Here is a 72,089-nt window from a genome sequence, read left to right as displayed (position 1 = left end):
AAACTAATAAAAATATAATAAAAACTAACTAAAATATACTAAAAACATACTAAAAATAGTGCCAAAAAGCGTATAAATTATCCGCTCATCAAAAGTATAAGAATATTGAGTGTCATCATTTTGGTCAAAAGGGACATGTGAAGAAATTTTGTTGGCGGCTAAAGAAGGAGAAAGCCAAGGCAAGTAAAGACAAGAGAACAAATAAAGATGATGGTAGCAATGAAGACAAGGTTAATGTAAATCATGATGATTTTCTTCTTGTTGAGGAGTTTGAATTTATTAACCTTGTTGATAATAGCACTAGTTGGGTGATTGGTAGTGGTGCTTCTATTCATGTTACATCTAGGAGGGATTTGTTTACTTCTTATACTCCTGGTGATTTTGGTGATGTAAAAATGGCTCATCAAGGTATTGTAAAATGTGCCAGTGTTGGACAAGTTTACCTAGAAACCTCTAACAATACCAAGTTGACTTTGAAGCCTGTGAAGCATGTTCTAGATATTCGGTTGAACTTACTTTCTATTGGTAAGTTGTGTGATGATGACTTGGATAGCTCATTCTCTTATGATAGTTGGAAGCTCGCCAAGGATTCCATGGTTGTTGCTAGAGGTACACAATACTCTACTCTTTATTTAACTCAAGCAAAGATTGTGAAAGATGTTGTTAATGCTGCTGAGTTTGTTGATGAAACTGATTTATGGTATAAAAGATTATGTCATATGAGTGAGAAGGGCATGAATATGTTATTCAAGAGAAATCTTTTATCTGGTTGTAAGGTTGCTTTACAAAAGTGCAACCATTGCTTTGCTGAGAAACAAAACATGGTTTCTTTTAAGAGTCATCCACCTTCAAGAAAGCCGGAGATACTTGACTTGGTGCATTCTGATGTATGTGGGCCGATGAAGACAAGAACACTTGGAGGGTCTATCTATTTTGTAACCTTTATTGATGACCATTCTAGAAAATTATGGGTTTACACTTTGAAGACCAAAGATCAAGTTTTGAATGTGTTCAAGCAATTTCAAGCTTCTGTTGAAAGAAAAACTGGGAAGAAGTTGAAATGCATTCGTACTGACAATGGTGGTGAGTACTCAGGTCCATTTGATGCTTATTGTAAAGAGCATGGTATAAAATATCAGAAGACTCTTCCGAAGACTCCTCAGTTGAATGGCTTGGCTGAAAAGATGAACAGAACATTGGTTGATAGAGTTAGGTGCTTATTGTCACAGTCTAGATTGGCAAAATTCTTTTGGGGTGAAGCTTTGAGCACTGTTCTTCATGTCTTGAACCGGACACCATGTGTTCTCTTGCAATTTGAAGTGTCAGAGAAGGTATGGTCAGGTAAAGATATTTTTTATGATCATTTAAGAGTCTTTGGATGTAAAGCTTTTGTTCATATTCTTAAAGATGAGAGATCTAAGCTTGATGTAAAGACTAGGTAGTGTATTTTTATTGGCTATGGCATGGATGAGTTTGGTTACAGGTTTTATAATCCTGTTAGCAAGAAGGTGATTCGGAGTAGAGATGTTGTCTTTGTTAAAGACCAAACATTGAAAGATATTGATAATGCTAAGAAGCCAATGGTTCAGCTTAGTGATGATTTTTCTGATTTGGATATTACTCCCTCTATGCCTATGGTGGAGGATGGTAGAGTTGAAGCTCAAAATAATGAGCATGATACAAGTGCAGGTGAAGATAGAACAATTAATCCGATACTTGATGAAGTTGGTGATGATGATCATGATGAACAACCAGCTTTGGAAATTCCTACAAATGCACTCAGAAGGTCTACAAGAGAGAGGAAGCCTTCGTCAAGGTATTCTCCACATGAGTTTGTTTTGTTGATTGATGGGGGAGAACCTGAATGCTTTAGAGAGTCTTTTGAAGATGAAAGCGAAGCTCAATGGCTTGAAGCTATGCAAGAAGAAATGAAGTCCTTACTTGAGAATGATACCTATAAGTTGGTGAAGCTACCGAAGGGTATGCGAGTTTTGAAGAACAAATGGGTATTCAGAATCAAGAATAAAGAACACAATTCTAAGTCTCGGTATAAGGCTAGATTGGTTGTTAAAGGTTTTAGCCAGAGAAAAGGTGTTGATTATGAGGAGATCTTTTCTCCTGTTGTGAGGATGTCATCCATTCGTGCTGTGCTTAGATTAGCAGCATCTCTTGATTTGGAGATTGAGCAAATGGATGTGAAGACAGCTTTTCTTCATGGTGATTTAGATAAGGAGATCTACATGGAACAACTGGAGGGCTTTGTTGTTAAAGGAAAGGAAGATTTTGTGTGCAAGCTTAAGAAGAGTCTTTATGGGTTCAAGCAAGTTCCAAGACAGTGGTATAAAAAGTTTGAATCTGTTATAGAGAAGCATGGTTACCGTAAGACAACTTCAGATCATTGTGTATTTGTGCAAAAATTTTCTGATGATGATTTTATCATTCTTTTGCTTTATGTGGATGATATTTTGATTGTGGGGAAGAATGCTTTGAGGATTAATGAGTTAAAAAAAATAGTTGAGTAAGTTCTTTGCTATGAAGGACTTGGGTCCTGCCAAACAGATTTTAGGCATGACTATTACTCGTTATAGAGATTTCAAGAAGCTTTATTTGTCATAGGAAAAGTACATAAAGAAGGTGCTTCAAAGGTTTGGCATGAATGATGCCAAATGTGTTACTAGTTCTTTTGCTCCTCATTTTAAGTTGAGTACCAAGCAGTGTCCAACCACTTATGAGGAGAAACAAGCAATGGATAAAATTCCTTATGCCTCAGCTGTTGGAAGCTTGATGTATGCTATGGTGTGTACTAGACCAGACATTGCTCATGCGGTTGGTACTGTGAGTCATTTTCTCTCTAATACAGGTAAAGAACATTGGAATGCTGTTAAATGGATTATGAGATATCTCAAAGGTACAACTAACTTGAGTTTGAGTTTTGGTAGTGAGAAACCTTTGCTAGTTGACTTTACTGATGCAGACATAGCAGGAGATATTGATTCTTGAAAGTCGACTTCAGGTTATTTGGTCAAGTTTGCAAGGGGAGCTATTTCATGGCAGTCAAGGCTACAGAAGTGTGTTGCACTTTCTACCACAGAGGCAGAGTTTATTGCAGCAACTAAAGCATGTAAAGAGTTGTTGTAGATGAAGAAGTTTCTTACAGCACTTGGTTTCAAGCAAGACTGTTAAGTGTTATTGTGTGATAGCCAAAGTGCTATTCATCTTGCCAAGAATTCTACTTTTCATTCAAGATCTAAACATATTGATGTTAAGTATCACTGGATACGGGTTGTGTTAGATTCCAAGTTATTGAAACTTGAGAAAGTTCACACTGATAACAATGGTGCTGATATGATGACAAAAGCATTGTCAAGAGATAAGCTTGAAACATGTTGTTTGATCGCCGGAATGGCGAGGGCCTCTACCTAATCGAGAAGGGGGAGATTTGTTGGGTTTTTCTCTCCTTTGTGAGGCCCAAGTCCAGCTTTTTGAGGGTGTCTCTTTGCACCCATTGTGCCACAACCCTAATCAGATTTTTGGATTTTTTGAGAGTATGAGAGAGTAGCCACCAAGTGAGAGAGAAGAGGGAAAACATAATTCCCGTTTTTATGCAAAGCAGTAAATTTCAAATGGTAGTTTCTCATTCATTCACCGTTGGATCGGCTTGAAATTTGAACTACATGTTCCTCTCATCTTGTTCTTCATTCTGAACGGTGGAGATTTTAATTAGAGGTCTAAAGATGGGGAAATAGGCTTCGAACAGTAGCTTTGTATTTGGATATTTTTCATCTTCTTGCTTCTCATTTATAAGCTTTGGTGCTTTGATATTTTGACTGGTTATATGCACGTTTTATGCTTTGTTTGAGACTTTCTTGTACCTAATTTGATTATAGGAGAACTATTTCATTGGTCTGGATGACCCGTGGTTTTTACCTCTCACATTGAGGCAATTTTCCACGTTAAAATCTCGGTGTGTTCTTATTATTGCTTTACTTGCTATATTTGCTTATTCATAGTTGCTGCCATATTGTGTTGTGAGTGCTTCCATATTGTTCTTGTGTTGGATATTTGTGTTGTTTCCACTGCTAGGCTCTTTCACTAGGTATTATTGTGCCTCTCCTTTTGTTGCTTTTTATTTTTATTTTTCTATTAAATAGAATTTTATTCTTCTTTGTCTTTATTTTTTTGGGTTGGAGCTATAGAAGGTTGAGATTTGGGACATAGAACATAGGCACTCTAACAAGAAAGTCCATGGAGGGGTGGACACCATGACAAGGAGGAAGATTAACATTATGTGCCTACAAGAAACAAAATGGGTTGGTGCGAAGGCTATAGAGTTGGATACTTCTGGCTTCAAACTTTGGTATACAGGAAAGGTGAATAATAGGAATGGGGTTGGAATAATTATGGATAAGCAGTGGAAGAAGGACGTAGTGGATGTCAAGAGGGTGGGAGATCGGATCATCTCTATCAAACTTGTGGTGGAGGGAGGTGCTTTTCATGTGATTAGCGCTTATGCACCGCAAGTGGGTTCGGACGAACAACACAAGATAAGGTTTTGGGAGGATCTAGAGAGTTTGGTTCAAGACATACCTTTGGGAGATAAGATTTTCTTAGGAGGAGATTTAAATGGCCATGTTGGTAGAGAAGTGACTGGATATGGGAGTATTCACGGAGGCCATGGTTTCGGGTGATCAATGCCGAGGGTAAAACTATTTTAGACTTTTCCTCAACCTTTGATCTTCTCATCGCAAATACATGTTTTAAAAAGAGAGACGAACATCTTATAACCTATAAGAGTGGCATGACAAGCTCTCAAATCGACTTCTTCCTGTTGAGGAGAGTCGACCAGAAATTTTGCATTAATTGTAAAATTATCCCGGGAGAGAGTTTGACAACACAACATAGGGTGCTCGTCATGGATTTCCGAGTTGAGCAAAGGTTGAGGAAAAGACATTATACGAAGAACCCAAGGACGAGGTGGTGGCAGATGAAAGGTGAGGAACAAAGAAGCTTCCTAAGACAGGTAGGAGAAGAGGCAAAGTGGGATGGAAATGGAAGTGCAGTAGAGATGTGGAGGGAAATGGCAGAAGTTATTAGAAGAACAGCAAAAGAAAGCTTTGGTGAATCTAAAGGAATAGGACCAAGAGACAAGGAGTCCTGGTGGTGGAATGCCAGTGTACAAGAAAAGATAAAGATTAAAAGAGGAAAACTTTAAAGAGTGGTCTTTATGCCGCAATGCAGATAACTGGAAAAAATATAAGGCGGCTAAGAAAGAGACAAAAGTGGCTGTAAGTGAAGCAAGAACAAGATCATATGAGGGTCTCTACCAGTCTTTGGGCACAAAAGAAGGAGAAAAAGGTATATATAGAATCGCAAAGAGCCGTGAAAGAAGAACGAGAGATTTGGATCAGGATAAGTGCATAAAGGATAAGGATGGAGAGGCGTTGCCTCAAGAGGAGAAGATTAAAGAAAGGTGGAAGAGCTACTTCTACGAGTTATTTAATGAGGGACAGAAGACTCTTCCGAGCCTTGGTCGTTTATGCACAAGGGAAGAAGATCAAAACTTTGACTACTATCAAAGAATTCGAGACTTCGAGGTAAAAGAGGCTCTAAAGCAGATGAAAAATGGCAAGGCAGTAGAACCTGATAATATTCCGATTGAGGTTTGAAAGGGTTTTGGAGAAAAAAGGCATCAACTGGTTAACCAAGCTTTTTAATGAGATTTTAAGGTCAAAGAAGATGCCTGATGAGTGGAGAAAGAGCATCTTGGTACCTATCTACAAGAATAAGGGGGATATACAAAGTTACGAAAACTATAGAGGGATCAAGCTTATGAGTCATACTATGAAGTTATGGGAAAGGGTGATAGAACGAAGGTTGAGAAAAGAGACACAAGTAACAGAGAATCAATTTGGATTTATGCTAGGCAGATCTACCACTGAAGCGGTATACCTTTTAAGAAGGATTATAGAGAGGTATCGTAGTAATAAAAGGGATCTACATATGGTGTTTATTGATTTGGAAAAAGCATATGATAGGGTACCAAGGGAGGTCTTATGGAAGGTTTTAGAAAAGAAGAGGGTAAGGATCGCATATACTCGTGCAATTAAAAACATGTATGATGGGGCCACAACTAGTGTGAAGACTCAAGGTGGTGTGATAGAGGAATTTCCTATTGGTATAGGATTACACCAGGGATCATCATTAAATCCATACCTTTTCACATTAGTCTTGGAAGTACTCACAGAGCACATCCAAGAGCCTGTGCCATGGTGCATGCTTTTTGCCGATGATATCGTCCTTATGGGAGAGTCAAGGGAAGACCTAAATAAGAAGTTGGAGTTATGGAGAGAAGCTTTAGAAGTGTATGGTCTGCGCATAAGCCGTAGCAAGACGGAATATATGGAATGTAAGTTCAGTCCGAGAAGGAAAAACCCTAATATAGAGGTGAAGATTGGAGAAAACACCCTACGAAAAGTTAAAAGTTTTAGGTATCTTGGGTGCATTATACAGGATAATGGAGAGATTGAACAGGATGTAAATTATAGGATCCAAGCAGGGTGGTCAAAATGGCGGAGTGCATCTGGTTTTATATGCGACAAAAAAGTGCCTTTAAAACTTAAAGGTAAATTCTATCGCACCGCTATAAGACCGGCTATGCTTTATGGTACGGAGTGTTGGGCGGCTAAAGGGGAGCACGAACATAAGCTGAGTGTGGCAGAGATGAAGATGTTGAGATGGATGAGTGGTCATACGCGATTGGATAAAATAAGGAATGAAGATATAAGGGAGAGAGTCGGAGTAGCACCCATTGTGGAAAAGATGGTTGAATCGCGTCTTAGGTGGTTTGGACATGTGAGAAGAAGACCGATAAAATATCCAGTCAGGAGGGTGGATAAGATGGAAGATGGACAAGGGGCGAAAGGCAGAGGAAGACCTAAGAAGACCATCCATGAGGTGGTCAAACGAGATCTACATGTAAATGGTCTCTCTGTAGACATGACACATGACAGAGGACAATAGCGTCGTTTGATTCATGTACCCGACCCTACTTAGTGGGACAAGACTTTGTTGTTGTTGTCATCGTCGTCTTTATTTTTTCATTTTTATTGTTTTATGATTTGTTAATCTGAAAATTATATAAAATGAAGACTTACATTTTTTTACAGGATTTTAAATTTTTATAATGATACTGTGAATAAATGAATGAAAAAATTATTTTAAATTTTAATATGTTAAAAAAATTATAAATTCTATTTGTGTTGTACTTAATTAGTGCAGAATTTTTTATGCAAATCAGTGTAAAGAGTTTAATGCAGAATTTGGTTTATGTTAATGCAGAATTTTATTTATGTTAGTACGTACTTTGGAATTAAATTAGTTTATATTTGATACATAAAATTTGATACAAAAAATTAGTAACAAACTACAAGTGACATATTAACTCTCAAATAATTCTCCACTAATAAATGACATATTGCAGCACAAAGACAATAACAAAAAGAAAGTGTACTTGCTTATTATTCAATGCTAAAAATTTATAAATGGCTAAAATCTGCCATTGTGAATAATTGAGGCACAAAATAAAGGGTAAAAAATACATTTAAGCCAAGGGCAGAAATTTATTACACATTTCAGCCAAATAAGAATCTGATTCATCAATCAATCAAAGCACACTATAATGTAATTCGAAACAACCATATTCGAATTAGATTCCTTCATAATATAGCTCGAATTATGCCCAACCAATACGTATAAGTAATTCGAAGCAATATGGATCGAATTAACGAGGAAGGAGTTCGAATCATATAGATTCGAATTACTCACTTTTGGTAACATATGGTAATTCGAAATTGATTGATTCGAATTACAAGGGAATCGTCTATATAAGGAGTTCGAACCAAGGTCATTCGAATCAGTTTTTCATTCTCATATCCCACAAAATCCCAGAGAAAATGACCCAAAATCGGTCTGACAAAGACTCGAGCGGCATATTCAGGCGATGGGGGACGATCTGGGAAGGCTGTATCGTTTGGATGGAGTTGTTCATATCGCCGGGGTGATCAACGACGAAGTTAGTGGTTTTTGATAGTGGTTTATGATAGTGGTTTATGAAACGGTATTGCAACTGGTTTATTTTAGCGATTTTGCATGCGGTTTTATTGACGGTTTATGTTAGTGGTTTGGGTTAGTGGTATTGCATGCGGTTTATTCTAGTGGTTTTGTTTGCGATTTTGTTGATGGTTTATTTTAGCGGTTTATGTTAGCGGTTTAGGTTGGTGGTATTGGAGGTGGTTAATTGAGTGGTTTTGCATGTGATTTTCGTAAGTGGATTTGCATGTGGTGTATGTTAGTGGTTTTTTGGATGCGGTTTTAGTATGCGATTTTGCTAGTGGTTTACTACATTTTGCTTTTGCATGTGGTTTTTAGAAGCGGTCTATGTTTGCGATTTTCGTATGCAGTTTTGGTAGTGGTTTACTATATCTACTTTTGCATGTGGTATTTGTTAGTTGTTTATGTCGTGAATTGTATTTGTTAGTGGCTTTGTAATTCGTTCTAATTATGCGGTCCATGTAATGCGCAGCCCCAGCGTTGCATATCGAGCATAAGGCGGCAGCAGAGGATGCGACTCGATGAGAGGTACGTTCCGTACTTACAGATGGCCAGATTATACCATCTTGCGAGAATGAACGACAAATGGTTTCGATTAGACGAGCCCCTTGTGAGTGCATTCGTGGAGAGGTGGCGTCCGGAGACGCACACGTTCCACATGCCGTTCGAAGAGTGCACGATCACACTTCAGGACGTGGCATACCAGTTGGGATTGCCAGTGAACAGACATTACGTCAGTGGTTTCCTGACAGACTTTCACGTATACATACAGGGTGCCCAGCCAGCTTGGCAGTGGTTCCAGGAGTTGCTCGGTGTGTTACCTCCCGCGAACCAAATTCAAAAGTTCGTAGTGAACTGCACCTGGTTCCAGGAGACTTTTGGAGAGTGCCCCGAGGGGGCCGATGAGGAGACAGTGAGGCGCTTTACCTGTGCCTATATCATGATGTTGTTGGGCACCCAGCTGTTTGCCGACAAGTCCGGCAATCGTATTCACATCAGATGGCTACCGTTCGTGGCTAGGCTTGAGGATATGGGTGGCTACAGCTGGGGCTCGGCGGCACTAGCATGGTTGTACCGGTGCATATGCCGAGTGGCCAACAGACATGTCGTAAAGTTAGCTGGGCCGTTACAGTTACTTCAGTCCTGGATCTTTTGGCGGTTTCCTGGATTTAGGCCTGCTGGGTATGATGCGTTTAGCTGGCTCTTGGCCTCAAGGTACCACTATCACAGTTTACTATGCATCTTTATTTTATTTATTTCCAATTTCGCTTGTAATGTTATACTATTTCGTCACATTCATGAATGCGCTACCATGTTGACGTCCTATGCAGGTGGTCAGGTTACAATCCTTCCGTTAGCGAGAAGGGACCTCGGGTGCAGATGACTCGACTGAGGATCGACATGTTACAAGCTAGGGATGTGAGTATGCTAACCTCCTATGTATAGTTAATGTATAGTTAATTATAGCAAATTATAGCTTCCGTATGTGGCCTTCATCAGCGAGCACACAGGGAGGTTCCTGACACCCTTCAGGATTGAGTTCACACACTCAGAGATATTCGTCGTCATGTGCCCGGATCTGCGTCCCTCATCACAATACTGAGTCCACAATGAATACTCAATCTGGTTCGCCCAGTCACACATCGCCGGATTTTCAGAGCGCAGAATATCAAACCAGTAATCGAACTCGACCTCGGTCTTAGCATATGCAGCGTTCACAAGAAGCCTCCTTGCGTCTTTGCCCTTGAAGGTGATGGCAAAATTTGCTGCTACGTGTCGAATGCAGAATGTCCGGTATGCAGCTGGAGGTAGCCATCCCCCGTTGGGAGCCTCAAGCGCGGCCTTAATGCCGTTATGCCTGTCCAAAATAACCAGCAGACCTGGCTGCGGTGTCACGTGCTGACGCAGGTGGGAGAGAAAGAAGGACCACGACTCAGCATTCTCACCCTCGACTAGTGCGAATGCAACAGGGAGTATGTTGGAGTTCCCGTCCTGTGCAATCGTGACAAGCAACGTTCTCCCATACTTGCCATATAGATGGGTGCCATCAATACTCACCAACGGCTTGCAATGATGGAATGCCTCGATACACGGTGGGAACGTCCAGAACAGTCTGTGAAAATAAGCCTGAGACTCGTCCAGCTGTCCCCCAACTCGAACAGGGCTAGTCCTAAGGACTGCAACAGTACCAGGCATGGTCAACTGGACTCCTAACACCCACCTAGGGAGCTCATTATACGACTCATCCCAGTCACCATAGATGAGGGCAACAGCCTTCTGCTTCACCAACCAGACCCTCCTGTACGTCGGCTTGAACCCAAAGTGTGCGGCCGTGGCATTTAGGAGCACCTTGATGCTGAGGGATGCATCAGCCCTAACCATTGGCATAATAAATGCTGCTATCACATGATAATCCAAACTCCTGTGGTCGCTGGAGATGGAGGTTGCGAGACACGTATGCAATCCATTGTACCGTTTGACCTCCCAAATGCCCTTGTGCTGCCGGAGACTCAGCCGAATCAACCATGTGCACCCATTCCCAAACTCAGAACACTTGCACACATACCGACGATAGTCAGACTCAACTACCTTGTACTGTACCCCTCGGTGGATGCTGTAAGTCTTCACACTTAATAGGGCATCATCTTTATCCTGAAATTGCTGACCAACCTAGAACTCTGTCAGACCAGCAGACCCTTCCGCATCTCTAGCGCCAAATCCACTAGGCTGCCCAGGAACCTCCTCCTGCCTCATGACATCCAGGTCTAAAAATGAAAAATATGGAGGGTACTGCTGTGTGCCAGAGCTAGAACCACCTCCCGCCCCTGCAGGCTCACTCGCTCCAATATCATCGCCACTGTCATCAGCAATCATATCCGGCTCGACATCATCGTCCTCTGGATCATCAAACAATCCATCTCCAACCCCAGCCGGTGCAGCACACTGTAGAGAGGTCGGCAGAAATTCCCCTGTTCCAACCTCGTCGCCAACACTGCCATTGAGATCAACAGTGAACGAAGGGGAGGCGACAGGCTGGATGGGTGGCTCGTACGCAGGGACGGAGGAAGAAGCAATGGAAGGTCTCGAGCTAGAACCGGCCACCGTGGCTAAAGTGTTGGTATTCCGGTTTGAACCCCCCGAGCTGGATACCACATCAACCAACTTTGCCAACAGCTCTGGTGTTCTCACTTTGGAAAACTGCTGGCGACAATGAAACATGACTTGCAAGTCCTCATCACTCCCGATCGTGAAACAATCATACTTCACGGTATCTTGGAGCACCGTGATTGGAATGCGATAAAAAATTTTCTTAACCCTTTTCACACCTTTCAGACCAAGTTTCAGCAGTACAGAGCTAGCAAGGTCATCATAGCTTGTCGTAGGCCTCACGATAATACAAAGAGGATCCTTATTGGTGAACTTCACACCTGAACGAGTTTTTCTCTTAATCGATCCTCTGTGGTGAACCAACACTATAAAACTGTCTTCACTAGCTATCTGACCCCTCTAATGAGAGCAACTCACGTTCACATAATATATATACAGGTCTGGTCCACAGTAATTCGAATAATCCTCATTCGCACTATATATATGTAATTCGAACCACCTCAGTTCGAATTAGACTTTATTCACGTTTGTTATTAATTCGAATCTTTATAATTCGAATTATGCAGACTTCTCTTTTTATACTAATTCGAATTGACTCTATTCAAATTATGCTTTTGTAATTCGATCCATATTGCTTCGAATTACTTGTATGTATTGGTTGGGCATAATTCGAGCTATATTGATTCGAATTATGAAGGAATCTAATTCGAATATGGTTGCTTCGAATTACATTTAGTTAATTGATGAATCAGATTTTTATTTGGCTGAAATGTGTAATAAATTTCTGCCCTTGGCTTAAATGTGTTTTTTACCCCAAAATAAAATATGATTTAGCAGTTGAGTCATGTACTTGAGAAACATATTTAGTTGAGTTATGATTAATTCCTATGAATATCTAATTCTTAATACACACAATGTACATAATCAAATTAATAATAAATATTAATTCTATTTTTAACACATGATTTGAGTTATATTTTATAATATATATTTTTTTATTTTATTAATTTTATTTTCTAACACATAATTTCAACAATTGAAAAAAAAATTAGACGATAGACAAAAAGTAAAAAACGAGAGAATATAAGAACTTGAGATAACATAGCTATTTTAGTTATTTTATATAATATTTTAATTTGTTCATATTTATCTAAATATAATATAAAATACTATATATTAATATTTTGTATATTATATTTAAACATAATATACAAAAATAATTTTTAATATCTTTATTATATTATTTCTATCTTAATATCATATTCTATCGTGTTTACAAAAATAAATACGGCCTTAGGTATTAGTTTTTGTAGAATAACAAATTAGTGTATGGACTCTTTCTACACAAACATAGAAGTAAGAGCATTCCAAATGTTCGATCTCATATTAATTAATTCGATGTCCTATAAAATGTGCCATCAACATTTCGGAAATCCCATATCAATATCATACATAATTTAAAATTAAATGTAAAACTTAGTATTTTAATATTTAATTTTAATTTTATACAAAATAATAAAATAATAACATTTAATTGATTTTCTACTAAAGTAAAAAATCGTTTTTCAAGAGTAAAATATGATTTAATAAAACTTTTATTTTTAAAAAATAACTTATTAAAATTAATTTTTAAAAGATAATTTTTTAAAAATAATAATATCTATATTTGATAAATCAAAATAAAAATAATTTTTAATAAACACAAGTAATAACAAATATATTTGATAAAAGTTTTTAAAATTTAAAAAGATCATAATAGATATAAATATAAGAATAAATTTAAATAATTATTAATGTATGAAATTTTATTTGATTTTTTAATTTTGATAAATATAAATTAATTTTAAAAAAATAGATACTTTTAAAAGCATACATATTTTTCAAAAATTACCGCCACAAATACATAATCTTTTTTATTTGTCAAACATAAAGAGAGATGATTGTCTCTTTAAAAAATTTAATCAAACTAAATTTGAGACTATCTCATTTCAACCATTATTCTCAATGCAAAATAAAATTTAAAAACGTTCCAATTTATATACATGTAAGATTTAAAACTCTAAAAACATTTTATTAGAATTACTCTAAGATATTTTACCATTAAAAAAGTTAGGTACTTATTCTAGTACAATAATAAATTATCATGTTTCGGTATGATAAAAACATAGATAAATATAAATAAAATTTAAATTTAAGTTTAAAAGACTAACATAAACCTCTTCACTAATTTTAGAAAATTAAAATATTCTTTTAGAATTAAAATTTTTTAATTGTTGCTATAAATTAAATATTAGAAATTAATTATAAAAATATTAATTAAAATAATTTTTTAATCAATTTTAAGAAACAAAAATACCCATTTTGGATTATGTGTAAAAAACTACAATACTCCTTGAAATTAATGTTGCTTAATTTGAATTAGAATTAGAAACTTGTACTTAATTTGAAAAGACTAAAATACTTTATTTAATTATTTAAAAAATAAAAAATATCCTCTTATTTTGAAACTATATTATATATTAAAAATTTGGATTTGATTTTACTAAACTATTAATTTGATTTTGATTAATTTTAAAAGATTAAAGTATGGGTTTAAATTGTACTATAACGCGTAGCGCTCCTCTGGGTTTTTTACGTTCTATTAGGGTTTCACTGCGCTGCCTCCATGGTTTTGTTTTTCTTAGCCCTTTCTTTGTCAATTTCTTTTCTATCTCCTTCTACTTTCTTCTCCTAATTTTTTTTTTGTTTCTAATTTACTCTCACTTGGTTTCCTAATTTTGTTTCCCCTTCTAATTCATTTCTATGCTGGTTTTCTCTTCTAATTCACTCTATTTCCTAATTCACTCATCTCATATATTTTTTTTTCTCTCCGAAATCATCAATTATCCACTATACCTTCTAATTTTCTCTACACCATGAGCAACAAATCAAAGACTCAAAATTCCTATATAATTGACCATGATGACCAAGAGGATGATTTGATCATTTTAGCTGATGAAGATTTTTCTAAAAGAATTCAAGCCTGTACACGGAGTCTGTTTGAAAGGATCTTTTCAGATCGAATCTTTTCAGTATGTACTATAGAAGGAGCTCTCAATGCAATATGGGATAAACCAAAAGGATTCAGAGTAGTTGAAAAATTCAGGAACCAGTTTTAATTTTTCTTTGAGAATGACTCTGATGTGACTCGACTTGAGAGGGGTTTCTCGTGGTTATTCAAGAGTTTTTTCCTTCATGTTTGTAGATGGAAGTAGTTAGTAAACATGGAGGATAATCACATCTCTTATTTTCCTGTATGGGCACAATTTTGAGAATTGCTCGAACAATACAAAACGCTTGAGGTTGGCCGAAAATTGGGTAGGAGGCTTGGACAAATTGAAGATGTTGCTCTATTTGAAGTTAGAAGCAAAGATACACACATAGTGAAGGCTAAAGTGGAACTAAACGGTGATAAAAGAGTGAGGGATACACCGAAATTACTTGATCCTAATAAGAAAATGCTGGAAATTAGAGTTTGCTATGAACGTATAGGAGTGCTCTGTACTTATAGTGCAAAATTGGGGGTATGAACCTAAGAACTACCAATCTTTCATTGATGACTCTGCCCAAAACAATATCAAGGAAGTTAAAGTTGGTGAATGGCTTAAGGCAAATCAGGTCGGAAGGCGTTTAACTAAAAAGAGAGCTTTCTTCAATCATAATCAACCTCGGGATGCTTCTGTTCAAGCTCAACCGAAGAAAAAATCTCTACCTGCTTGGATTTTTTATAGTTTCTCAAAATTGAGTGTACAAGATGATCATAAAAAAAATAGAATAATGAAAAAATTGTTGCCAATTCGGGTTCTAAGGCTGAAAATGAAGGTGACTCAAATAACACTGGTACGGCTATTGATACTAATTCTTCTTCTAATGCTTTATTGGAGATATCTTATCCCCTGAATATTGTCCAACATAATAATAGTATCATGTCCAAGTTTAGGAAGGAGAATAAAACACCAAACCTGAAACAACTTACTAGAAAGTCCGTGATAGGTTTCAAACAGAGGAGTGAAGGTAACATTACTGAAGATATTTCAAAGAAAATTTGCCTCAATAATATTATCTCTGATGCTATGACAGTGGAGGATGCCAACCTTCAAGTGGCACCCAACGGAATATGAAATTGCTCTCGTGAAATTGTCGGGATTTGGGGAGACCCCTGACAATCCACAATCTTAAAGGGATTTGTAAATCTTACTCCCCCGAGGTTAGTTTTATCTGTGAAACAAAAAATCAATCTCGACAAGTTGAAGAAAAACTAAGATCTTGTGATTTTACGGAATGGTTTATTGTAGATCCGGATGGATTATTTGGGGGTTTGGCAATGACATAGAGGGATGGTTGTACTGTCTAGATTTTACAGCATGGTAGATTCTTCATTGCGGCATCAGTTTTGACAGCTGATTCTGATGATCCCTATGGTAATCTAGGTGTTTATCTCAGTTCAAATGATCAATACAGAATGGCTCAGTTTGCTGGATTAACTTCAGTCACACAACAGTTCCATAGTAAGATTATGTTAATGGGTGATTTTAATATCATTTCTAATCAATTAGAGAAAGCAGGTGGGGGTGTTAAATCTCCTTCTTCTATTGAAACTTTTAATAGGTTTATTGATTATATTTTCCTGATTGATATTGGTATGGTCAAAAGACCATTCACTTGATCGAATAGGCAGTATGGTGATGAATTGATACAGGAGAGACTGGACCGATTTCTGGTAGGAGTTGATTGGTAACAACTCTATCCTAATGCATCGGTTCTTAGACTATCAGAATTAGGGTCAGATCTTTCCCTCTTCTCTTAGACTCTAATATGAGAACTGAGAGATCTAAATGAAGATTCAAATTCCAAGAAAGATGGTGTTCCAATGATGAAATAAGGCAGATTGTTAGAGAGGTTAGGCACTAATAGATTGATGGTTTAGCCATGTATATCCTAGCTCAAAAAATAAAGCGTTGTCAGCATAAGATTGTCAGATGGCAGCAAGAAAATAGATCTAGTTTGAAGGTAGAGATTGATTCATTACAGTCTAAATTAGAGAAACTTTGTTTAGCAGGAATTCATGGAGGCAACATCATTTCAGAACTAGAGGACAAACTTGAGAAAGCATTGCAAAATGAGGAATCTTATTGAAAAGATAAGTCTAGAATCAAATAGCTCAAATATGGTGATCAGAATACAGCTTTCATCCATTAGAAATTTAGAAATCGAACCCGAAGGAATAAAAATTGGCAACTAACTAGCAGTGATGGTGAAGTGGCTACTTCAAATGCTGGTATTGCTTCTGTGGCTGAATCTTATTTCAAGAACATATTCTCCTCTACTTGTCATGAGAACCCTAAACCATTCTTTACTGATTTTGAACCTAAGGTTACAACTCACATGAACCGTAGGCTTCAAAGACAAATGACTATGGAAGAAGTGAAACATGCAACATTTAACATTCATCCTAAAAGTGTTCTAGGAGATGATGGTATGACAGCAAAGTTCTTTCAAAGCTTCTGGAACATCCTTAGTGGTGATGTGTTTCGAGCAGTTAATAGCTTCTTTTCAGAGGCAAAATTTTGAAGGGTTTTAATCACACTCAGATCTATCTTATTCCCAAGATTTCTTATGCTAAAGATATGGCTCACGTAAGACCAATAAACCTATCTTCAGTCTTTTATAAGATTATCTCTAAAGTACTTGTGCATATACTTCAGGGTATGATGACTAGACTAATTAGCCCTACGCAGAGTGCTTTTATTAAAGATAGATTAATCTTTGATAATGTTATAATTGCTCATAAGTGTATGCATTACTTAAAGAACAAAAAAGAGGACTCGAAAATGAAATTACGCTAAAATTAGATATGAGTAAGGCATATGATAGGGTAAAATGACACTTTCTTTGGTTTATATTGGAGAAGTTTGGTTTTGACTCCCAGTGGATTATGTGGATTCGAGAATTAGTGACAACTGTTTCTTATTCTATCATTGTGGAAGGACAACCCTATAGTTTCTTCAAACCAAATAAAGGTATCTGACAAGGAGATCCTCTATCTCCCTACCTTTTTCTTTCTTGTGTAGAAGGTCTCTCCTTCTTGCTACACAAGGCAGAACAAAACAGACTAATTCAAGGTCTTCAGATATATAGGCGATGCCCCAAGGTCAACCACCTCCTCTTTGCTGATGATTTCATCTTATTTTGTAAGGCTAATCCTGAGGCATGTTTAAACATCCTGCATTTATTAAATTTTTATGAAAGCATCAGTGGTCAGAGGGTAAATCTTAATAAGTCTGCTGTTTTCCTTAGCCACAACACTCTCTCCATTACTCGTTCACTACTGGCTAACTCTATGAATATTAATCATATTGGAGCACAGGATAGATACATTGGTTTGCCTTCTACAGTCTCTAAATCGAAAAAGGCTTCCTTTAGTATGATCAAAGAGAAGGTTCGAAAAAGAATCCAAGGGTGGAAGCGCAATCTTCTATCGTCAGGTGGTAGACAGGTATTGCTTAAGGCAGTAGGAGAATCTATTCCTATTTATACATTATCTTGCTTCAAGTTGTCTGAGGGTTTAATTTCAAAAATTCACTCTTAACTTTCTCAATTCTGGTGGGGACAAAAAGATTTTGAAAGGCGGATGACTTGGATTAGCTGGGACACTATGACCTGCCCACAAAGAAAAGGAGGCCTTGGATTTAAAGATCTCAGAATTCAGAATTTGGCGCTTTTAGGAAAACAGTTTTGACGACTTGTAACACAGCCTACTTCTCTATTATCCAAAATCCTAAGAGGTAAATACTTTAGTAATTGTAATGCTATAACTACAGAAATTGGAGTCTTACCTTCTTGGGGATGGAGGAGCATACTAGAAGGTCGAAAGATTGATGAAAAAGGTCTTAACTAGGCTGTGGGTACTGGAGAGAATATTCGAACCTTTGAGGACCCTTGGCTGCCTCCTTTGTATCCTTTAATGATATCTGACATGCCAAACAGACATGCTATTTCTGAGTTGGTTCCAAGAGTTAAAGATTTAATTACTGAAAATAGGAATTGGAATCAGAATCTCATTCAAGAATTATTTTCCCAAGACGTTGCTATCAGGATTTTGTCAGTCAAAATTCAGCAGGGTAAGGACAAATTGCAATGGAATTTGAACAAATCCAAGTAATATGATACAGCTTCAGGTTATAGAATTGGCTATTTATTTCACCATCAATCTCTGAAATTTTGTCCTAATTATATGCAGCAGAAAAGACCGTGGATTGATCTATGAAAGTTGAACTTGCCTCACAAAATTAAGCTATTTATCTGAAAAGCTCTCCATGGTCGGCTTCCGGTGCTTGCTTAAATTCACCGCCGCATCCCATCTATATTGCCAATATGCCCTTGCTGTCATGAAGCAATAGAAAGAATCACTTATTTTTTGATCGATTGCTCTAAAATTAAAGAAGTATGGTCTCAAAGTTATCTTCGTGGCTGTCTTCCCCCTTAGAGCCCTAACGATTTTTGGACACGGTGGGCTGTTGAAGAATGTTAACCGTAATCCTCAATTGTTGGCCATCATTTGCTAGAACTGTTGGAAAGCTCGTAACCAGTTAATTTTTGAAGGTTCTACTTCAATGCCGTCTGCCATTCTAATAAGCTCTGTCAAATTGCTATGTGAAATTCAAAGAACTCCTAGTTTAAATCATCATCTCCATGAGACAAACTCTTAGTTTTATTCAATTTGACTTATTATTCTTTCTTTTCTAAGATTTTTCTTCGCTTTTCGACTATGCACCATTGGATGAATACCTTCAATGTATTGTTTTGGAAAATTTCCACCTTTTATTATGCTGTTCTGCTTTTGAACATCTTTGTATTTTATTTTTTAATAATTAATGAAATATAACTTACTACCTTTTGGAAAAAAAATATAAGTTTAAATTAATGTTGTTAAATATATTAGAAAACATAAATTTTGTATTAGTTTTAAAAGACTAAAATGCCTATTTAGAATTAATTTTGAAGTCTAAAATACTCTTTTCAGGATTAAAGTTGTTTTTTTAGAAATTTGAAATTTGTTTTAAAATTTAAAAACAAATATAATATATAAGATTAATTTCAAAAAGACTTTAATGTTCTTTTAAAATTACGGTTGTGTTGGAGTGTAGAATTGTGAATTATTATTATTATTTGAAGGTATTAAAAATGGTTGAATAGATTTTAATATTATTTTTTAAAAGACGTAAAAAAAAATATTATTTTTTTAAAAAATAAGTTGAAAAAAGTCATGTAGAGATTGCGATGCAATTTCGCGGAAATACTCAAAAGAGGGTACTTAGAGGACAAAAAGGGCTTGATCGATATCTCTATCTTTTGGCATATACATTTATGCACCGTTTATTATGATTTGTCATCTTTATCATCATTATTATCAGCAGAAATTACTCTCTGGAATTAAACGTAGTTCCACTAGCTGTCATTTTGTTAAGTGCGAGTGTCAAATACAAATTATTTTCCCCGAATTATCGTCGGTATAATTATTAGAGTATTATACTTATTAACTTACGAGTTACCATTGGAGTAGTTTGGACCTCGCAATTAAAAAAAAAGGAAGGAAAAGAGCAAAACAAGAAGAGGTTGGAAGCAGTTGTCACAGAGAGAGAGAGCATACTACCTACTTAATAGGGGGATGCGGCGGTGAAGTTGAGGAAGAAGAAGAGAAAGTTAGGAAGAAGAAAAAAAAAAAAAGAGAAGCTTGAGTCAGTTGATTTCACCTCATATAATTATTATGAGTGGCGAAAAGGAAAAGAGCACTGTTACCAGTGCTCCTCCTTCTCCTTCTCCTTCTTCAGTTGCTCCTTCTGTTGAATTCTCCAAAGGCATCAATGGCCTCCAGAAGGTTATTCTCCGCGAGTCTCGCGGTTCCTCCGCCGAGGTATCTCTCTGTCTCTCTGTCTCTCTCTCCCTGCGTTTCCGATCTGCTTCATTTCATTCGCCATTTCGTATTCTCACTCTCTAATCACCGATTCTCGTTCTCTCGCTTCGCCTTATTTTGTTTTCCTGTTTTCGGATCTAGATTTTCTATTCATGATTTAATTTTTGCATCGATCTGAATTCCCGACTGGTTTTGGTGAGAATAATCTGCGAAATCAGCGTGCCGATAGCGTTTTCTGTTGTTCGGTTTTGGTGTTCTTGTTGTCAATTTTCCGAGGAAATCCAGATTTTGAGTGAAAATGTTTATCACTTCATTCTACAGGTAACCGGCTATTGTGTAGGGAAGACTGAGTATATTTACTTGAGGTTCTGTTATAGATTCAGTTATTGCAATAACTGATCGTAACTAACTCCGATGCGGTTGGTTGCAATTGCGTGCCACGAAATTGATGAACATAATTGTTCACCTCGATTTAGTTTCACTCAATAGGATTATTGGCTAGGTCTGGGAGATGATTATTGATAATGCCTTTTCATTTGTGTGTATTGTGGTTTTCAGGTCTACCTGTATGGTGGTCATGTGACCTCTTGGAAGAATGACCATGGCGAAGAATTGCTTTTTCTCAGTAGTAAGGTGCCGCATGCAATTTTCGTTGTCAAATGTCAATAAAGATAAAACTAAATAAATAAATAAATATACTTTAGATCTCTTTTTTTCTGCAGAATGTTAGTTTGCCTTGAGTACATTAAGTGTCTAAACAGAAATAACATGAATTCTAAAAGCTGTAGTAGTACTTATGGTGGTTTGAGATATAAAGCAGCAATAAATCCCATTCACTCTGAATTAATATCTTTTCTTTATCTTGATAATTGTGGGCCAAATTATGTGAGTATGGCCTATTCATCTTTTCCGTCTTGTTTGCTGTGCAGGCAATATTTAAGCCACCAAAGGCAATTCGTGGTGGGATTCCAATATGCTTTCCGCAAGTACGTAAATGTTAGCAGTTACTGTTCTTGCATAATGCTTTTATCATGATGATAACACTGTCTTTGAAGGGCTAAAAAGGGATATAAGAATGCAAAAGGACATTTTTTTTGGGGGGGGGGGGGGGGAGTGTTAATTTGTAGTGTGTTCAGAAAACTTTGCTCTAACATTCTCAAAATGATACATTGTAAAGATAAATCCCAGATTATGAAATCTCTGTGAGAATAACAAAAATGTAGTACCAGATCTCTACTAATCATATTATTGGTTGAAGGTTCAATGGGGTATGTTAAAATCGGGGTGTTAGGGACTCAAATATTACAGGATGTCCAAAGTCCTACATCAGGTAGTATGGGATGCTTGATGTTGTATTTAAGGAGAGTGGTTCTTCATCCTTAATGGCTAGCTTTTAAGGTGTGGTTTCCCACTTTCCTTAGGTGATTTGCTGGCATTGGGATGGTTTGTATAAAAAGAACGAGTGGGCTTTTGGTTATTATTAACATCACTGCTGCAATCAATGAAAGACAACCATTATTTTTAAACTTTTTTTGGAACCCTTTATAAGAGTTTTCATTTTGGAATTTACTTCTGACTTGAGGTGATCACATTAACTGGAATTATTGTGAGATTCTAAATAAAAGTAAAGAGAAAAACAATTGAAATCATGTAAGTGAAATTGAAAAAAATCTTACAATCTATTTCTGAGTATCAATCATCACACTTAATAAGTGGCTTTCTAAAATTTGCTGGTTATTATCAGTAGTTGTTGGAATAAATGGTCATCGCAATTCGCTCTTTGCAGTTTGCAAGCCATGGCACCCTTGACCAGCATGGCTTTGCTAGAAACCGGTTCTGGGCTGTTGATGAAGATCCCCCTCCTTTTCCAACGAATACTTTGAACAAAGCCTTTGTTGATTTGATTCTTAAGCCCTCTGAAGAAGATACGAAGATTTGGCCTCATAGGTATTCGATGGGAACATACAATATTATGATACCTATGTGTAGAGTACCTTGTTTAACTTTCATCCTTCTATTTCATCCTTCTATTTCATATCATGATTCAGTCATATTATTTTTTACTATATTCCTTTCTGCTTGCATGTAGTTTTGAGTATCGTCTAAGGATAGCTCTGGGACCTGGAGGAGACCTTATGTTGACTTCTCGGATCAGGAATACAAACAGTGATGGGAAGCCATTTTCGTTCACCTTTGCTTATCATACATATTTCTCTGTATCAGACATAAGGTAAATGCTTGAGATCTTTTTTGTCTCGCTCAATATCGAAGTTTCAATGATATGATCTTCATTTATATACTAATTCTGTTGGCACAGTTAGCATCTTTGTATTAATCTCAATTATAGCAGTTCATTAGTCTTGTAAGAAGCTGTTATGCTATTAATATTGATTGGTGATGAAGGTTGTAATGATTAGTTGTTATAATTGTCCGACCATATTCAGAAGCTCCTAATTGTGGCATCAAGAAGTTAATGTATGGCTTGGGCTTTTTAAGTTCTGTTTGGTTTGCAAGAACGTTTTCTATTTTATTTTTAGTGTTTTCAGTTTTAAGAATTTGTGCAAAAGAGGTGAAAACAAAGAAACACCGTTTTTCTTTTTTTTTTTTTTTTCACTTCTTTCTTTACAAAATCTTGGAAATAGAAAAGAATTGGAAATAAAAATAGAAAATGAAAATACTAACCAAATACAACCTAATTTGGCTTTTGGGTGAGAGGATGTATAACTTTGGATGCTTGGTTAAAAGGAGTATTGGAAAGTCATAAGAAAACTATAAAAGAAGCCATTTAAAAAGATGTTGTTGTACATTGTTTAACAGATTTTAGATAGATCCTAATGACATCTGTTTAGCCGTGTCTGCGATGCCATAAGGTATAGTTGTCCTAGTTATGTATCTTTTTGTCGAGATCTATTTCAAGTTCCTCATAGCAAACAAGGAATTTTCTGGTTAGCAGTTGGGTGTCAACTTGATTCGCAGGCCAGAATTGTTGATCTCTTCCTTACTAAGTAAGCTGTTTGTTAAAATTTGTATGTGAATATGAAAGTCAGCGTGGATTTATGGATTCGGGTGTATGAATGTTCAGAGTGATTATGCAGAATCGCAGATTATGAAAGTGTGCTAACAGTCTAACATAGAAGTGATGAGCAACAGTAGTTTCTTTAATTAAATGTGCAACATGCATATGTTATCACTGGTCCAGTTAAATATTCGGTTCATATGTACTTTAAAATGCACCTAACTGCCTGCTTAAGTTTGGTCTAATTGATCTTGAATTAAAAATGTTCATCTATGTAACAGGCTTCATTTTTCTGTTCCATTACACACTGCTTTTACATTGTTTTTTTAATATAAATATATAGACTGAGTTCCTAATTAGTTTATTTTATTTATTCAGCGAGGTTCGGGTCGAGGGATTAGAGACCCTGGATTATCTTGACAACTTGCAGAACAAGGAGCGTTTTACTGAGCAGGGGGATGCTCTAACATTTGAATCAGAAGTGAGTGTGGTTTTTCTTTTTCTTTCTTTTTTCTAGGAAGCCCCTGTATTCTGATATTAAATATAGAGTTTAATTTGAATATGCTTCAATACTTGATTATCTGGACTAATAGAAGATGCTTTTCATTTTTCATTCTTCAGTATTCAGCTTTCAGTTTAAAATTTGTGTTTTCTATTGTTGAGTTCTTGCCCAAAGTGGCCGTAAATGCTATTTCAAGATTAAACCATTAATATGTCTTTACCTATGTTTAATTTATTGCTAAAGACTGTTCATAATACATAATCACAATTGGTGGGTTTTTATTGCATTTTCCATGTTTCAAGGTTGATAGGCTCTTGTTTTAGAGGCTTGCTAGAGTTAAATCTATTTTAATGTCTCTACCGAAAAGTTCAAGCTTTTGCATCATTTTGTATGAGATGTTTCTTAACAAATTCTTTCCAACCCTTCACCATGGCTCTTTTCTTTTTGTTGTCTTTTCATTCTTTCCATTCTTAGCTTTTATTTTATTTTTATTAGTGATTCGATGCCTATCCTTCACATTTTTTCTTTTTATTTGAAGTTTTTGAAAATAATTAAAATAACTAAATATGTATTTTAACTAAAACTTCAACTTGGGGTTTGGGGGATTAATGGTGAGATAGTGGTTAAATGTGACTTACAGATTTTGTAATAGTCTTTATTTTATAGATTTTGTAGATATTATATGTTAGTGGACTTGAAAAACAATTCAATATAACTACTAGAGACCAAAAGGTAGTTGCCATTGCAAATCCTCTTTATATTTGTGCATTGACAGATATGGATGCTTCACTCGGTTTAACTTTAGCATAGTAGCAGTAGCTATGGCCTAGGATGTCTTGATTGATGCCACCCATTCCACATCCGGGTCTAGGTTTGGACCCTACCCCCTCTGTGAAGATAAACATATCTTAACAAAATCTTTTCCCCCATAAATGGAAAGATCAAAATTAAAAGTATGCACCTAGTTTATATACTTCTGTGCCCAGGAATTTAATATTATTTATTATTTATTTTAAATAATACTCATTCTAGCCACATGTATGTAGCCAATTCTATTGTAATGATGTTTTATAAGATTTTAGTTTAAGCTGATATTTCTCGTGTTTTTGATATGATAGGTTGACAAAATATATCTTAGCACTCCTACGAAGATCGCAATTATTGATCACGAAAAAAAGAGAACATTTGTTTTGCGCAAAGATGGCCTTCCTGATGCTGGTGAGTATTATCAAGCTTATCTCATATGCCTAATATATGTGTGCCCCATTCATAAAGTACTGAGTGGGACCCCTTTTATTGTTTTTGCTTTTATCTTTCCCTTTTTTTTGGTTGGATACTAGTATGATGTTGAAGAGAGGAAGAACACAGAGATATTGGAAGGTACGGTGTCCTCTTCCAAAATAATAAGCAACAGAGAGAAAAGCTGCCAATGGAGCAAAACTTTATAAAACAATCATGAGATTACACTAGATATGGAATAAACACTTAAGTGTATTGCACATGATTTGCATGCTAAAAGATTTGTCAATGCGCATTAGCATAGATTGGCACTGCCACAAAGGTTTAGCTTCCTTTCTTTTCCAAAGCCAACAAAGCTAGTCAACAAGAACTTATCCGAGGTTTTTGGCACATCTTACACCCGTCAAAGATACCAAATAAAGTGAAAGTATACCATAATAGAATAGATCTAAAAGAGACGTTTTAAATATTTGAACTCACCTGAACATGACACATATCATAGAAAACACCTTGGCTTTCAAATTTGCAACATTTCATTTATGTTAAATTTGTTAAGCACTATTTTTTAAATAAAAAAATTTAGCCTTTGTTAAGTATCTAATAAGGGGGAAGACCCACTCTCCTTATATACAACATCAAGCATCCATCAAGCATCCCATACTACCTAATGTGGGACTTTGAGCACCCCATAATACCCAAGTCCCTAACAACCTTCTAGGAATGAACTAGGAATTTGAAGTATGATACTTGATACACTACAGAATGGCCTAGAAGGATCAAGAGATCAAGACCTTTCTAGAAGACAATTGGACAGTGATGGAATCCCAAAAGGTCTTTTAATTCTAAGGAGTCCATATTGTTTAGTTTGAAAGATGGTTGGAAGTTGGAACTTCCAATCATAAGTAGTGTCTTGTAAACTAAATTTTTGGATAGAAGAATTGCCTGAGGAGGAAAACAAGACTTGGGAGAGGTTTAATCAAATGATGAGTCTTTTTCCCAAGGGCACTTGTCATTTTTTAAGCTTTATAATTTATATATACAAGAACAGAATGAGATACAGTGAAGGTCAAGTTTTCTGGTATATATCTTATAAACTTATGGTTTTTGTTTTTCACTCCATGTCTAAATCTTTTAAGTTTCTAAGTTACTCCAAGTAATGATGTTTAATTTAAGGCTAGGCTATGGCATTTTCTTGATCAAACTACAATGTCTTTGAATTTCTTGATTTGGTGTGTTTGAGTTTGATTTTAAGCCACAGAATTTAAAAGCAGTACTTATGAATTTGGGAGAATCCAAAGCCATGATTGAAATTAATAGCTTAATCTAACACAAGCAAACAATTATGTACAAAGGGTGAATTACATATGCCTCATTATAGTTTTATTAAAATTCAATTGTATGTTGTTTAAATGGCTACCTAAATGTATTTTTCATTTATCCATCCAGTGGTGTGGAATCCTTGGGATAAGAAAGCAAAGGCTATGGCTGATTTTGGTGACGACGAGTACAAGCATATGCTCTGTGTAGAGGCTGCTGCTGTTGAAAAGGCCGTCACTTTAAAACCTGGAGAAGAATGGAAAGGGAGACTAGAACTTTCAGCTGTTCCATCTAGTTATTGTAGTGGGCAGCTTGATCCTCAGAGAGTTCTTCAGGGCAGCTGAATTATCAATATTGTGCTGTGTCCTGTACAGGTAGTAACTGCAAATTGATATATAATATATTTCATAGAACCCTTTTCGTTTGACTTTAATCACGTTTGATGTTTCGACTTTTGAATACTGTAGAGTTGAGGAGAAATTATTCTCTATTTTTTTCCCATGACATGTTTATTTATTTGGAAATCTTTATCTGCAGGTAGCTTGTTGCGACAATTATGGTTTTGTTGATGGGAAAGTGTCTCAAGTGATTTTGCCCCTTGATGTTCCATTTAAATCTTTGTTGAACGGATGAACTCATGTTGCATAGGATTTTATTGAACTACTTTTGTTTACCCATGTAATGGATGGCTATTGTTGTCATGACAGACTGAACAAAGCATATAAGCAGAAGAGTTCACTCCCATGAAAGATGGAAATTGCCGCCTACAATTCAACAGCTTTTCACGTTGGGTTGAATGGCCCAGACTCGGGGATTCTTTCTGAATCCATAGTTTTTTGGATTCTCAAATACCCCGTAAATTGTTTATTCCTAAATGTTGTAGGCTAAATGAATATGTCATTGGAGAATATTTATAATATTAAAGGAATGTATCACAGTTCACACAGGACCTGTTGACTGGTATAAAATGTATTTCTGGGCTATTTTGCTATATGATCCTATTTTGCTTCTTTTACCTACCTAGTCAAAACACATGTTAACAGAGAATGCTACTCAGGTAGGTGATATGCAGATATACTTTGATTAGGTTAGGACTTACGAGAATGTTTTTGCTAATCGGTCTGTCTAAAGTTAAATATTTTGAATTACAACTGATCCTATTCATGGTAGAATTTTGAATCAGGAATATATTTAGACACAGTATTAGAAAGATGCATCATCAGTCATCACTATATTGACATCACACTAAAAGTTTACTCATCCAGATTCACACTTTTTTAATTAGCACTTTGTCTTGCTGAAAAATAGAGAGGAAGAAAACTTATTTAGGGGTATGGCTTTAAACTTCTAGACAAGTTCATTCCTAGACAGCGGTAAAACGGAACCTATTATTAAAGGTCCAAGTGCAACTGGATTACTGGAGAGATGATGGCATCTATTTGAGAAGCATACAGGTTTTTCTCCATATAAAATATTAAAATGATTTAATTCCCAAAACAAATAAAACCAGATTATGACGTTTTTGGTGAAGCGGTTGGATTTCAAGAACAGTTCTAAGAATTAAATAAGTAATATTTTATTTAGGAAACTTCCCCAACCAAGTTCTCATGATGATAATGCTAGCCATGTTGACATGTTCACTGCACTAGAGGCAGCATAATCTGAATTATGAAAATGGAATAGTAATGACTAATGAGTAAGGTATATCTTTGGCATATTTGTTGTTTTGCTAAGACTTTAATCAAATTAAAGATGCTGAGAGTAGCGTGTAATACTGCAACCTTTCGCTGTCATGTTCCTGAATACCAGTGGATTATTCTTCTGCTGCATGGTGCATGCCCCATTGTTTGTTTATAGTAACAGTCTAGCACACCACATGCTTGTGAACTCATCGAATCTCATTATCATCCCTTCCATAATTAGCCTCCCTACTTTGTCGTTTGTCCCCAATTTGTGTATAGATAATGCTAATTAAAAAAGTGTGAATCTGGATGAGTAAAGAAGAATTTGTCACGTGCCACAAGTTTTTTTTTTTTTTTTTTAAGTAAGAAAGAAAAACCGTAGCCACTTAGTAAGCCTCTATTGAACTTGAAGTAATGTTTCTAAGAGATAATTCATTTTTTTTTTTTGAAAGCAAGAGCTCAACACAAAACAGTGGAACAACAGGACTAACAGACACAACGAACAAGTTTAGAAACATCAATATCCAAGCACTCTGTACCTGCCAGGCAAATCCACATCCTAAAAACAGGTAGTGTACATGCTTCACCTCGTTATTACAGAACACACATTGTCTTTCTGGCTGATAATTCCAAACCTACTAAGCCTGTCTTTTGTACTCACCCTACCTATCAGGACAAACCAAGTAAACAGCTCCATTCTCGGTGGAACTAAACCTTTCCAGATAGTCTTAGTGAAGCTGTAATTGGTAACTTCCTCTGGGATTATTTCCTCCTGCCAAACCTGCACAAATGAGTTAGTTGAAAAAATACATTTTTTTTATCATATATTTTCACACAACTCTATCCTCTTTGCTATTTATTAGTTTCACAGGTCTCAATACCTCGTGTAATTGACTCAGAAGTTCCAACTCCCATTGAAAAATCTCTCTCCTCCATTGGAAATTCCAAATCTACTCTAACCCATCCCAGAACCCACAATCCCCTATAACAGATCCACATTGGTTTGAAACAGAGAAAAGTCTGAAGAACCGGTCCTTCAACGATCCATAGAGTAACTATACATCCTCCCAAAAGCGAGTACGCCGCCCATCACCAACCTCCATGGACAAGCCTGTAACCATCTTATTTCTTATATGTTGATTCGTTATTTGCAATTGGTATATATCCTTCCAGGGGCCTCCTCTAGTAGGTAGCACTTGAGTTTATAGTAGCTCATTAGGATTTAGATTGTTACAGGAGCACATCACTTTCTTCCACAATGAAAAATCTTCCTTGGAAAACCGCCACCACCACTTAAATAACATAACTGTGTCACGAATCATAGCATCTCCAACTCCCAACCCTCCCAGTTTCTTAGGGGCCTGCACCACTTCCCATTTAACTAATGTCATCCCATTACTTTCATCCTCCTTACTCCAAAGGAATCCACTCTGCAAAGAGATCAATTTTTCAACAACAGCTTTCGACATCTTAAACAAACTTAGATAATACACTGGTAAACTATTTAAAACTGATTTGATCAGCATCAACTTCCCAACTTTGTTTAGTACTTTAGCTTTCCACAGGCTGAACTTCTCCTCCACTTTGTCTATTATGGGCTTCTAGGTCTTCACCAACCTCATATTTGCTCCTAAAGGGATTCCCAAATATTTAACTGGAAGGGAATCTCCCTTACAACCCAACAAACGACACATACGCTAGACCCATTGCTCGTCACAATTTACTGGAATCAAGCTTGACTTGTCAAAATTAATGCTGAGCCCTGACATCAGCTCAAAGCACCTCAAGAGTCGCTTGTACTTCTTGATAGTCTCCTCTTCTGATGGGCAAAACAGAATTGTATCATCCGCAAACTGGAGATGCGATAACTCTATACTATCTCTCCCAACCAACAATGGTGATATACGGCCGTTCCTGACTGCCTCTCCAATTATCCGATGTAGCACATCTACAACCAGTACGAACAAGAAAGGTGAAAGTAGGTCCCAAATCTCATCTTTTGCAGTACTATGTCCACAAAACTCCACTTGACTCTATCATATGATTTTTGGAAGTCTAACTTAATTATCGCTGCCTCCTCCTTCCTCCGCTTAAGCCAGTTTACAGTTTCACATGCGATAAGTGCCCCATTATGTATTTTTCTGCCTTTCACAAATGCACTCTGAGTCTCATCTACTAGCTCTGGCATTACTTGTCTCATCCTCCTAAACAATACCATGGAAATATCCTTGTATATGCACCCAACCATACTAATAGGTCACAAGTCTTTAATTTTCCTTGCACCAACGAACTTTGGAGCCAGCGCCACCCAAGTGATATTGGACTCCGCCGGTAACCTGGATGTCTGAAAGAATCCAATCACAGCTGCTGTGAATTCAGGCCCTATCTCGTCCCAACCACTCTTAATAAAATTCATGTTGTACCTGTCACAGCCTGGTGCCTTAGAAGACTCACAGTCCCACAAAGCCTCATTGATCTCCTCAGCAAACGGCAACATTTCCAACTTCACAGCATCTTCCTGACCTATCCTACCCACCAGACCGTCTGTGAAGCCCATCATAGGAGAATCTTCCTAGTGATATAAATCCTTATAGAAATCTCTACTAGCAATTTTTATCCTAACTTGATTCCTGACCAGTCTGCCGTTGATTAGCAATGTATCAATCCTGTTATTCTTCCTTCTTGATGAAGCTATATTGTGAAAGTATCTTGTATTTTTGTCCATCTCCTTAGCTTGTCACGATCGGGACATCTGCTTCCAATGAATCTCTTTTCTCACATACCACCTCTCACAGCAAGTGACTAGCGTCTTCCGTCTAGCCTCCATCGTTCCGTCATACACTCCATTTCTCACCATATCATCAATCTTATTAATTTCTTCCTCAAAGTTCGTAATCTTCTTGTCCATATCACTAAAATTGGCCTTATGCCACCTCCCTAACGGAATCGTCAACGCCTTCAATTTATCTGTGAACTAAATCTCTCCCAAAACTCTCCACTCCTCCTTCACCATTCTGAGGAAGCCTTCATGTGTAAACCAGGAATCTAAGCTTCTGAAAGGCCTTGGACCTCCCCTCAGTTTTTTGTCTTCTACTATAATAGGACAATGATCTGACAATCTCCTTGGTCCACCTTGTACACGAGTCTCCAGAAACTCCTCTAACCACTCTAGGTTAACCAGAGCTCTATCAATACGACTACAAGAACGTCCCCTAAACCATGCGAACATACGATTAGTGAGCGGCAAATCCATTAAGTCCATATCTTGTATCCAAGCCTTGAATTCTTTCGCAGACCGAGGTAAAACACCAGTACCTTGTCGTTCTTTCATATGTACTATTTCATTAAAATCTCTCATATAACAACCAGGCACCTGACATAACCCAGCTATATAGCTCAGCTCTTCCCACACCTGCAACTTCGCATCCCTGTCATGTGCACCATAGACCAAGAAAAATGCACAGTTGAAACTACACTTTACCAGGACCCCTTCAACACACAACCATCTCTTCCCCTTATAGCAGTTATTCAATTTAAACACTGATTCATCCCATATTAATAAAAGTCCACCTGCTGCACCTTCAGAGCCTACATATTCCCATCCCGCACCATCTTGCCCCCATATTCTTGCCACATCATATCTCGTCACTATCTCCCTTTTAGTCTCAATCAAGTCCAACAGATCTAATCTATGTTTATTCTTAAGGTTCTTCACCATGCTAAACTTCCCATCACCCCTTAATCCCCTAACATTCCAAGAACTAAAAATCATTTAAAAAGCTTCTGACACACTTGTTTTTTATGTTTGGGTCTGCAGCGTCTCAGTTTTTCCTTCGCTTTGCTATTTTCCTTTTGTGATCTATTTCTTCATTTTGCGCTTGGAGTATTGCCATAATGTCATCGTCCTCATTGTATAGCATGGCGCCTGACTCCTTTCCCAACTCCCAGGTTCTTCTGTTCTCCAGCATCTACGCCTCCAAATTTGAACACTGAGTATCACTGTCTTTTGCACCTGTCTCCCTTAGCTCATTCCCAAGATCATTCCCTCCACTTTCGTCTTCCTCATGCCCGACAACCAACCTCTTTTCACTTTGGACAATAACCTGACCTCCATCTATACCAGGTTCAAGTTGGTCATAGGTCTCCGCACACAACTCTGGACTCGCGTGCTCCCCTTGAGTGCCGCCGACAATTACCTTCACGCCTCCCTCTGCACCAACCACGTTTGAGCCCCTCCTTTCACCGGCTCCCTTCTAATTTTGTTTCTCATCACCATTAGCCCTACAATTAACTCTGGCCACCTGTACTTCTGCCCTGCCGCCATCCTCGAAGTTGGGATCTTCACACGCTGGCCCTCCCGGCCCGAGTTCATCAGTGAGTGTTCGAGTAGCTCCATCGCGGCGTAACCTGTTGCCAAGGCTTGGTGACCGCTGACTTCCCCCGTGCCCAGCCCCAACGAACGTGTCTCCGCCATCCTCGAGGAGTCCCACGCTATTGATGTTGCACCCATACCAGTCACCCACATCGTTCGGTGATATGGCCAGCACCCGACTCGGATCTCCCATCTCAGGCCCAATCGTTGAACCGATAGCTTCAGGTGATGTTAGGCCCATCTAGCTATTAGCCCCCTTCTCCATCTTTTTTTGTGGCTGGCCCAACCTGCGTTTAGGCAATTTGCTTTTTGTTTGGCCTTGGTGGACCCCTTTCTAGCCCATTAAATACACATGTGACTGTCCTCTCAGACTCTGCCTCCTCCCTTGTAACGATACCTCCCTCAAAATAAGTCATGCCTTGATTATCGCCAATAATTACTTGATCAGTTACGATTTTCAAGCGATTGTGGTAATCACTATCATCAGTCCATTCATTCATAAATCTTTGTGAAATTACTAATCTGCCCTTGTCTTCTTCCTCTCCTCGTCTTACCATCAACAACATCTCCTCCTCTTGACCGCCCTTATGCAATGAAGCATATTGATGTCGCTGCAACAAATCCACTCCTGGCTCCTTGCTCGTTCTATCGTGATTTCTTCGCTCACTGTTCGTTATCTCTTGATCACCAAGTCTTCCAACACATTGCAGGTCACACGCCTCATGTCCAATCTCCTTTACTAAAACATCATATCCCCCGGTACCAATAGTGATATGAACCCATTCTTGGATCCCGTCCATTACACACGTATCAATCTACACACGACCTACCGTGAAAGAACTACACAATTTTGTCTCTCTAGCACACCCAACTACTTCGTTCCATTGGCCTCCTATCATTTTAAAAGTGTCCACAGACCATGCGTGTAACGGAGCCCCAAAACATTCAAGCCACACTCTACAAGTTTCACTGTGCTCCGACTCCTCCCACCTCCATATGCTGTGGAACAAGTGGAGTAGGTGATTCATGTTCAACGTGTAGGTTTCTTCAGCATGTATAGCACTATCGAAAGTCAAGAGAGCTTTGTATGCTCCCATTTCCCTGGCCTGGAAAACATTAGGCAAGTTCTTCGCGACCATTTCCTTTAGAGAATCAAAGTTAATAGGCTTCGTCGTGCCCTCTACAAGGCTTTGCTGCAGCCATACCAAATTTTCTTTTGCCACTGCGACCTATATCTTCTTTGTCCATCCGTTACCATGCAGGTCTTTTTCGACTTCCTTCATCCGTAACTCACGTCCAGATGACCCGGCATCATTCGGCACTACTTCGCTATGCGGCTTCCGAGACATTAGATTTTGTGTGTCTGCACCTCTCTCTCCACTATTCGTGTTCGTTACCCTCGACGCTATTCTGTACTTAGCTTCCCCCACAAAAACAACCTTATCTCTCAGCCGCAGTCGATTCATTTCCGCTATAGCTTTCAACGTCCCTCCTTTCGTTGTGTACCGAATGAAAGCAAAAATGTATATACTTCCGCTTTTTCATTTTCGAGATAGATATATATCATTAATGCGTCCCGTCCAGTTGAACAATTGGAACAGCTCTCGTTTTGATATGTCTTCAGGAAGATTACTCACAAAAACGGTGAAGGATTCATTCTCCAATCGTCAATACTCTTCTCGGTTCCAAACCCTAGGATCATTTCTATGTTCCCTAGATCTTACCCTCCCAGTGTTTTCCGCCCAGACTCTCGCTCTCTCTCTCATTATAATTATTTTCCTTGTTGAATTCCTATTGTAGATGTGCGAATTATTGTTAGAGAATTCATTTATTGATGGAGGAAATCCATCCAATGATTAATTTTAACTGTTTCTACGGCTAGACGCCTGTTGTATTGTGACAAAAATATGGTATATTAAGGGGAAGAGTATAAGCACTATGATCTAATCTTAGTTTGTTGCACAATTATTCTCAAGTCCATGTCCAATGGTTGATTTTCGCAATCATTTTTTTGCAGCTTGCTTCCCCCTTACTAAAAACCATTTATTAGTTAGTAAAACATTTGAAAAGTCTGACATTGCGAATTCAATATAGTAGTTGGAATTGGGAGATGATCACATGCCATTGAGTTGACAATAATCTCATAAAGATGCAACATTTGCTCAGCTTAACATATTCTATAATCTATATATACTGTACTACCTTATTTGTCTCTGAAATTAAAATGTCAGAGTTGTCAATGCATGTCTTTCAATCATCTTTATCTCATAAGCATAAACTCAATCACTCACGCTTCATAGATAGCCGACCAGAGAAAGAGATCATCATATTAAACCTTTTTGTAACCGTTTAAAATTAGATAATGGGTAGTTTTGCACGGTTAGTTCCACATCATCTACTAAAGCAGTTTCTAACAAAACTATAAGTAAAAATAATTCAAATTCACTCTTATAAAAGATACATAATGATCTTTTACAACTTGGAATAATCTTCATTATTGCTATTATATTAAAGGAAATATTAATGAGTTAAGAATAACAACATGGAGCTTTGTAGATTGTTCTGGGCATTTGATCGAAACACTCAAAACAGAGAAGACATTTACATGGTATTTTTGTTTCTTGTTTCTTAATACTTCCTAATTATTTCATGCATTGAAGTTTCTGCATTAAAAAAAAAAAAAACATTTGAAAAAATGTAAGTTAACATCTCTTGGAAATTAAATGCTCTTTTAATATAAGCAATACATTTACATGGTAAATAGTAAATACTATTGCAACGAGTCTTTGTCAAGATGCTAAAAGAGAGGTGTTCATACCCTGACCCAACGCTAAGGCCCAGGACCCAAGTAAAAAGGCCCAACCAAAAAGGGTTGACCTCACCCAGTATCAATCTTCGTCTTAGGAAGTCGGTACTCGTCACGACTTGCTCTAAAGAAGTCGGGAACGAGGGTTAGCTGGCAGATAGGCATTCATTTAAATAAATAACTGCCCCTAGAATCTCTCTACCCACTTCCACAAGCCATATCTTAACTTCCCTAAGATAAAGGGACGGTTAACACCCTAAAAAAGTGGCACTACTCCAACGGTGGTTATTGGTTCACCACTATAAATACACTGACACTTCTCAGGTATCTCTAAGTCCCAATACTCTCTAGACCTGTTAACACTCTTGCTAACTTAGGCATCGGAGTGTTTTTGCAGGTACCACCCCCCATTCTTTCGCATGCACAAGTCGGACGGAGGGCGCCGAGTTGCAGATCCACTTGAGATCCTCCTCCTTCATACGTTTGGGCCAACCCACGCCGTCCAGCCAATTAATCTCCGGTTACTCATCGTAACATTGGCGCCGTTGCCGGGGACCCGAGAGATCAACCAGTGATGGCGGATAGATCCCCTAAAGAGGGTCATGTAGAGACAGACTCTGAACAAGAGAATCTGAACACCGAAAACAATGAGGCAGATTTGACCCTTCACCAGGAAGCCAATGACTAACACAGGGAAGGCACCTCCGGAATAAAAAATCCGAAGGTGAATTCTTCAGAAGGGCGCGAATCAGAGAAAGAGGGACCATCCCATGCAACTGAGCTCATGGGATTAGTCCATAGTCGCCTCGAACAGTTAGAACAGGAACGGGAGCGACAAAAGAAAACTGAAAAGAACCTAAAAGAGGAGATGGAGCGACGAAAAGAGTTAGAAAGAAAACTCTTAAAGTTAGAATCCTCCCTCAAAGGTCAGAACTCCCGTGACGGTAGAGAAGAGTCGCCCCTAGGGGGGAAGATCCTTTTAGTGAGGACATAATGAGGGCAAAAGTTCCGAGAAACTTTAGAAGCCCCGATATGGACCTCTACGACAGAACCACTGACCCGAAGCATCATTTGAGCAATTTTAAAAGTCGGATGTATCTGGCTGACGCTTCTGATGCTACACGATGCAAAGCTTTCCCGACAACCTTGTCGAAAGCGGCGATGAAGTGGTTCGACAGCCTCCCCCCGAGGTCGGTTACCAGTTTTGAAGACCTCTCAAGGAAGTTCTTGATGAGGTTCTCTATCCAGAAAGACAAAGTAAAACATGCACCAAGCCTCCTGGGAATAAAGCAGGAGGTCGGAGAATCCTTACGAGCCTATATGGAAAGGTTCAACAAAGCATGTTTAGATATTCAAGACCTGCCCACAGAGGCAGTCATAATGGGGTTAGTCAATGGGCTTAGAGAAGGTCCCTTCTCACAGTCCATATCCAAAAGACACCCTATCTCTTTAAGCGATGTGCAGGAAAGAGCTGAAAAGTACATCAACATGGAGGAAAATGCTAAGCTGAGAGACCTGAGTTGGCGACCTGGGCACCCTCCCTCAACAAAAGAGAGGGAGAGGGAAACCAAGAAGAAGGAAGAACTCGGTCTCGATAGACCAAGAAAATATCACTCTTATACTCCTCTAAAAGTCTCCATAGTGGATGTATACAGAGAGATTTGTAATACGGAAAGGCTGCCACCCCCAGACCCATTAAAAATAAAAAAGGGGGGGAGCTGCAACGACTACTGTGAGTACCAAAAGATATATGGTCACTCCACAAACGACTGCTACGACCTTAAAAATGTGATAGAAAAGCTGGCTAGGGAAGGTCGGCTCGACAGATATCTCATAGAAAGGTCGGATAGTCATGGGAAGAGAAAGCGAGATGATACGGATAGAAGAGACCCACCACCGCAGACTCCGGAGAGACATATCCACATGATCTCAGGAGGGTTCGCGGGAGGGGGACTCACCAAATTCTCTCGCAAAAGGCATCTCAAGAGAGTCTACCAGGTCGGAGGAGAGTCATCCGACCTCCCTACTATTTCATTCACGAAAGAAGATGGGCAAGGAATAATCCCTGGACATGATGATCCAGTGGTAATAACTATGATCCTGGCGAATGCCCATCTCCATAGAACCCTAGTGGACCAAGGAAGCTCAGCGGACATCCTTTTTAAGCCCGTTTTTGATAAACTAGGGTTGGATGAGAAAGAGTTGAGAGCTTACCCCGACACCTTATACGGATTAGGCGACACGCCAATAAAGCCACTAGGATTTTTGCCCCTCCACACCACTTTTGGAAAAGGGGAAAAATCAAAAACTCTGAGTATAGACTTCATAGTCATCGATGTAGGGTCAACATATAATGCTTTAATCGGCAGAGCTACCCTTAATCGACTCGGAGCGGTGGTATCCACTTTCCACCTTTGTATAAAATTTCCGACCCCAGCGGGGATAGCAACGGTAAGGGGGGACCAGAAATTGGCAAGGAAATGCTACAATGAAAGTCTAAACCTGAGGGGAAAGGGCCGAGAAGTCCACACAATAGAGCTCAGAGGTGCAAGGGTTAGAGAAGAGCTATGACCACAGCCAGGAGGAAAAACCGAAGAGATACAGGTCGGCGAAGAAGAAGGAAAAGTCACTTACATAGGAGCCAACCTAGGGGAAACCCTAAAACAAGGGTTGACTAAGCTCCTAAGAGATAACTCCGATCTCTTCGCCTGGAAGGTCTCCGACATGCCAGGAATAGACCCCGAGCTCATGTCCCACAGGCTTTCGGTCTACTCGAGGTCCCGACCTGTACAACAAAGAAGACGCAAGCTCGACCCGGAACGAGCCCTGGTAGTAGAAGAGCAAGTACAGGCACTCCTAGAAGCCGACTTCATCAGAGAAGTCAAGTACCCAACATGGCTAGCCAATGTAGTGCTAGTCAAAAAACAAAATGGCAACTGGAGAATGTGTGTCGACTATACCGACTTAAATAAGGCCTGTCCCAAGGACCTTTATCCACTGCCAAGCATTGATACCCTAGTAGACTCCAGCTCGGGGTATCAATACTTATCATTCATGGACACCTACTCGGGATATAACCAAATCCCGATGTATGTACCAGACCAGGAGAAAACATCATTCATCACACCCAGAGCTAATTTCTACTACGTGGTCATGCCATTTGGATTGAAAAATTCAGGGGCCACGTACCAAAGGTTGATGAATAAGGTGTTCGCCTCTCACCTGGGAAGCCTAATGGAAGTATACGTCGACGACATGTTGGTGAAAACCGAAAAAGAAGTCGACCTCTTGTCAGATCTCTCACGAGTCTTCGACACCATAAGGTTACACGGGATGAAACTAAATCCCGCAAAGTGTGCCTTCGCGGTAGAGGCAGGAAAATTTCTAGGGTTTATGCTGACACAAAGAGGGATCGAAGCAAATCCCGATAAGTGTAGAGCTATCCTGGAGATGAAAAGCCCGACTTGTTTAAGAGAGGTCCAACAACTGAATGGCCGACTTGCAGCCCTCTCCAGATTTTTGGCAGGATCAGCACTAAAATCCCTTCCGCTGTTCTCCTTATTGAGAAAGGGATGTCAGTTCTAATGGACTCCTGAATTCGAGGAGGCGTTCCAGGAGTTCAAAAGATTCTTGAGCCAACCTCCTATTCTAACTCGACCTGTAGCTGGAGAAGACCTCGTCCTATACCTATCTGTAGCAGACAAGGCCGTCTCATCGGCCCTGATAAGAGAAGACGAGGCTGGTCAGCACCCAGTATATTTCATCAGTAAAGTTCTACAAGGTCCTGAGCTAAGGTACCACAAACTAGAGAAGTTTGCCTACTCCTTAGTAGTAGCCTCACGAAGACTACGGCCTTACTTTCAAGCTCACACAATAAAAGTCCACACGAACCAACCCATGAAGCAAATCCTCCAAAAGACGGATGTTGCAGGGAGAATGGTTCAATGGGCAATAGAGCTTTCCGAGTTCGACTTGAAGTATGAAACTCGGATGGCAATTAAAGCCCAGTGCCTCGCCGACTTCATTGCAGAATATGCAGGAGACCAAGAGGAGAAACCAACTACATGGGAACTCTATGTAGATGGATCCTCAAACAAAATAGGAAGCGGTGCAGGCATAATACTGGTGGATGAAAGAGGAACCCAGATAGAGGTCTCCCTCAAATTTGAATTCCCAGCTTCAAATAATCAGGCAGAGTATGAAGCCTTGATTGCTGGATTAAAGCTGGCGGAAGAAATCGGCGCTACAAAGGTGATGATATACAGCGACTCACAAGTGGTGACCTCCTAGATAAATGGAGAGTATCAGGCAAAGGACCCAAATATGAAAAAGTACTTGGAAAAAACTCTGGAACACCTTGGGCGCTTTACAAAAACCGAGGTCAAACACATAACTCGGGATCTAAATAGCAGAGCAGATGTCCTATCCAAGTTAGCAAGTACCAAGCCAGGAGGGAATAACAGAAGCCTGATCCAAGAAACTCTCCAGGAACCCTCCGTGGTAAAGGAAGAAGGCAAGCGAGAGGTCCTTGAGGTAGTCGGACTAAACCTCGGATGGATGAACCCCTTGGTCGAATACATGAAGTTCGACATCCTTCCCAAGGAGGAGAAAGAGGCTAAGAAAATCCGTAGGGAAGCACAATACTACACCTTGGTGAAAAATATTCTCTACAGGAGGGGGATATCAACACCATTGTTAAAGTGCGTACCGACCTCAAAAACCACCGAGGTGTTAGAAGAAGTCCATAGTGGGATCTGCGGAAATCATCTCGGAGCAAGGTCATTAGCTAGGAAAGTGATCCGAGCTGGATTCTATTGGCCGACCTTGCAGAAAGATGCGACCGAATTTGTGAAAAAGTGTCAACCGTGCCAGATGCACACAAATTTCCACGTGGCTCCCTCGGAGGAGCTCATCAGCATCACTTCTCCATGGCCCTTTGCGAAATGGAGGATGGATTTGTTAGGTCCTTTTCCCCAGGCGCCAGGACAAGTCAAATACCTGATAGTGGGGATAGATTACTTCACAAAATGGATAGAAGCAGAACCATTGGCCACCATCACCGCACAGAGAAGTCCGAGATTCCTCTACAAAAATATCATCACAAGATATGGGATACCCTATTCCATTACTACAGATAATGGAACCCAGTTCACCGACTCTACCTTTAGAAGCCTAGTAGCCCGTATGAAAATCAAACACCAGTTCACCTCGGTAGAACACCCGCAAGCCAATGGGCAAGCCGAGGCAGCCAACAAAGTCATACTGGCAGGGCTAAAGAAAAGGCTACAAGATGCAAAAGGAGCCTGGGCTGAAGAGCTCCCACAAGTGCTATGGGCCTACAGGACGACCCCCCAATCCGCCACTGGAGAAACGCCCTTCCGACTAGTTTATGGGGTAGAAGCCATGATCCCAATAGAAGTCAACGAGCAAAACCCAAGAGTGATTCTCCATGACGAGATCGGAAATATACAGGGGCACAAAGAGGAGCTCGACTTGCTCCCCAAAGTCCGAGAAGAAGCCCAGATAAGAGAAGCAGCGTTGAAGCAAAGGATGGCTACAAGATACAACAAAAAAGTTATTCGAAGAGCATTCACCCTAAGTGACTTGGTCTTGATCAGAAACAACATTGGAGTCAACAAATCAGGGGAAGGAAAGCTCGCTACAAATTGGAAGGGACCATACAGAATCAATGAGGTCTTAGGAAAAGGCTATTATAAAGTGACCGACCTGGACGGCACCGAGTTACCAAGGTCGTGGCATGCTTGTAATATGAAAAGGTACTATAGCTAAAAGCGAACTCTACTCCCTGATGTACTCTTTTCCCAACTTCATGATTTTTTCCCAAAACCAAAGGGTTTTTTCTGGAGAAGGGTTTTTAATGAGGCATCACAGTAGGGGCTAAGGAAAATAGATTGTCAAAAATCCTTAGCAGCAATAAAGTACCTCCCCAATTAATAAAGATCTTTTTTACAAATATCTCTTAAATTCCTTTGTTGTTTTCTCTTTCTACGAAACGCGCCGACTTAAGCTCGACAAAATGTGAAAATCCCATGAACCGACCTAGATGGTCGTCAGGATAAAACGACGAGGTACAAGTCGGTGTAAAGAGGTTATAAAAGGTGATCGTAAGAAACTCGGAAACATTCCGACTCATAAGTCGAAGTGAAAAGACCGAGTAGAAATAGAAAACGAATCGCAAAAATAACCTAAATCATAAAAACTCAATAAAACAAAATTGAGTGCGAGGAATAAACAAAAGAGATCGAAAAACCCAGGAAAAGATCAGAAAACTGTCCTTAAAATCCTTAAAACAAAAAAGGTGCAGAAAGACAGACAAGCCAAAGAAAGGGTTTTTCCTTTAGAATAAGATCAAGGGGAGTTCGAAAAGTCACTATCAAAAAGCATGCACACATAAAGTAACTTAAAAACCCTTATCCAAAAAAGGGTACTTATTTTAACTTAAACCCTTATCAAAAAGGGGTATTTTTGTTTACGGCCTTAAAAGGCCAGAAAGAAATTGTTCAACAAACAAACATAAAGAGTTTAAAAAAGGGGGGACCCACAGGCCGGGCCCCCATATAGCCAACGAAATTATTTTTTCAAAGGAAGAAGAGACAGATCACCACCACCAGAGTCAGAAGGAGCACCACCAGGACCAGGAAGAGAGGCATCCATAGGAGAGGAAGTCAGAGGAACAGTAGAAGAACTCGGAGCATCTTTAGGGCGAGGAGGGAACTCTATGATTCTCTGCCCCCGAGTCTTCAATTCTGACTCGGAAATAATTACGGGGACAGGGGGATCCACAATGGCACCGTCAATAACAACTTTATCAGGATCTAAAGGAGAAAGGTCCAAGTCAGGAGCAATGACTCCGACCTGCTCCTTAAAGACCCTCCAAGCTTCCTTGGCGCCATCAGCAATGGAGTCCTCCAACTCGGCATAGGCCTTCCGAGAATTCAGCAGATCATTCTTCACAGCCACAAGATCTTCAAATAATTTTTGATAGCTGCCCTGCGCTGTCTTCCTCAAGTCCACCTCCATGTTGCATTGGGCTTGCAACTTCCTCCCCTTCTCTCGGAGATTATCTCTCTCCTCCTTCAGTTTGGCGACTTTCTCCTTCAACTCCCTCTCATGCTCTTGATATATACGAAGCCTTCCTTCTAGCTCCTCGACCCTCGAGGTCATTCCTAAAGAGCTGAGAGGAGCCTTCTCAAAAATATCCAAGAGTTTGCCACAAACCCCCGCCGCCTTGAGACTTTCCTCAACCAGAATGGTAAGGTGGTGACGAACAGACACATCATCCATGCTTATACGAGCATGGGGGTAGATGTTCTTTCGGACGAATGCAAGAGCATCCGCCTTTACCTCACCAGAAGAGCCAGACTCTAAGGTCTTGCGCTTCTTATTCTCTGGCTCAGGAGAAGGTCGGGCAGAGGGGGGCGGCTGAGAGGAAGCAGAAGAAGAAATCACAATGGGCTGGGAAGGAGTCCCAATGTTTCGAGGAGGAGGAGGAGAGATAACCGCCCGGGCGCCACCAGTCCTGGCGCGAGACTTTGCTTTAGCCTCCTGAACTCTCTGGTAAGACTCCTGAGCGTTTGCCTTCGCCATCTCTGAAAAAACAATATATAATAGATTAAGACAAGTCGGGAATGCCAATCAGACAAGTCGGTAACCTAACAAACAAATAAAAGCTACCTAGCTGCGCCTGGACAAAGGTCGGAGATCCCTGGAGAAACTTTTTAGTGTCCAAATATGGGGCCCTCCCCCACACTTCTCGGAAGAACCCCACAATGGCTGCTTCTACCTCGTCCAGGTCGTCCAGACCATATTTCTCGCAAGGGGAGGCCTCCAGCCAGTATAAAGGAAATCGGGGAGAAGAATTATCATCCAGAAAAAAGGGGTGGTGACCCTATATAGCTTGAACTTTGAAAAAATAATTTTTAAAGTCATGGAAGGATTCGTCAAAAAGGGTAAAAACTCTCCGACCCTGTATGGCTCGGAAAGACACCTACTGTTGCTTATTGTTTAGCCCACTGAAGGGTTTGGTCATATGAAAGAGATAGAAAAAAATCTTCAAAGAGGTCGGGAATTCCAAAGCTTGGCTAATAAATTGATAAATTTTCAAAAAACCCCAAGAGTTGGGGTGAAGCTGGGTAGGGGCAACTCGACAGTGATATAAAACAGACATCTCAAAGTTTGAAAAAGGAAGAAAAACACCCAAACGGGTGATCATACATTCATACATAAAGAAAAAATGAGGGGCCGCCTCATTGACCCTCCCAAAGCAAACCCGGTCTTCAGGACCCGGGACTACCAACTCATACTTCGGCTCATCCTCCTCAGAAGTACAAATTCTGTGGTGAGTACGAAGATGGGTGATAAAATCAGTATCGACCGAGGGTTCCTCCCCTAGAACCATGACATCAACCCACTGAGAAAGGACATCTACGAAAGCCATTTCTTTTTCTTAAAAAGGTAACAAAAACCTACAAGGGAAAAAGAAAAGAAAAATCAAAAACACGGTCTCTAAAGGGAGGGAATACGGAACTAAAGTCTACAAACCAACCTATCTACAAAATAAAGGCGTGCAAATAGAAAAGCATGTTCCAAAAAGAACTAACCTTTATCTGGAAATGAGGGTGGGAGGAAACGAAAGCCTTCGAAGATACAAGAATGCAGCACGAACGAATAAAGGAAAAATTTGAAAAATCGCAGAAACGAAACAAGGAAAAAGAGGGAAAGTATTTATAAGTACGTTAGGGGCACAATGGTAAAAACGGGGCAGTCATTAAAAACGCACGGTTACCAAGGCCATTAATCCCTACGCACATCCCTAACAGACACGACGCTTGATTAGACGTAACTGTCAAAACCAAAAGGTCACGAAAAGTCACGTTGGTTTCGGACCATCACGTCGGTCCTCCAACACGTCGGCTACAATCCCGAGTAGTATACTCGAACCCAAATCTTAAAAAGAAATTGGGCTCGAGTAGGGGCACTGTTCATACACTGGCCCAACGCTAAGGCCCAGGACCCAAGTAAAAAGGCCCAATCCAAAGGGTTGACCTCACCCAGTACCAATCTTCGTCTTAGGAAGTCGGTACTCGTCACGACTTGCTCTAAAGAAGTCGGGAACGAGGGTTAGCTGGCAGATAGGCATTTATTTGAATAAATAACTGCCCCTAGAATCTCTCTACCCACTTCCACAAGCCATATCTTAACTTCCCTAAGATAAAGGGACGGTTAACACCCTAAAAAAGTGGCACTACTCCAACGGTGGTTATTGGTTCACTACTATAAATACACTGACACTTCTCAAGTATCTCTAAGTCCCAATACTCTCTAGACCTGTTAACACTCTTGCTAACTTAAGCATCGGAGTGTCTTTGCAGGTACCACCCCCCCCATTCTTTCGCATGCACAAGTCGGACGGAGGGCGCCGAGTTGCAGATCCACTTGAGATCCTCATTCTTCATACGTTTGGGCCAACCCACGCCGTCCAACCCATTAATCTCCGGTTACCCATCGTAACAAGAGGTAAATTAAATTTTTCTTACGAAAGAATTTGAGTTCGAATTGGAGGGGGAAAAAAAAGTTTAAGACTCTGTTATGAGTTTCTTAGCTCTTTCAGACTGAATCAAAGAATCAGAAGATAAATATTTAATTCAACACGATGAAAATGTAAGATACTTCTTGTTGGTAAAAAAAAAAAAGTGTAAAAATGCTAATTTTATTGGTTAACTTGTTCTCCTAAGATACAGTTTGTAATGAAATAGGTTAACATATTCAGAAGGCAGTTTTGATGCATCACGGCACTTCATCATGTGATTACATACACGCCAGAGTGCTAGCAGCTGCCACTAAATACTACTCTACTTAGAGCATCAATATTTTTATTTAATTAAAAAGTATCTAAGAAGCTTCACTTACGTTTCTTTCAACTTTTATCAGATTCACATACATATTTATGTCAATATTAGCAAGACTCTCCATGAAAAAATTAAGCACTATTCTGTACTTATTCTCATCAATCATTTTCCCATTTAATAATCATATCAATATATGTGTGTCAATGGAAGCAATCTTCAAATCAACATCAAACCATTTTTTTTTGTTTTTTCCTTAATCAAGTTAATCATAAACTTGCTTATATATGTAGCATTAAGCAAGAAATCATAGTATAGTTAAAAAGCAAGCTAAGATCACAGGACTAGTAAGAAATGGCCAAGAACTTTGTATTTGTGTTCACATCATTTATGATTCTACTAATTAGTAGTGTACAAACAAGCTCTGCTCAACTTTCTCGCGGCTTCTACAACAACACATGCCCCAATGTGGAACAGCTGGTTCGCGCCGCCGTGACGCAGAAGTTGCAGCAGACATTTGTGACTGCTCCTTCCACTCTCCGCCTCTTCTTCCATGATTGCTTTGTCAGGGTATGTCTAAGCGCATTCACTTGTTAATTAATCAAGTTTTGTTGGTTGGTGCAAGTCTAAAATTGTATTGTTTAACTAGGTACACTTGTTAAGGAAATTACAAGTAGAATATTTTAATAAAAAAATTAGAAATTTCTTGAGTTTTTTAAGTATTGAATATATTATTATTGAAAAAACAATTTTTTTTTTGTTTATTCTCTTATCAAATGTTTTTAAGACAATGGTTAAGTGGTTATCTAAGTTCTTATTTTATTCAACATTTCTGCATGGCAGCATGTTAATACTTAATACTGTCAATGTCATTCAGTATTCAATTAAATTACTAATCTATTAGGTTTTTTATTTTGGAAATATTATTACTAACTTTGTTCTTGGTTTCTGCATACAGGGTTGTGATGCTTCAGTTCTGCTTGTGTCTCCAACTAACCAGGCAGAGAAAAACCATCCTGATGACGTGTCGCTTGCCGGGGACGGTTTCGACACGGTGGTTAAGGCCAAGGTAGCCGTTGATAGTGATCCTCAGTGCAGAAACAAAGTCTCTTGTGCTGATATTCTTGCTCTGGCCACTAGGGATGTGGTCAACTTGGTACAATTTCACTTCAATTTCTTATTATTTTGATCTATGCTTTGTAAAAGATTCTATAGTCTAATAATCTCTATAATAATGTTAATTAATAGAACAATGTTCATAATTAAAAAATTAAGTTAGTTAAACTATCATAATTTGCTTAATAATAATAATGTAGGCTGGGGAACCATTTTATGAAGTTGAATTAGGAAGGCGTGATGGGAGAATATCTACTATGCAAGTGTTCAACACCATCTTCCTAGCCCTAATTTCAATTTGGATCAGCTCAATTCTTTGTTTAGCTTTAATGGCCTCTCCCAGACAGATATGATCGCATTATCAGGTAACTTAAGTGGAACAAACATGTTCCTTACACTTTAAAAATCAGCTATCAAATCAGTCTATATGCTTATGTATATTTATAGGTATTATTTCACACAATTTTTTAATTAAATAATTTGTCATTAAAATAATCAAATTTGTTTACAATAATATATTTAAATTTTTTATTAGATATTAAATACGTACTTTTATACGTGATGATTAATTAGTGGCTGATTTTTTGTCTATAGAAAGTAATATGATTGTAAATAAAATTAACCTTTATATAATCATGCTAGTCTATACACTAAAATCAGTTACCAAAATTAATATATATATATATATATATATATATATATATATATATAAAATATACATTGAAAATAAATTAAATATACATAGCCGGTTCCAAACCCGGATAAAAGAGGAGGGTTGTATTAGGTCTTCGGCAACCAACATAAAAATATAGCCGAACCCCCATGACATGAATCAAAGACATTATTGCGCTAAAGCTAGGTCGTTGTCCGGAAGCAACGCGCCGTATGGCTCGAGTACGGTGTCAAAGCAAGAGCCGCTACATCGGTGCCCGGATGTAGTGTTAAATGAGCAAGGGTTCTCGCGTTTTCGTGAACGGACGAGGGTAAATAAGCTAGTTCACAAAGTAAAAGGTAAAGGTCGAAGCGACAGAAGGTTGAGATTTGGGACATGGAACATAGGCACTCTAACAGGAAAGTCCATGGAGGTGGTGGACACCATGACAAGGAGGAAGATTAACATTATGTGCCTACAAGAAACGAAATGGGTTGGTGCAAAGGCTAGGGAGTTTGATACTTCTGGTTTCAAACTTTGGTATACAGGAAAGGTAAAGAATATGAATGGGGTTGGAATAATTGTGGATAAGCAGTGGAAGAAGGACGTAGTGGATGTCAAGAGGGTGGGAGATCGGATCATCTCTATCAAACTTGTGGTGGAGGGAGGTGCTTTCCATGTGATTAGCGCCTATGCACCGCAAGTGGGTTCGGACGAACAACACAAGATAAGGTTTAGGAGGATCTAGAGAGTTTGGTTCAAGGAATACCTTTGGGAGATAAGATTTTCTTAGGAGGAGATTTAAATGGCCATGTTGGGAGAGAAGTGACTGGATATGGGAGTATTCACGGAGGCCATGGTTTCGGGGTGATCAATGCCGAGGGTAAAACTATTTTGGACTTTTCCTCAACCTTTGATCTTCTCATTGCAAATACATGTTTTAAAAAGAGAGACGAACATCTTATAACCTATAAGAGTGGAATGACAAGCTCTCAAATCAACTTCTTCTTGTTGGGAAGAGTCGACTGGAAATTTTGCATTAACTGTAAAATTATCCCGGGAGAGAGTTTGACAACACAACATAGGATGCTCGTCATGGATTTTCGCGTTGAGTAAAAGTTGAGGAAAAGACATCATACGAAGAACCCAAGGACGAGGTGGTGGCGGATGAAAGGTGAGGAACAAAGAAGCTTCCTAAGACGGGTAGGAGAAGAGGCAAAGTGGGATGGGAATGGAAGCGCAGAAGAGATGTGGAGGGAGATGGCAGAAGTTATTAGAAGAACAGAAAAAGAAAGTTTTGGTGAATCTAAAGGAATAGGACCAAGAGACAAGGAATCCTGGTGGTGGAATGCGAGTATACAAGAAAAGATAAAGATAAAAAGGGAATGCTTTAAAGAGTGGTCTTTATGCCGCAATGCAGATAACTGGGAAAAATATAAGGCGGCTAAGAAAGAGACAAAAGTGGCTGTAAGTGAAGCAAGAACAAGAGCATATGAGGGTCTCTACCAGTCTTTTGGCACGAAAGAAGGAGAAAAAGGTATATATAGAATCGCAAAGAGCCGGGAAAGAAGAACGAGAGATTTGGATCAGGTTAAGTGCATAAAGGATAAGGATGGAGAGGTGTTGGCTCAAGAGGAGAAGATTAATGAAAGGTGGAAGAGCTACTTCTACGAGTTATTTAATGAGGGACAGAAGACTCTTCCGAGCCTTGGTCGATTATGCACAAGGGAAGAAGATCAAAACTTTGACTACTATCGAAGGATTCGAGACTTCGAGGTAAAAGAGGCTCTAAAGCAGATGAAAAATGGCAGGGCAGTAGGACCTGATAATATCCCGATTGAGGTTTGGAAGGGTCTTGGAGAAAAAGGCATCAACTGGTTAACCATGCTTTTTAATGAGATTTTAAGGTCAAAGAAGATGCCTGATGAGTGGAGAAAGAGCACCTTGGTACCTATTTACAAGAATAAGGGGGATATACAAAGTTGCGAAAACTATAGAGGGATTAAGCTTATGAGTCATACTATGAAGTTATGAGAAAGGGTGATAGAACGGAGTTGAGAAAAGAGACACAAGTAACAGAGAACCAATTTGGATTTATGTCAGGTAGATCTACCACTAAAGCGATATACCTATTAAGAAGGATGATGGAGAGGTATCGTAGTAATAAAAGGGATCTACATATGGTGTTTATTGATTTGGAAAAAGCGTATGATAGGGTACCAAGGGAGGTCTTATAGAAGGTTTTAGAAAAGAGGAGAGTAAGGATCGCATATATTCGGGCAATTAAAGACATGTATGATGGGGCCACAACTAGTGTGAAGACTCAAGGTGGTGTGACAGAGGAATTCCCTATTGGTATAGGATTACACCAGGGATCATCCTTAAGTCCATACCTTTTCACATTAGTCTTGGAAGTACTCACAGAGCACATCCAAGAGCCTGTGCCATGGTGCATGCTTTTTGCCGATGATATCGTCCTTATGGGAGAGTCAAGGGAAGACCTAAATAAGAAGTTGGAGTTATGGAGAGAAGCTCTAGAAGTGTATGGTCTGCGTATAAGCCGTAGCAAGACGGAATATATGGAATGTAAGTTTAGTCTGAGAAGGGAAAATCCCAATATAGAGGTGAAGATTGGAGAAAATATCATACGAAAAGTTAAAAGTTTTAAGTATCTTGGGTGCATCATACAGGATAATGGAGAGATTGAACAGGATGTAAATCATAGGATCCAAGCAGGTTGGTTAAAATGGCGGAGTGCATCTGGTTTTATATACGACAAAAAAGTGCCTTTAAAACTTAAAAGTAAATTCTATCCCGCCGCTATAAGACCGGCTATGCTGTATGGTATGGAGTGTTGGGCGGCTAAAGGGGAGCACGAACATAAGCTGAGTGTGGCAGAGATAAAGATGTTGAGATGGATGAGTGGTCATACGCGATTGGATAAAATAAGGAATGAAAATATAAGGGAGAGAGTTAGAGTAGCACCCATTGTGGAAAAGATGGTTGAATCGCGTCTCAGGTGGTTTGGACATGTGAGAAGAAGACCGATAGAACATCCAGTCAGGAGGGTGGATGAGATGGAAGATGGACAAAGGGCGAAAGGCAGAGGAAGACCTAAGAAGACCATCCATGAGGTGGTCAAACGAGATCTACATGTAAACGGTCTCTCTGTAGACATGATACATGACAGAGCACAATGGCGTCGTTTGATTCATGTAGCCGACCCTACTTAGTAGGACAAGGCTTTGTTGTTGTTGTTTTTGTTGTGTATATATATTAATACACAAATATATAATGACCAATTTTAGTATATAAATAATATTTTGTATTTGGTAACATCATTCTTAAGATGAAATCCCTAATAATATATTGTTCTTAACCAAAAAATAAGTTGTCCATCAAAATTCGAAAAAGCATAAACATGTCATTTTGTTTGTGTGTTAGGTGGGCACACAATTGGATTCTCTCACTGCAACAAATTCTCAAAAAGAATGTACAACTTCAGCCCCAGAAACAGAATTGATCCAACACTGAATTTGCAATATGCTTTAAAACTGAAACAAACATGCCCTGTAAATGTTGATCCAAGAGTAGCCCTAGCATTGGACCCTTTCACACCTCAAACATTTGATAACCAATACTTCAAGAACTTGCAACAAGGAATGGGACTCTTGTCTTCTGATCAAGTGCTTTTCACAGATCCAAGGTCAAGGGACATGGTCAACTTGTTTGCATCAAATGAACAAGCATTTTACACTGCTTTTGTCACTGCAATTACCAAATTGGGCAGGGGAGGTGTTAAGACCGGAAATCAGGGTGAAATTAGGGTTGATTGCACCAAGGTCAATTAGGATTTTCGAATCTTCAATCATGCTATATATAATTTTTTTTCACAATATTTTTAAATCGACGGATAAAGAACTAATCTATCCTTTTAAGAATTTGTCATTGGCCAATAAATTGTTGCATACATAAAATGAGAATCAAACCACCGATATTTCTTTAGGCGGACAAGTGAGCTCACACTCGACCAACTCAAATTTATTATATATCATTCCTCTTTGAAACAATATTTATGTACTGAGTTAAATTTGGTATATATAATATTATACAATAAGGTAAATTTAATAGTACTAAATATGAATCATGTATATCATGAAAAAAAGGGAAAAAAAACGGATGATAAAGATTCCACCAATAATCCTCCTCATCCTTGAACAATCATTCTTATCATATCAGTGAGTGACTCTTAGAGTGAAAAAACTAATGCTCAATTAGAAGAGAGTGAGAGTGAGGTTGAGAGAACAGAGAAGAAAGCGGGGGCTCAGTATTATCATTATGATATTTATCAAGTTACATAAGTTCACTTTACATGATTTATATGCACAGTTACGGTTATGGACTTGGTGGTTAAGCTAACAGATTCTACCAAATTTTGTCAGCTCAGCACCTATAATACTGCATCTAGCTTGTAACTAACTATTTGAGACTAACTCATTCTCCTTCATCACCTAATGCATATGATTATGAATGATAGTTACATGAATTCACTGAATGTGACACACTGTTTACCCGTTTGCACGTGTTAAATTCACAACTCATTTGCGGATCAGAATATTATAAATATATTCTTCACTAGTATTTTTATCTGTAATAATATTATAGAATATAATTTTTTAAAAATTATGATCTACTTTACTTTGACAGTATAGATTATGCATGGCACAAAAAATTTATAAAATTAAACTACTTTTACAAAGAAAAAAGTCGTAGGTTGACAAAAGTCTCTGACTAAGAAGACTAGAATATCTGTAGATAAAAAATTAAATAATAAAATTTTTAATTATTATTTTTATATGAAAAAGTTTAATTTTTATTAATAATTAATTTTAACATTCGTTATCTAAAATTTAAAACAATTTAATGTATATACTTTTACATTTAATTAGGTGTTAACTGTTAAGTCTGTTATACAAATAGAAATAATTAATTTTTATACTTGTTATTTAAAAATAAGATTTTTTCTCTCTATGTATATAAAAATATAATTAGAAATTATATTAGCATAAAAAATTATACTGATAGTTAAAAAATTAACTCAAAATTAATTTTTTTAAATCAATTGAATCTTGATTCTAACTTTTAATTATAACATTAGTATTCTCTCCAAATTATATGTAATAAATATTTGAAAGAAGAAAAATTAAAATATAGATTAGAAAGATAAGCGGTAAAAATTTAAAACTAAATAAAAAAACTAAAAAAATTATGTATATAATAACAATAATATATAATAATATTTTTTATTTAAATTATATTATTTTGTTAATTTTGTTTTTTTAGAAGAGAAAGATAGAAAAAATAGAGAAGGAAAGAAAAGGAAGAGAAAGATAAAGATGAAGAATGAGAGTGACAGTGACAGTGGAATTTTTTTCAAAAATAAAATAAAAAAATTCCATATTTCCCCAAACACCATTTTTAAACTTTAATTCCGCAAATACGATTTTTTTTTAATAGTTTAGAGCAAGTTCGCCGCATCCCCCGGCGAACTCTATAAAAATTATAGAGTTCACCTTACCCCGGCGAACTCCCTTCAAATATTTTACACCCCACGTTTTTAATCCATTTTAATCTACTATCATCATCTCCAAATAGTATATAGATCTACAAACAGTATATAGGAGTACACAAAAATACACAGACAACAAGCATGGCTTTTTCAAGGATTTTTCTTAATTATAAATTAAAAAAAATACCCATATTTAACAATGCCAACCCTTATCATCGCCTCCAGAAATACACAGGAATACCGGAATAAGTCATATTTAACAAGGATTTTTTTAATTATAAGTCGTATTTTATTTTGAAATAAATTTTTAAAAAAAATACGACTTATAATTAAAAAATCCTTGTTAAATATGGCTTAGCAGTGTATTTCTGGAGACGATGATAATGGTCGTCATTGTTAAATATGGCTTATTTTTTTTAATTTATAATTAAAAAAATCCTTGAAGAAGCCATACTTGTTGTCTGTGTATTTTTGTGTACTTCTATATACTGTTTGTAGATCTATATACTATTTGGAGATGATGATAATATATTAAAATGGATTAAAAATGTGGGATTAAAATATTTTAAGGGAGTTCGCCGGGGTAAGGCGAACTCTATAATTTTTATAGAGTTTGACGGGGTGCGGCGAACTTGCTCTAAACAAAAAAAAAAAATCATATTCAGAGAATTAAAGCTCAAAAATGGTATCTGGGGAAATATGAATTTTTTTTATTTTATTTCTGAAAAAAATCTAGTGAGAGTGAGAGTTTGTTAATTTTGGAAGAAAAAAATTATTTTAATTGTAAAAAAATATCGGATAACATATTTTGATTTGTCAAATTACTAATATAAAATATAAATTATATATAGAGTAAAAATAGTAGAGAGAAATAGAAAAATGGAGAGAGGTAGATGAGAGAATTTAGGAAGGGAGTTTATTAATTTTGAAAAAAAAAACTATTTTCTCTCAATTTTAATAAGAGAGTATCATGTGACACATTTGATTATTAAATTAGATAGTAATATATGATACATAATATAGGTATATTTCAATTTCAATTTTAATATTTCAATTTTAAATTTAATGCAATTAAAGAATGTCATGTTGCACATTTTGATTGTCAAATTAGTAATTAGTTATTGATATTGATAATTGAAGGTTGTAGAAGGTTTAGAGAAGGGGGGTTGAATCTATGGCCTTCTTTTAAGTTACTGAAATAACCCTTTTAAAACTAACTTACAATCTGAATCTATTTGAACTCAGCAGTGAAAAATTTATGAGACAATTTCATTTTTGTCTCATGAATATCAGAAAACAGGACAGAGTAGGGAAGATAGAAGCTGATACCATCATGTATCCTGGTTCGGTTGCCTTGTGCAATACAACCTACGTCCAGTCTCCACCACAACAGTGGTGGAATTTTCACTATAGTTAAAGTATTACATACACCAATTCCACACGATTGACACAATCCTTTCACATTCAAGTTCTAACCTAACTTGACTTGGTTATGCTAATACCTAACTCATCACTCTTAGTGCTAACCCAACTAAGAAAGGGGTACCTCACAGGTACAAGATACAAGACACAGACTTAACCTAAAGAAATCTGAAATAACTCTAAGCTTTTCACTCATGTGTATCTCTCTGCGTTTTTTTTTCTCTATTAGGCTTTTTCAATGACTCTCTTATTCAGCCATTTACCTCAAGAAATTACAGAAAGATAAAATTGAAAAGTAAATTACAATATGTAAAACATGAAGGAGATTGATTCTTCAACAGCCTCTTTGTTATGTGATAAACCAGATTTGCTAGCCTCTGATTCAGTTCTTCATTCTGGTGGAATGCTCCTTTGACTAGGAAGTACTGTCCAAGTAGATGAACTTCTTCAGAGAGCTCTTCTCAGAACATACACCTCAAGAACACTGGTTATCTCTTCTTGGCTTCTGAATGGTGAACCAACTTCTTTTGTATCTCCTTGCATGTTACTGAGTTGCTCTCTCTTAGGTCAACTCTCGAGCTTTGTGCTTCACCAACTCACCAGCTCACTTTTTTCATTAATCCTCAAAATAGGAACTTTGGTTCTGACCTTCTCTTGTTGACCGAAAGCCACAGGACATTATAAATAAATGTTTCCAATGGTAAAATCTTATCTTAGCCATTGAAAACCAACTTGGTCCCCAAAATACACTTGTGACCGTAGATGCACAGCAGTGAAGAACAGAAATCATCTTTCCCATGTATCCCATTTCGAACTGTGAGAGAGATGGGAAGAGGAGAAGAAAGCAATATGCATGCAATAAGAAATGTGTTACCTTTAACCTTTTCCTTAGCTTGATTTGGTTCGATTTTGCTTATTTGACCTCAACCTTTCTTGCCTAACCTTCTCTTTCTTTCTTCTTCTGTGAATAGCTTAGGAACTAAGCACTCTCTCACTTCACTGCAGTTTCTGGTTCAGCTTGTCCAGAATTTTCATTTTCATGATTTTGCACAGTTTCATCATCCTTTTGAGCTTGATTCCCTGTATCATAGTCTTTCAAAATACTTTGCACCAAGTTAGTATCATAAAATGTAACATGTATGGACTCCTCAATTATTCTAGCATCTTGATGATAAACTTTATATGCTTTACTAGTTGTGGAATATCCTACAAACAAACACTCATATGCTTTTGGATCAAATTTTCCCAAATTGTCTTTGTTATTTAAAACAAAACATTTGCATCCAAAGATGTGTAAGTAATCCAAGTTTGGTGGGTAACCTTTCCAAAGTTCATAAGGGATTTTCTTCAAAAATTTTCTTATGATAGTTCTATTCAAAATGTGGCAAGCTGTGTTAACCGCTTCAACCCAAAGGAATTTTGGAACATTACACTCACAAAGCATAACTCTTGTCATTTCTTGAATGCTTCTATTTCTTCTTTCCACCACACTATTTTGTTGTGGTGTCCTTGGACAAGAGAAGTTGTGAGATATTCCAAATTCTTCACAAAAGGATTCAAATAAATTATTTTTAAATTCGGTTCCATGATCACTTCTTATAGAAGAGATCTTTAAATCCTTTTCATTTTGAATTTTCTTGCAAAAGATTTCAAAGGCCGAAAAGGCTTCATTTTTGTGTGAAAGAAATAAAACCCAATCAAACCTAGAATAGTCATCCACAATCACTAAACCATAATGTTTACCACCTAGGCTTTGAGTTCTTGTTGGACCAAATAAATCAATGTGTAGCAATTCAAGTGGCCTTTTAGTAGAGATGTCTTCCTTTGGTTTAAATGAACTTTTTGTTTGTTTTTCCATTTGGTAAGCATCACAAGTGATGTCTTTGTCAAACCTTATCTAAGGAAGACCTCTTACTAACCCTTTCTTTACAAGTTTGTTTATTTGAAACATACTTGCATGACCCAATCTCTTATACCGTAGCCACTTTTTATATTCCTTAGAATGAAAACAAGCTAATTTTGATCCTTTAGTTCATCAAGGGTAAGTCCATACACATTATTACAATGCTTAGCAACAAAAAGCACTTCATTAGTCTTTTCATTTACAACACATCATTCAAGTTTTTCAAAAGTCACTAAATATCCTAAGTCACACAGCTGACTTATACTCAAAAGATTGTGCTTCAATCCACATACCAAAAATACATTATTAACGAAAGTAGAGTGTTAATTACCTACTTTTCCAACAGCCACTATTTTACCTTTTCCATCATCTCCAAATGTCACAAAACCTCCATCATATTTGTTTAGTTTGATGAAGTAAGTTGACCTTCCAGTCATGTGCCTTGAGCATCCACTATCCAAGTACTATATATTCTTTTTGTTCTTGGATGCTAGGCAAATCTGCATGAAAAACTTCAAGTAACCTTAGGTATCCAAATTAATTTGGATCCTTTGAAGTTAATCCATCTTGGTTGCCCAAGTGCATTGAAATCACACACAACATTGTAAATTTGGTTTCCTACAATTCTTTTTTCAATGAAGCATTGAGAATATGAATGACCAAATTTTTTGCAATTAAAACAATGATTTCCTGATGCATGCTGCTGAAATTGAGATGAGTTACTATACTGGAAATGATTAAAGGGTTGGAATTTTTTTGTTTTTGGAAGAGGTGCATTTCTTTTGCCAAACTGATTTTTGTCATAATTTTTCCTCTTTGCAAAAGCATTTTCACCAGAATTTTTGAAAACTTTTGGACTTTTTGAATATGAGGTTTTGTTGTAAAATGATTGTTTCGTGAAAGAAACCTGGTTTTTCGAAATGTACCCCAGACCTGACCTATTTGAAGTAGGTTTGGTTCTTGGTGAAGGCTCAGTTTCACTTGTGTAAACTTCATCAAATTTTTCCTCAAATGTGGGAACATATCCAATACTAGATTTGTTGGATGTGGATTTAGTATTTGATGAAGAAGCCACAAATTTCATAGAGGAATCATTAAAAACTGCACTTTCCTTGGTTATATAACCTAAACCAGATTTTTCAAACAATGGTCTTTGGCTTGCATGTAATTTGTCCAAGTTACTAGAGCTTTGAGCAAATTTTGCTAAGTCACGATTCAGCCTTTTAATCGTATCATTTAATCTTTCATTTTCAGCAATTAACTCTTGAGAAGGATCCACAATGTGCTTTCCTTTTAATTTTTCAAGTTCAGATTTTAGAAATCTATTTTCTTCAATAATGTCCAAAGCACATTCAGTTTCCTTCACTTTTTCTTTTAAAAAATTATTTTCAGCTTTTAACACATCTTTTCCAGATCTGCACTTATTGTACTTATCTAGCAGTTTTGAGGTGTTTAGAGTAAGATCATCAATAATAGCATGTAAATCATCTATAGACAAGTCATAGTAATTTACCTCATCAAGATTATTATTTCCAGCCATGAAGTAGTCTTTGTCTTCACCTTCAGAATCTTCTTCCTCATTGGAGTCATTCTCAAGATCCTCCCAAGCTGCCATGAGCACTTTCTTCTTTTCTTTCTTTCCTTTGTCCTGCTTCTTGAGCTTTGGACAGTTTAGTTTGAAATGTCTAGCCTCCTTGCAATGATGACATGTCACCTTGCTCAAGTCCATCTTGTATTCCTTTGAGCTTGAACCCTTGTATTTGCCCTTATTCTTCATCATCCTTCTAATTCTCCTAACAAAAAACATAAGCTCATCATCTGAAATACTATCACTAGACTCACTCTCTTTTGATTCTATTTTTGACTTGAGGGCTATTCTCTTTTTCTTTGAGTCCGGGTTTGTGTGTGTGGTTTCATAGGTAAGGAGTTTTCCTCTCAACTCATCATAGGTTATAGGGCTTAGGTTATTGCTCTCGGCTAGGACAGTGGCAGTAGTTTCCCATTCTTTTGTGAGGCTTCTAAGGAGTTTTCTCACTAGGGTTTGTTCTGAGTAATTTGTACCCATAGCATCAAAGTTGTTGATTATGATTGAGAATCTCTCAAACACTTCATCAATGCTTTCTCCATCCTTCATATTAAACATCTCGTACTCTTTTCGCAGCATATCAATTCTCGTTTCTTTTACCTGTTTAGTGCCTTCATGTGTAACCTGAAGTTTCTCCTAGATTTCTTTGGTTGTCTTGAATCTAGACACCTTTCGGTACTCTTCAAAGCTGATAGCACAGTGAAGAAGGTTGATAGCTTTAGCATTCAGCTCCATCTTCTTCTTATCGTCTTCATTCCACTCAGCTTCTTCTTTTGGAGTCACTACTCTATCAGTACTTATTTTTGTTGGAATCTTGGGACCGCTTACAACAATCTTCCAAATATTGTAGTCAATGGATTGGATGAAGATCTTCATCCTCTCTTTCCAGTAGGCATAGTTCTTCCCATTGAAGAAAGAAGGCCGGTTGTTTGACTAGCCTTCAGTGAGGGTGTAGGCAACTATAGTTGTGCCCAAGTTGTTCGCCATTGGATCTTTGCTCCAAGCGGTGAAGCTTGATTCTTGAGACCTTAGCTCCTGATACCAATTGAAGGTTGTAGAAGGTTTAAAGAAGGGGGGTTGAATCTATAGCCTTCTTTTAAGTTACTGAAATAACCCTTTTAAAACTAACTTACAATCTGAATATGTTTGAACTCAGCAGCAGAAAATTTATGAGACAATTTCATTTTGTCTCATGAATATCAGAAAATAGGACAGAGCAGAGAAGAGAAAAGCTGACACCATCATATATCCTGGTTCGGTTGCCTTGTGCAATACAACCTACGTCCAGTCTCCACCACAATAGTGGTAAAATTTCCACTATAGTTAAAGTATTATGGTGCACGAAATTGTGATCTCCAGGTTCGAATAATCCCTGGTAATGGCTCCAAAGCTTGGTGCTCTGATCTTAATTCATAATTGTCACAACTTCGATACAACTAACCAGCAAGTGCACTGGGTCGTCCAAGTAATACCTTACGTGAGTAAGGGTCGAATCCCACGGAGATTGTTGGTATGAAGCAAGCTATGGTCACCTTGAAAATCTCAGTTAGGTAGATATAAATGGATAATGGTGTTTTCGAATAATAAATATTAAAATAGAATAGGGATAGAGATACTCATGTAAATCATTGGTAGGAATTTCAGATAAGCGAATGGAGATGCTTTTCGTTCCTCTGAACCTCTGCTTTCCTGCTATCTTCATCCAATCAGTCTTACTCCTTTCCATGGCTAGCTTTATGTGATACATCACCACTGTCAATGGCTACTTTCGGTCATCTCACGGGAAAATGATCCAATGCCCTGTCACGGCACGGCTAATCGTCTGGAGGCATCACCCTTGTCAATGGCTTCATCTTATCCTCTCAGTGAATAATACGCTCACGCACCCTGTCACGGCACGGCTATTCATCTGTTGGTTCTCGATCATGCCGGAATAGGATTTACTATCCTTTTGCGTCTGTCACTAACGCCCTGCAATCGCGAGTTAGGAGCTCGTCACAGTCATTCAATCATTGAATCCTACTCGGAATACCACGGACAAGGTTTAGACTTTCCGGATTCTCTTGAATGCCGCCATCATTCTAGCTTATGCCACGAAGATTCTGGTTAGGAGATCTAAGAGATACTCATTCTAGCTTAATTCATGTAGAACAGAAGTGTTTGTCAGGCACGCGTTCATAAGGGAGAAGGATGATGAGCGTCACACATAATCATCACCTTCATCATGTTCTTGGGTGTGAATGGATATCTTAGAAGAGAAATAAGAAGATTTGAATAGAAAACAGTAGTACTTTGCATTAATCTTTGAGGAACAGCAGAGCTCCACACCTTAATCTATGGAGTGTAGAAACTCTACCATTGAAAATACATAAGTGAAGGTCCAGGCATGGCCGAGATGGCCAGCCCCCTTGATCTAAGAACAATGCGTTCAAAGATGATCCTAAGATCCTAAGATGATCAAAAGATCAAAAGATGCCTAATACAATAGTAAGAGGTCTTATTTATAATAAACTAGTCACTAGGGTTTACATGAGTAAGTAATTGATGCATAAATCCACTTCCGGGGCCCACTTGGTGTGTGTTTGGGCTGAGCTTAAGTGTAGCACGTGCAGAGGTCATTTGTGGAGTTGAACGCCAGTTTCTGTGCCAGTTTGGGCGTTCAACTCTGGTTTTGGATCCTTTTCTGGCGCTGGACGCCAGATTTGGGCAGAAGGCTGGCGTTGAACGCCAGTTTACGTCGTCAATTCTTGGCCAAAGTATGGACTATTATATATTGCTGGAAATCCCTGGATGTCTACTTTCTAACGCAATTAGAAGCGCGCCATTTCGAGTTCTGTAGCTCCAAAAAATCCACTTTGAGTGCAGGGAGGTCAGAATCCAACAGCATCAGCAGTCCTTTTTCAACCTCTGAATCTGATTTCTGCTCAAGTCCCTCAATTTCAGCCAGAAAATACCTGAAATCACAGAAAAACACACAAACTCATAGTAAAGTCCAGAAATGTGAATTTAACATAAAAACTAATGAAAACATCCCTAAAAGTAACTAGATCCTACTAAAAACATACTAAAAACAATGTCAAAAAGCGTATAAATTATCCGCTCATCACAACACCAAACTTAAATTGTTGCTTGTCCCCAAGCAACTGAAAATCAAATAAGATAAAAAGAAGAGAATATACTACAAATTCCAAACTATCAATGAAACAGAACTTCAATCATATGAGCGGGACTTATAGCTTTTTGCCTCTTGAATAGTTTTGGCATCTCATTTTATCCATTGAGGTTCAGAATGATTGGCATCTTATAGGAACTCAGAGTTCAGATAGTGTTATTGATTCTCCTAGTTCAGTATGATGATTCTTGAACACAGCTATTTTATGAGTCTTGGCCGTGGCCCTAAGCACTTTGTTTTCCAGTATTACCACCGGATACATAAATGCCACAGACACATAATTGGGTGAACCCTTTCAGATTGTGACTCAGCTTTGCTAAAGTCCTCAATTAGAGGTGTCCAGGGTTCTTAAGCACACTCTTTGTTTTTGCTTTGGACCTTGACTTTAACCGCTCAGTCTCAAGTTTTCACTTGACACCTACACGCCACAAGCACATGGTTAGGGACAGCTTGGTTTAGCCGCTTAGACCAGGATTTTATTCCTTTAGGCCCTCCTATCCACTGATGCTCAAAGCCTTGGGATCCTTTTTATTTGCCCTTGCCTTTTGGTTTTAAGGGTTATTGGCTTTTTCTGCTTGCTTTTTCTTTTTCTTTCTATTTTTTCGCCTATTTTTTTTTCTTCTTTTTTTTTCTGCAAGCTTTGTTCTTTGCTGCTTTTTCTTGCTTCAAGAATCATTTTTATGATTTTTCAGATTATCAAATAACATGTCTCCTAGTCATCATTCTTTCAAGAGCCAACATATTTAACATTCTTAAACAACAACTTCAAAAGACATATGCACTGTTCAAGCATACATTCAGAAAACAAGAAGCATTGTCACCACATCAATATAATTGAGCTAAGTTCAAGGATAAATTCGAAACTCATGTACTTCTTGTTCTTTTGAATTAAAATATTTTTCATTTAAGAGAGGTGATGGATTCATAGGACATTTATCACTTTAAGACATAGTTACTACTACTAATGATCATGTAATGAAGACACAAACACAGATAAGTACATAACATAGAAAACGAAAAACAGAGAAAGTAAGAACAAGGAATGAGTCCACCTTAATGATGTCCTTGAGCTCTTCTATGTCTCTTCCTTGTCTTTGCTGCTCCTCCTTCATTGCTTTTAGATCTTCTTTGATTTCATGAAGGATGATGGAGTGCTCTTGATGTTCCACCCTTAGTTGCTTCCAATAATTGTGTGGAAGAAAATGTATCCCCTGAGGTATCTCAAGGATCTCTTGATTTACAGTCAAATGTTCTACCACTGAGCTATAGACCCTTGATGGAAGCTTTTGTCTTCCCTTTCCTCTTTCTAGAGGCCTCTCTGGCCTTAGGTGCCATCAATGGTTATGGAAAAACAAAAAAGCTATGCTTTTACCACACCAAACTTAGAATGTTGCTCGTCCTCGAGCAAAAGAAGAAAGAATAGAAGAAGAAGAGGATATGGAGGAGATGGATGGCTGTGTATATTCGGCCATATGGGTGGGATTGGGTGGGGAAGAGATGTTGAATTTTTGAAGGTAAGTGGGTGTATGGCTGTGAGTGGTAAATGGAAGACAGAAGGGATGAGTGTTTATTGGGAATAGAGGATGATTGAGAAGAGAGAAGAGAGTGAGTGAAGGTAGGTGGGGATCCTGTGGGGTTCACAGATCCGGAGGTGTCAAGGCATTTACATCCCTGCACCAATTTAGGCATGTAAAATGCCCTTGCACACAACTCTGGGCGTTCAGCGCCAGGTTGGTGCCCATTTTGGGCGTTCAACGCCCATTTGCTACCATTTCTGGCGTTGAACGCCAGAACCATGCTTGTTCTGGGCATTCAGCGCCAGGATGCTCCCATTCTGGGCGTTCAGCACCAGAACTATGCTCTGTTCTGGCGTTTGAACGCCAGACAGATGCTCCTCCAGGGTGTGATTTTTCTTCTGCTGTTTTTTGATTCCGTTTTTGATTTTTTTTGTTTATTTTGTGACTCCACATGATCATGAACCTAAGAAAACATGAAAAACAATAAAAATAAGAATTAGATAAACATTGGGTTGCCTCCCAACAAGCGCTTCTTTAATGTCAATAGCTTGACAGTGGGCTCTCATGGAGCCTCACAGATGTGCAGAGCTTTGTTGAGACTCTCCAACACCAAACTTAGAGTTTGGATATGGGAGTTCAACACCAAACTTAGAGTTTGGTTGTGGCCTCCCAACACCAAACTTAGAGTTTTACTGTGGGGGCTCTGGTTGACTCTGCTTGGAGAGAAGCTTTTTCTGCTTCCTCTCCATGGTTGCAGAGGGAGATCCTTGAGTTTTGAATACAAGGGAGTTCTCATTCCATTGAAGGACTATTTCACCTCTGTCAACATCAATCACAACTCTTGCTGTGGCCAGGAAAGGTCTTCCTAGGATGATGGATTCATCCTCTTCCTTTCCAGTATCCAGGACTATGAAATCAGTAGGTATGTAAAGGCCCTCAACCTTTACTAATACATCTTCTACTTGTCCATAAGCCTGTTTTCTTGAGCTGTCTGCCATCTCTAATGAGATTTTAGCAGCTTGCACCCCATAGATTCCCAGTTTCTCTATTACAGAGAGGGGCATGAGGTTTATTCCTGAACCAAGGTCACACAGAGCCTTAAAGATCATGGTGCCTATGGTACAGGGTATTATGAACTTTCCAGGATCCTGTCTCTTCTGAGGCAATGTCAGTTGATCCAGATCACTTAGTTCATTGATGAACAAGGGAGGTTTAACTTCCCAAGTATCAATGCCAAATAATTTGGCATTCAGCTTCATGATTGCACCAAGAAACTTGGCAGTTTGCTCTTCAGTAACATCCTCATTCTCAGAAGAGGAATACTCATCAGAGCTCATGAAGGGTATAAGGAGGTTCAATGGAATCTCTATGGTCTCTAGATGAGCCTCAGAGTCCTTTGGTTCCTCAGAGGGAAGCTCCTTATTGATCACTGGACGTCCCAGGAGGTCTTCCTCCTTGGGATTCACGTCCTCTCCTCTCCTCACAGGTTCGGCCATGGCGCTTATGTCAATGGCCTTGCACTCTCCTTTTGGGTTCTCTTCTGTATTGCTTGGGAGAGTACTAGGAGGGATTTCAGTGATCCTTTTACTCAGCTGGCCCACTTGTGCTTCCAGATTTCTAATGGAAGACCTTGTTTCATTCATGAAACTTACAGTGGCCTTAGATAGATCAGAGACTAGATTTGCTAAATTAGAAGCATTTTGTTCAGAGTTCTCTGTCTGTTGCTGAGTGGATGATGGAAAAGGCTTGCTATTGCTAAACCTGTTTCTTCCACCATTATTAAAGCCTTGTTGGGGCTTTTAATCCTTCCATGAGAAATTTGGATGATTTCTCCATGTTGAGTTATAGGTGTTTCCATAAGGTTTACCTAAGTAATTTACCTCTGCTATTGCAGGGTTCTCAGGATCATAAGCTTCTTCTTCAGAAGATGCCTCTTGAGTACTGTTGGATGCAGCTTGCATTCCATGCAGACTCTGAGAAATCATATTGACTTGCTGAGTCAATATTTTATTCTGAGCCAATATGGCATTCAGAGTATCAACCTCAAGAACTCCCTTCTTCATAGGCGTCCCATTATTCACAGGATTCCTTTCAGAAGTGTACATGAACTGGTTATTAGCAACCATGTTAATGAGTTCTTGAGCTTCTGCAGGCGTTTTCTTTAGGTGAATGGATCCACCTGCAGAAGTGTCCAGTGACATCTTTGATAGCTCAGATAAACCATCATAGAATATATCCAAGATGGTCCATTCTGAAAGCATGTCAGAAGGACACTTTTTGGTCAACTGTTTGTATCTTTCCCAAGCTTCATAGAGAGATTCACTTTCCTTCTGTCTGAAGGTTTGAACATCAGCTCTAAGCTTGCTCAGCTTTTGAGGAGGAAAGTACTTGGCTAAGAAAGCCGTGACCAGCTTATCCCAAGAGTTCAGGCTGTCTTTAGGTTGAGAATCCAACCATAATCTAGCTCTGTCTCTTACAGCAAAAGGGAAAAGCATGAGCCTGTAGACTTCAGGATCTATTCCATTAGTCTTAACAGTATCACATATCTGCAAGAATTCAGTTAAGAACTGAAAAGGATCTTCAGATGGAAGTCCATAAAACTTGCAGTTCTGCTGCATTAGAGAAACTAATTGAGGTTTCAGCTCAAAGTTGTTTGCTCCAATGGCAGGAATGGAGATGCTTCTTCCATGTAAATTGGAATTAGGTGCAGTAAAGTCACCAAGCATCCTCCTTTCATTATTATTATTTTCGGCTGCCATCTCCTCTGCCTGTTCAAAATTTTCTGAAAGGTTATCTCTGGATTGTTGTATTTTAGCTTCTCTTAATTTTCTCTTCAGAGTCCTTTCAGGTTCTGGATCTGCTTTCACAAGAATGTTCTTATCCTTGCTCCTGCTCATATGACAAGGAAGAATGGCCAGAAAAATGATAATAATAATAGAGATCCTTTATACCACAGTATAGGGATCCCTTTGTGAGTGGAAGAAAAGAGGGGGAGACAAAGAATGTGATGTGAAGGAAGAAATGCAACTGTACTGATGGAAGAGATGTGAGATGAGATGTTAGGATATGAATGAATAAATAGAATAGGATGGGAGAGGTATAATTTTCGAAAATTATTTTGAAAAGGAGTTAGTGATTTTTGAAAATTGGTTTTTGAAAATTTGTTAGTATTTTTCGAAAATTTTTTTTTTGAAATAAAATTAAAAATAAAAATAATTAGTTAATTAAAAAGAAATTTTGAAAAAGGGGAGAGATATTTTCGAAATTGAGAGAGAGAGAGTTAGTTAGGTGGTTTTGAAAAAGATAAGAAACAAACAAAAAGTTAGTTAGTTAGTTGAAACAAATTTTGAAAAGATAGGAAGTTAGGAAGTTAGGAAGTTAGAGAAGATATTTTGAAAAGATATTTTTGAACAAGATAAGATAAGAAGATATTTTGAAAAGATATGATAGGATTAGTTTTGAAAAAGATTTGATTTTTAAAATCACAATTAATGACTTGATTCATAAGAAATCACAAGATATGATTCTAGAACTTAAAGTTTGAATCTTTCTTAACAAGTAAGTAACAAACTTCAAATTTTTGAATCAAAACATTAATTGATTATATTATTTTCGAAAATTATGATATAAAATAAGAAAAATATTTTTGAAAAATATTTTTAAAATTTTCGAAAATAACCAAGAATTTTGAAAAAGATTTGATTTTTGAAAAAGATTTTGAAAAAGATAAGATTTTCAAATTGAAAATTTGATTTGACTCATAAGAAACAACTTGATTTTTAAAAATTTTTGAAAAAGTCAACTCAATTTTCGAATTTGATGAGAGAAAAAGGGAAAGATATTTTTTTTTATTTTTTGAAATTTTTATGAAAAACATGAAAATTATGCAATACATGAAATTTTTAGATCAAAACAATGAATGCATGCAAGAATGCTATGAATTTCAAGATGAACACCAAGAACACTATGAATGTCAAGATGAACATCATAGACACAATTTTGAAAAATTTTTAATGCAAATAAAACATGCAAGACACCAAACTTAGAATTCTTTAATGCTTAGACACTAAGAATTCAAGAATGCATATGATAAACATGGAAAGACACAAAACAAAAAATCATCAAGATCAAACAAGAAGACTTACCAAGAACAACTTGAAGATCATGAAGAACACTATGAATGCATGAAATTTTCGAAAAATGCTAGATGCATATGCAAGTGACACCAAACTTATAACATGACACAAGACTTAAACAAGAAACAGAAAAATATTTTTGAATTTTTTTATGATTTTCTAATTTTTTTGGATTTTTATTTTATATTTTTCGAAAATTAAAAGGAAAAATAAGGATTCCAAAATTTTTAATATGAATTCCAGGAATCTTGCCATGTTAGTCTAAAGCTTCAGTCCAGGAATTAGACATGGCTCACTAGCCAGCCAAGCTTTCAAAGAAAGCTCCAGTCCAAAACACTAGACATGGCCAATGGCCAGCCAAGCTTCAGCAGATACCTCTCATGCATACAACAGCAAATTTTATTGGCAACAACTAACTTGCTCTTGTGATGATGATTAGGAAGCCTCAGTCCAAAAGAATTTAGACATGGCTTTGCAGCCAGCCAGGCTTCACATGCTTCATGAAACACTAGAATTCATTCTTAAAAATTCTGAAGAAAATTTTTGAAAGCATTTTTATTTTTTTATTTTTTCGAAAACAGATGAGAGATTTTTGAAAAATTTTTGAAAATAAAATAAAAAGAAAATTACCTAATCTGAGCAACAAGATGAACCGTCAGTTGTCCAAACTCAAACAATCCCCGGCAACGGCGCCAAAAACTTGGTGCACGAAATTGTGATCTCCAGGTTTGAATAATCCCTGGTAATGGCTCCAAAGCTTGGTGCTCTGATCTTAATTCATAATTGTCACAACTTCGATACAACTAACCAGCAAGTGCACTGGGTCGTCCAAGTAATACCTTACGTGAGTAAGGGTCGAATCCCACGGAGATTGTTGGTATGAAGCAAGCTATGGTCACCTTGCAAATCTCAGTTAGGTAGATATAAATGGATAATGGTGTTTTCGAATAATAAATATTAAAATAGAATAGGGATAGAGATACTCATGTAAATCATTGGTAGATAAGCGAATGGAGATGCTTTTCGTTCCTCTGAACCTCTGCTTTCCTGCTATCTTCATCCAATCAGTCTTACTCCTTTCCATGGCTAGCTTTATGTGATACATCACCACTGTCAATGGCTACTTTCGGTCATCTCACGGGAAAATGATCCAATGCCCTGTCACGGCACGGCTAATCGTCTGGAGGCATCACCCTTGTCAATGGCTTCATCTTATCCTCTCAGTGAATAATACGCTCACGCACCCTGTCACGGCACGGCTATTCATCTGTCGGTTCTCGATCATGCCGGAATAGGATTTACTATCCTTTTGCGTCTGTCACTAACGCCCTGCAATCGCGAGTTAGGAGCTCGTCACAGTCATTCAATCATTGAATCCTACTCGGAATACCACGGACAAAGTTTAGACTTTCCGGATTCTCTTGAATGCCGCCATCATTCTAGCTTACGCCACGAAGATTCTGGTTAGGAGATCTAAGAGATACTCATTCTAGCTTAATTCATGTAGAACAGAAGTGTTTGTCAGGCACGCGTTCATAAGGGAGAAGGATGATGAGCGTCACACATAATCATCACCTTCATCATGTTCTTGGGTGCGAATGGATATCTTAGAAGAGAAATAAGAAGATTTGAATAGAAAACAGTAGTACTTTGCATTAATCTTTGAGGAACAGCAGAGCTCCACACCTTAATCTATGGAGTGTAGAAACTCTACCGTTGAAAATACATAAGTGAAGGTCCAGGCATGGCCGAGATGGCCAGCCCCCTTGATCTAAGAACAATGCGTTCAAAGATGATCCTAAGATCCTAAGATGATCAAAAGATCAAAAGATGCCTAATACAATAGTAAGAGGTCCTATTTATAATAAACTAGTCACTAGGGTTTACATGAGTAAGTAATTGATGCATAAATCCACTTCCGGGGCCCACTTGGTGTGTGTTTGGGCTGAGCTTAAGTGTAGCACGTGCAGAGGTCATTTGTGGAGTTGAACGCCAGTTTCTGTGCCAGTTTGGGCGTTCAACTCTGGTTTTGGATCCTTTTCTGGCGCTGGACGCCAGATTTGGGCAGAAGGCTGGCGTTGAACGCCAGTTTACGTCGTCAATTCTTGGCCAAAGTATGGACTATTATATATTGCTGGAAAGCCCTGGATGTCTACTTTCTAAAGCAATTGGAATCGCGCCATTTCAAGTTCTGTAGCTCCAAAAAATCCACTTTGAGGGCAGGGAGGTCAGAATCCAACAGCATCAGCAGTCCTTTTTCAACCTCTGAATCTGATTTCTGCTCAAGTCCCTCAATTTCAGCCAGAAAATACCTGAAATCACAGAAAAACACACAAACTCATAGTAAAGTCCAGAAATGTGAATTTAACATAAAAACTAATGAAAACATCCCTAAAAGTAACTAGATCCTACTAAAAACATACTAAAAACAATGTCAAAAAGCGTATAAATTATCCGCTCATCATATTACATACACCAACTCCACAGGATTGACACAATCCTTTCACACTCAAGTTCTAACCTAATTTGACTTGGTTATACTAATACCTAACTCATCACTCTTAGTGCTAACCCAACTAAGAAAGGGGTACCTCACAGATACAAGATACAAGACACAGACTTAACCTAAAGAAATCTGAAATAACTCTAGGCTTTTCACTCATGTGTATCTCTCTGTCTTTTTTTTCTCTCTTAGGCTTTTTCAATGACTCTCTCATTTAGTCATTTACCTCAAGAAATTATAGAAAGATAAACATTGAAAAGTAAATTACAATCTATAAAACATGAAGAAGATTGATGCTTCAACAACCTCTTTGTTATGTGAGAAACCAGATTTGCTAGCCTCTGATTCAGTTCTTCATTCTGGCAGAATGCTCCTTTGACTAGGAAGCGCTATCCAAGTAGATGAACTTCTTCAGAGAGCTCTTCTCACAACATACACCTCAAGAACACTGGTTATCTCTCCTTGGCTTCTGAATGGTGAACCAACTTCTTTTGTATCTCCTTGCATGTTACTGAGTTGCTCTCTCCTAGGTCAACTCCCGAGCTTTGTGCTTTACCAACTCACCAGCTCACTTTTTTCATTAATCCTCAAAATAGGAACTTTGGTTTTGACCTTCTCTTGTTGACCGAAAGCCACAGGACATCATAAACAAATGTTTCCAATGGTAAAACCCTATCTCAGCCATTAAAAACCAACTTGGTCCCCAAGATACACTTGTGACCGTAGATTCACAGTAGTGAAGAACATAAATCATCTTTCCCATGTATCCCATTTCGGACTGACAAAGAGATGGGAAAAGGAGAAGAAAGCAATATGCATGCAATAGGAAATGTGTTACCTTTAACCTTTTCCTTAGCTTGATTTGGTTTGATTTTGCTGATTTGACCTCAACCTTTCTTGCCTAACCTTCTCTTTCTTTTTTCTTCTGTGAATAGCTTAGGAACTAAGCACTCTCTCACTTCTCTGATGTCTGACCAAGAGGAAAAAGTGAACGTTGCTTTTGGTGAAAGCAAATTGGAGGGATTTGCTTGCTAACGGACTTGGATCGGATATCTATAAAGCAACCCGCTTGATTTCTTTGGCTCAGATGGTTTCATTTACTTTGAGTCCTTTTGGGCTTCTTTGTTTGTATAACCCATCAGCCTTGATTTTGTTTTTCAATCAAATTGGGTTGTTGCAACAATGATATTTGGCCTGTAACACTCAACCAAAAACAATTAAAACTAATTGGGTAATTACCCAATAATCTAATGTTTGCCATCATCATATATGTTAGTTAATTTCTTAACTCAACAATAATGATATATAAAATAGATAGAGTGGTTGAAGGAATGAGAGAAATAGAGAAAGAAAGAGGGAGGAGGGAGGAGGGGAGAACTCTTTAATTTTGGAAGAAAATATTTTATTTCAATTGCAATGAGAAAGTGACATGTGGTGTAACACCTTACCACATAGAGCTTTACACCTAGAATGTAAAATAGAGATAGCGAGGTGCTACGACCTCTAAAATAAAATATATACGTATAATAATTGGAAGGATATAAAATACGAGGAGCCTTGAAAAAAAAGTAAAGCAAAAATTGCAAAGTCAAAAGTGCAATGCTTCGGAATAACGTAACTTGGGTATGAAGAAAACTAAGCACACATACATATGTATATAAAAAGAGAGTAGAAGGTAAAGAGTACAACTTAAGCAAGCTCCTAACTCAGTCTGCGAAGCTAAGACTGGCCGGAGAATATTTATGTACATACATATAGATATCCAAAATCCAAAATACATAAAAGTGACCCTAGTTCTCCATAAACCTCTATGAGGTGCAAAAGTAAAACATACATACATAAGGAGAGTCTATGCATATAATTATAACAAAAATAGAATAGAATATAAAATCCCAAAAGCCCACTTCGCTGCAGAGAACTTCAGACGCCTAGCGAGGTGCATCTCGACCTGCATCTGAAAAATAACAACATCATATGGGATGAGAACCGGGGGTTCTCAGCATGGTAATGGTGCCGCATACATAAGATATAATGTCTCGAAAAAGCCAGAGGCAATCCTAGAATGCCGACACTCAAATTATAAAACCTAAAGATTTAAGACTGAAAACCATAAACAGGATGGTCCTCTAAGTTTCTAATCTTAGCTCAAACCGTACTATAACCCTCAAACCCTCTGCCTTTCCTCCAATCCTCCAACTCCAGTGCACAGACAAGCAAAACAAACAAGTCAAGCACATACAGAAAGCATAGATAACAAGTAGGTAATTAGCAATTAACTAACATGAATAAATAATTAAGCAAGCCAAGACAATGCACACTCAAACAAAGCATACAAATGCACATGATGCATGCCTTTCCTACTGGCCGTGAGCTCACACGTCGGTTAACTGCCAGAACTCGACACACCCGGTAGCTAACCCGGATACCGTCTCTCGATTGCGCATCTCTAGGAGGCATAAAATCGGGGGATTAGTGCCCTACCACCTTCTTCTGGAGGCATACACCAGGGGGAATAAATCCGGGGATTAGTTTCCTACCACCTTCCCCTAGTGAGGCCGTGCTATACTGGTCGAGGGATTAGTGCCCTACCACCTTGCAGACAAAGAGAGAAAGAATGCGAGAGAATACGTTGGAGATTAGTGCCCTACCACCTTCCTCACATCCCACAAAATACAATCACAATAAATGAGGGGGAATGAAGATGGATTAGCACCTTACCGCCTTCTCCACATCTCACGAAACACAAACACAAACACAAAGAATGCGGGGGAAAAAGATCGAGGGATTAGCGCCTTACCGCCTTCCCCGCATCCAACACATAAATATCATCTCTATATCTAATCATTCTAAAAATTCATCATCATTATTCCTTTAGATTCATTCCTTATAGCCATATGGTCTCACACATACACTTCATATCATTGCATTTTTGTACATAACTCATCATTTAAAAAACTTACTTCACCCCCAAGTTACTACCGTTTTCTAGCTTCATCACATTACTAGGCCTATTACTAAGATCTAGGGCTAAATGGGTAAAAATAGAAGTTTAGAGGTTTAAAATTAAGCTTTAAAACACAAAATTCATGTTTACTGAAACAGGGGCCACACATACGCGTGGGCGTGCGTTTTTCCATTCTCGCGTACGCAAGCACCATGCTCACGTATGCAAAGGTCTCTTTTTTCCTATGATGCGTACACATACACATGTCCGCGTATGCATACATGCCAGACAGAGACGACCCTTCGCATATGGAGGGGTATGCATACGCATGCAGTGCAGAACAGTCAAAAGTGGTTAAGTCTACAGAATTTCAGCTTTACATACCGAACTTCCGACGCGCATAACTTTCTCGTTTTAAAATAGTTTTTCATCCATTCTTTGAATGGCATAAACTTTACAGACCTAATTTTTATATGAAACAAGTTTGAAACAATTTGGGAGTCCGAAAGCCGAGTTATGGCTTGCCGAAATTTGGCCAAAAATCAGATTTTCAAAAAGGTTCATAAACCTTTATTTTCACCAAAATCAAACTCAATATCA

The 72,089-nt window shown here is 38.0% G+C and overlaps 4 protein-coding genes and 1 pseudogene across 5 annotated transcripts; 3 read left to right on the top strand and 2 right to left on the bottom strand.

Moving 5' to 3' along the window:
* Positions 1–9,570: 9,570 nt before the first annotated feature.
* On the bottom strand, positions 9,571–11,687 carry LOC148566990 (uncharacterized). Its single transcript, XM_088484504.1, has 4 exons — positions 11,654–11,687; positions 10,926–11,537; positions 10,168–10,286; positions 9,571–10,008 (listed from the first exon to the last, which is right to left on the bottom strand). Exons 1-4 carry the CDS (start codon positions 11,685–11,687, stop codon positions 9,571–9,573), a joined length of 1,203 nt encoding a protein of 400 aa, XP_088340630.1.
* Positions 11,688–19,558: 7,871 nt separating this feature from the next.
* LOC107636311 (putative glucose-6-phosphate 1-epimerase) lies at positions 19,559–27,259 on the top strand. Of its 2 annotated transcripts, XM_088483207.1 has the most exons (9): positions 19,559–20,170; positions 20,729–20,803; positions 21,100–21,156; positions 21,957–22,117; positions 22,260–22,400; positions 23,565–23,667; positions 24,807–24,906; positions 26,374–26,618; positions 26,782–27,259. In XM_088483207.1, the coding sequence occupies exons 1-8, from the start codon at positions 20,024–20,026 to the stop codon at positions 26,586–26,588; spliced, it is 999 nt and encodes a 332-aa protein (XP_088339333.1). In that variant the 5' UTR covers positions 19,559–20,023; the 3' UTR covers positions 26,589–26,618; positions 26,782–27,259. The 2 variants fall into 2 exon arrangements, with proteins under 2 accessions (XP_088339333.1, XP_088339334.1); XM_088483208.1 differs by lacking the exons at positions 26,374–26,618; positions 26,782–27,259 and adding an exon at positions 25,511–26,046 and having other exon boundaries at positions 24,807–24,969.
* Positions 27,260–30,900: 3,641 nt separating this feature from the next.
* LOC107624630 (uncharacterized) lies at positions 30,901–31,644 on the bottom strand. The gene has a single exon (XM_016327089.1). It carries the CDS (start codon positions 31,642–31,644, stop codon positions 30,901–30,903), a length of 744 nt encoding a protein of 247 aa, XP_016182575.1.
* A 13,680-nt stretch (positions 31,645–45,324) lies between these two features.
* Positions 45,325–46,236, top strand: LOC148566989 (peroxidase 45 pseudogene; annotated as a pseudogene).
* Positions 45,995–50,589, top strand: LOC107639197 (peroxidase 16-like). The gene is made up of 3 exons (XM_088484130.1): positions 45,995–46,126; positions 46,287–46,451; positions 50,183–50,589. Exons 2-3 carry the CDS (start codon positions 46,436–46,438, stop codon positions 50,587–50,589), a joined length of 423 nt encoding a protein of 140 aa, XP_088340256.1. The 5' UTR covers positions 45,995–46,126; positions 46,287–46,435.
* The last annotated feature ends 21,500 nt before the right edge of the window (positions 50,590–72,089 follow it).

This window comes from Arachis ipaensis, chromosome B4, assembly GCF_059453495.1.
Source record: "Arachis ipaensis isolate K30076 ecotype BB chromosome B4, ASM5945349v1, whole genome shotgun sequence".
Taxonomy (NCBI): domain Eukaryota; kingdom Viridiplantae; phylum Streptophyta; class Magnoliopsida; order Fabales; family Fabaceae; genus Arachis; species Arachis ipaensis.
This window is presented reverse-complemented; position numbering and strand designations above follow the sequence as displayed.

Excerpts from the sequence above, each read along its gene's own strand:
- LOC148566990 (XM_088484504.1), bottom strand. The coding sequence starts at position 11,687 with ATGAGGATTATTCGAATTACTGTGGACCAGACCT. Across the intron at positions 11,538-11,653 it reads AATTACTGTGGACCAGACCT|GTGTGAAGTTCACCAATAAG; the intron begins GTATATATATTA and ends AAACTCGTTCAG. Across the intron at positions 10,287-10,925 it reads TGAGCCTGCAGGGGCGGGAG|TCCTTAGGACTAGCCCTGTT; the intron begins GTGGTTCTAGCT and ends GTACTGTTGCAG.
- LOC107636311 (XM_088483207.1), top strand. The coding sequence starts at position 20,024 with ATGAGTGGCGAAAAGGAAAAGAGCACTGTTACCAGTGCTCCTCCTTCT. Across the intron at positions 20,804-21,099 it reads TGCTTTTTCTCAGTAGTAAG|GCAATATTTAAGCCACCAAA; the intron begins GTGCCGCATGCA and ends TTTGCTGTGCAG. Across the intron at positions 23,668-24,806 it reads CTCTAACATTTGAATCAGAA|GTTGACAAAATATATCTTAG; the intron begins GTGAGTGTGGTT and ends TTGATATGATAG.
- LOC107624630 (XM_016327089.1), bottom strand. The coding sequence starts at position 31,644 with ATGGTGAAGAACCTTAAGAATAAACATAGATTAGATCTGTTGGACTTG.